This window comes from Amphiura filiformis, chromosome 5 (assembly GCF_039555335.1).
Source record: "Amphiura filiformis chromosome 5, Afil_fr2py, whole genome shotgun sequence".
Taxonomy (NCBI): domain Eukaryota; kingdom Metazoa; phylum Echinodermata; class Ophiuroidea; order Amphilepidida; family Amphiuridae; genus Amphiura; species Amphiura filiformis.
In genome coordinates, this window is record NC_092632.1 from 17,617,994 (window position 1) to 17,678,941 (window position 60,948).

At 36.2% G+C, this 60,948-nt stretch overlaps 3 protein-coding genes across 3 annotated transcripts; 1 reads left to right on the forward strand and 2 right to left on the reverse strand.

Moving 5' to 3' along the window:
• Positions 1 to 15,228: 15,228 nt before the first annotated feature.
• Positions 15,229 to 21,237, reverse strand: LOC140152736 (uncharacterized). Its single transcript, XM_072175214.1, has 2 exons — positions 19,513 to 21,237; positions 15,229 to 18,079 (listed from the first exon to the last, which is right to left on the reverse strand). The coding sequence occupies exons 1-2, from the start codon at positions 21,055 to 21,057 to the stop codon at positions 17,345 to 17,347; spliced, it is 2,280 nt and encodes a 759-aa protein (XP_072031315.1). The 5' UTR covers positions 21,058 to 21,237; the 3' UTR covers positions 15,229 to 17,344.
• Positions 21,238 to 34,617: 13,380 nt separating this feature from the next.
• On the reverse strand, positions 34,618 to 46,262 carry LOC140152737 (galactose mutarotase-like). Its single transcript, XM_072175215.1, has 8 exons — positions 46,101 to 46,262; positions 42,614 to 42,808; positions 42,317 to 42,474; positions 40,828 to 41,037; positions 40,050 to 40,134; positions 38,883 to 39,024; positions 38,077 to 38,251; positions 34,618 to 37,267 (listed from the first exon to the last, which is right to left on the reverse strand). Exons 2-8 carry the CDS (start codon positions 42,798 to 42,800, stop codon positions 37,193 to 37,195), a joined length of 1,032 nt encoding a protein of 343 aa, XP_072031316.1. The 5' UTR covers positions 42,801 to 42,808; positions 46,101 to 46,262; the 3' UTR covers positions 34,618 to 37,192.
• Positions 46,263 to 46,545: 283 nt separating this feature from the next.
• On the forward strand, positions 46,546 to 59,523 carry LOC140152738 (acyl-coenzyme A amino acid N-acyltransferase 2-like). The gene is made up of 9 exons (XM_072175217.1): positions 46,546 to 46,604; positions 49,409 to 49,640; positions 53,015 to 53,272; positions 53,944 to 54,113; positions 55,149 to 55,265; positions 56,101 to 56,186; positions 57,135 to 57,234; positions 57,389 to 57,584; positions 58,623 to 59,523. The coding sequence occupies exons 2-9, from the start codon at positions 49,430 to 49,432 to the stop codon at positions 58,766 to 58,768; spliced, it is 1,284 nt and encodes a 427-aa protein (XP_072031318.1). The 5' UTR covers positions 46,546 to 46,604; positions 49,409 to 49,429; the 3' UTR covers positions 58,769 to 59,523.
• Positions 59,524 to 60,948: the final 1,425 nt, after the last annotated feature.

A 60,948-nucleotide genomic window follows, 5' to 3' on the forward strand; every position in this document is an offset into this window, starting at 1 on the left:
GAACTATTAGTTTGAAACGCTAAAAAGTAATGTAAAAATCAAAAATCTTACACACTTTAATGCCTAATTTTTTACCAGGATTTTTTAAAAGGTATATCCAAGCACCATTACTGAAGAAAGTTGTTTATTTGGCCGAAAAAATTAATTTCTCTGAATTGTGTTGATTTCAACATGTATCGATCGACTTTTACCATAACTATAACTGATCAGTAGCGTTCTGAGCGCTACCTATTTTCTGGAATAGCCAATAATTGCAGCCTCATCAAACATATTCAATAGATAATAAAATTATAGGTTTTCTTGTCAATATTCGTAATTTGTTTTGACGAGTATTAACAAAAACCTTGCATATATTATTTATGAAAAAAGTCGACAGATACCGGTATCCAGCAAACACAAAAACGTTTTTAAAACGTTTTAAATAAGTTATATTTTGGGTTTTGGTTTAGGTAAAAACGTTGTAATAACATTAAAATGTCGGGTAATATATAGGTCATGAAATCGTTTTAAAACGTTTTGTATGAAGACACACTACAACAATATTTTTAAAATGTTTTCTAAATGTCATTGTAAACAATTTTTGTAAACATTTTTGGCCAAATATTTTGTCAACACTTAAATAACATTATGTTAAAATATTTGCACCCAGCAAACACAGAAATGTTCTTAAAATGTTTTTCACAAAACGTTTTAATAACATTTAAATGTCGGGTTATATACAGGTCGTGAAAACATTTTAAAAACGTTATTGTAAATATTTTGGGCAAACATTTTTTTCAATATATTTTTTCAACCCCAAAATAACATTCTGTTTAGAATGATTTGTACTAAGTTTTCAAAAAAAAGTTGGAATGTTATTAAAACGTTTTTATACCCTTTATATAACCCGACATTTAAATGTTTTCTGTAAAACATTTGTGTTGGCTGTGCAGTAAATTACCAACAAATGTTATTTAATGTTATGAAAACGTTTTATACCATTAATGTACCCTTTATATAACCCGACATTTAAACGTTTTCTGACAACCTTTTATAACCTTTTGCGAATGATGTCGAAACGTTTTGTGTTTGCTGGGTATGCATACAAACAACAATTTTCATCAATTGTTTTTATCAATGTTGATGTCACCATATTTGATCATATAAATTTATATAACGTGCCGGGCTTTATTACTGTTATAATTTTTAGTAATGTTTGGAATAAATAATAACCTGATATATAGGCCTACTCAGCTATACCTCCCTATATACAGGGTGTCCCAAAATAGAGAACCCTCATTTCACCCTCTGGGAAATGGATTCTGTTGCAATTAGTGGTGGGTGATTTTTTTAATTTGACTAGCCTGATATGGAATAATGTCATCATAGTCATATGTGTTCTGAACAAGAATAGTCTTTAAAAAAGACAAAGTTCACGGGGATCACGGTGTATAGTATTTTGTTCGTAACTGTCATATCTAACTAAACTGTGTACTGATTTGACAATAAATAAGTGATTTGAGGTTGCATGTTGCATAATGATCCTGACTCTGGGAAATATTTGTTTTTAAATCACTGCACATTTTTGGTTTTTAAGCCATACAGGAATATTTTTATCCTTGTACTGAACTTAATTCATGGTGTGCATAATTCCCTACTGAAAAAAGAACATGCATCCATTGTATTGTCACCATATTTACACGTTTTATTTAGAGGACGTTGCTGCTTGTCTTGCCCAAGACAATTCAATCAACTCAGTTGTAGTATTTTTACTAGTCACATTCTCCAATTCTTTCAACAATCTTCTTCTAGGTAATCTTTCCTCAGCCCTTTTTTGCGCATGCTGTGGTGCTCCGCCAGCTTGTCCCATCTGTTTCTTTCTACTGCTAAGACGTTGTCGTATTTCATTCTCAACATCAATCTTGATCTGCTCATCGCTTCGCACACGTGGGACAACTTGTCTACCCCTAACGTTCTCATAATAAGAGCTTTGAATACAAGGCATAGACATTCGTCTACCTTTATGCCAGCAAGCTGGTGCTTCACCATTGACATTGCTCAGGGAAGAGTTTGCCCCAAGTGTCTCAGCCGTAGTTGTGCTCAGCGGATTAACAGATGATGTACTTTTTCTGCGAATCGAGAGCACTTTCCCCAACTCTAGCATCATTGACTGATTACTAGTTGTAGTCTTCGAGGTTTCTTGAACATTGTCCATGTTGTCGACAGATAGGGCTTGCCGACGATGCAAAGCTAAAATATTTTCGAATGAATTAGACCTTCCTCCAGATATTCTTTGTGAACTTGTTGCATCGACATTCTGAAATGAAATAAATATCAGCAGTCATCATTTGCTTTTACGGGGCGTGGTCCAATCTTTTCTTACGTTGAGGTCTACTAAAAGAATAAGTTTCCAAATTTTCAGTAGTATTGCTGCACCGGTTTTGATTTGAGGAGCAAAAACGCGTATCATATTGCCCCATAGGATAGTAAGAGTCCGGTTTTATCTTTTATGTCTGTTCGTTTCCATCGCAGATGTGTGTCTCTAGCCATTAGGATTGCGTAGTTTACTCATACTTTATTGAAATGATGAAACTGAAAAGAATGCTTACCTTTTTATTTGAAAACGAACATGAAAACCGATCTTTAACTTTCTGTGTCGCTGTTGAATAGTCACGTGATAATACAGCGTCATCGGCAGATTTGATGATTACATGTCCAACATTAGTTTGATTCGGATTTGTCCATGCTGTACCAGGACTAGAGAGTTTCAAATTAGATATTACTGAAGACCGTTCTTGTTTTAACTCAATCACAGCCATACGCTTTGTTTTCAAATTGGAAAACTTAACAATCCGTCGATATAATTCAGGAGACCGCTTCAAAAGTGGAGAATCAGATCCAATGCTGTGTTGTGCGTATGTGGGTGTTAAAATTGAGTCTCTGTTTGAGTCGTTTAAATTGGACTCAATTTGCTTTGGTGGTACCATCACACTCTCTGTTGGAAGGGATAACCGTCTGCCAAACCTACCATGTTTAGGAAAGTTTATACTCGATCCAGAGGATGATTTAAGCACTTCCCAGCAAGTCTTGCGGTTAGCACAGCTGTGTGAGTGAACACGACACCACTGCCCGCCCACTGCATACACACGTGCATGGTTAAATTTGAATTTGGACAGATATATTTACAGTAAAAACACCTTCTAGAGGTTGGTCGATTTCACATTTTATGTTATATACAGGAGGTGTGAATTATCCTTCATGCATACATCACTTTAGATCTGAAATCGACCAAGAAATAATGACACACGGGCAATTCTAAAACAACATCTTTTGCACAGAGTTCAATGGGATTTGAAAAGTAAAGTGGCAGTTGAAACTCTAGTGATAACACTTTTACAGTGCATGATGGGGCTTCCTTAAATCATCCTCTGTACTCGATCTGATGTTCTTCGTGACATCCTCGTCAACCTGTGTATTCCTCAATGCGTCTTTATGAGTTATTTTTTGATTATCAAATTTATCTTCCTGTTTCTTTGTCATTGCGATGTTTGATGAGCTTCTTCTCTGATCAGTCGCCAAAGTTGATGTTGTCATGGTTGTCGATGTCTGGTTCTTGTTTGCTTTGTCAAGTTGCTTTGCGGAAAAGTTTGGTGCTTTTGGTGATGAGTCGGGGCTGGACTTCATCTCCATGTCTGCAGCAGAAACCGAAATTGGAGATCCTCCAACGAATTCTTCCGAAATCATATTCTTTGGAGGTATTTCAATATGCTATATGAGAGGAAGTCACCGTTTCCTTTACTGTATAAGATATTTCAAGTTTTCTATTTGAGTGTTTACAATACCAGTAGTGCCAAATACAGAAACAAATCTCGCTTGTTAATATAATTTTACACGGTTTATTTCCAACTTATGACACTGATATCTATTTGTCATGTTTATGTTGGAAGTATCCCATGTTCCGGTTCCGTTCATTTATGAATGTTGTACATTATCAAAACCATGCCTTCGTCTTGCATCTTAATTTGCTACAGAACAAATAAAACAAAACGTTTACGAATCGAAATCATACCGCAACAAAATGAAGAAGCAAAATATCTAAACATGAAGTATATTTCCTCCAACCAGGATACCATTTCGTTAACAAACAAATAATGAGGGCTTTGTGTAATTGAATTCGGCATAATAAGCACATGCACTCAGCCAAGGAGGTTAGAGCGACAATTTGGCATTTATTTAACTTAAGGTGACACTGTAGTGGTTGTTCGTTTAAATCATTTTATTGTTTTAAATTTTGTATGAATGTTTTGTATTTTTGAAAGTTATTGTGGCCTATTTCTCAGTTCAGTTGAATTACGAATGCGCTATAGATGAGTTGACTTTTGACGTCAATGCCTGGCAGTATGCGCACGCATCAACACAATTTCCATTGTTTTTTGCCTGACAGTATGCGCGCGCATCACATTTTCTTCAGGACTCGTGTTTTTAAAACTCCCGCCACATCACAATAATAAGGCTATTGAACAGTGTAGTGGTTGCATGGGGTTCACTCAAGCATATCGACATACCAGTCCCTTGCCTTTGTTGATAAACATTGAGGTCAACTCATCTATACTTCGTTGGCAATTAATTGTTTTTATACTTAGCAGCAGACCCATATGTCTTATTAAATTTTAAAGTAAGTTTAGGCAAAGTGCGACCTTGTTAGGGGCTGTGCAACAATTATGAGCCATGAATTGGGGGGGGGGAGAATTTTGGCACTGAGCCGAAAGGGGGCGGCAAGTGAAGTTCAGCAAACATTCATGAGTCACCTTTTCAATAAAACGCTCTAACAAGGCTTATAGAAAACTATGGAAACGCTTGATTTATGTAAATTTTCGTGCTCATTAGGCTCGCATTATACCATATGGTTGGCAAATTGGGATCCCCAAAAGTTGAAAAGTTGATATGGGCTAAGTGGAGGGCTAAAATTTTGGGTCAGGCCAGGGGGGGGGGGGCAATTTTTGGCACACCGTTTAGAGATTTTGCCCTCCGGTGCTCATAATTATTGCACAGTCCCTTAATCAGAGACCAGCGGCGGAAGCATTAGGCCTATATAAAATTTAAGAAGATGAGCATATTCTGTTCCGGTTTTACTGAGACTTTTTGCACGCCCAAAAATTCAATATCCAACTATTTCAGCCCATTATGAGGTGTGTTGTGCAAATCGTATACCCTATTTAGGCCCAAAACACGGTGTCTTTCGTACTAACAAGGAAGATGAACAGGGCAATGATTGCTTAATTTTAGAGGGGACATCTCCCTTGTAAATATTTAGGGGACGTGCCCCATCCCTCACTTCCTCCGCCTATGGTAAAGATATTCGAGAATCCCTACCTTAATACAAATGCGCATTCCACAAACTAAATTGGCACAACTATATGGCCATATTTTATTCATGAAATCTGTTGAAGATCATTGGTTTTCAAGAGAATAAATAATTTTCTTTTTGTTGAATGTAATAAAACACTAAGCAGAAGGTTTTATAAAAGAAATTATTTGTTTAAAATAAAAGCATTTTATTCATGAAGGACACGTCGATGCGCATAAGTGGATAGGTAACAAATAACATGAAGTTATTTTTGAGTATCATGTTATTATTTATTTCGAACTCGATGTTCCCTGGAGGCCCTTTTGAAAACAAAATAATTGAAATAATCGAGAACATTTTGAGGCATATTGCAGAAATCCAAACACCAAAATTATTATCTTCTCGGGTGCCGGTAGTGAAATAGGCCTACTGATTATTCCGGCTGCCAAACGAAATTTTGCCACATAAGCTTGTTTTGGTGTCCATGGTTTTGTTTTTGATGTATATTTCTTCTTAAGATCACCAACTTCAAAAATAAGTTTACTGGAACTCTGTCAGCATTGGACATTTTGAGATATGGCGGATCAAAGTTCGCACAGAGGTCAAAATTCAAATTGCTCAAATGCTGTTGAAAAGTTCTCCAAATTATTCCTCTTGACATTGCGATCCAGAAAAAGTATACTTTTACCTATCTGTGACATACCCTTCTGGAGTCAAAGGTCACGATTTGACCTCTACAGGGGTCAAAACCTGAAAAATACTCCGATCTTCACCAAAATAGTCTCAAATTGGTCATCATATAAAATCCATGCAGAAAAAATAATATTTGTATTGTGTATGATGTTTCCTTACGTGGGTAACCTTGGTAACAGCAAAAAAAGTCAGGTTTATATAAACATCTAAAAAGTAACTAACCCCCCTTCAATAATGGCCATTATTCAAAAAGGGGCTATTGTATTACAAATCTGTAAAATGCGTTGAAAGCAGAATTTATTTCTGCACATTTTGACACCTCATTTGTAGCAAATGACTAAATATTGACATCACAGCGTACATTTAAATCAAAAGTAGCCCAAGATTTGAAAGTTGCAGTAAATTCTATTGATTTTGTATTCGGTGTAATGGAAGGAAATACCGTGTAATGATATCTGAGTGTTTTTGTATTGTACAAATTTGTATGTAAGTGCAACTTTCAAATCTGGACCTCACTACATTAAATTGACCGGTGTTTTATTGTTTTCTGGGATATCGTATCAAATGAGGTGTCAAAATGCGCAGAAATAAATTCTGCTTCCAACACATTTTACAGATTTGTAAATCAATAGCCCCTTTTTGAATAATGGCCATTATTGAAGGGGGTTAGTTACTTTTTTTGAGATGTTTAATTCAATGTGCATTGATCTTTGTCACCTTAATTGTTACCATGGTACTGACAAAACATCCTAGCTATGGCAAACTATTCTTTTTCAAGTTTTTAGTTGTTTATGAAAGACGACAAATTTGAGACTATTTTTTATAAAAACCTGAGTATTTTTCAGGTTTTGACCCCTGTGGAGGTCAACTCGTGACCTTTGACCTTACTCCAGAAGGGTATGTCAGAGATAGGTAAAAGTATACTTTTTCTGGATCGCCATGACAAGAGGAATAATTGGAAAACTTTTCAATAGCATTTGAGCTGTTTGAATTTTGACCTCTGTATGAAATATGCCCAATGCTGATAAAGGTCCATATCCAGTAGACTTATTTTTGAAGTTGGTGGTCTTGAAAAGCAATATCCATCAAAAACAAAACTGGACAAAAACAACGTCATACACACTGGCAGCCAGACTAGATTACTGGCATGGCATGTAAATAGTTTATTTTGTAATGATGATTGAAATAAATGAGTTAGAAAAAAGTCCAAATTGTAATTATGAAAAGCACGAGGGTTTAGTTTAGAATAGAAAGGCAGATTTTATTGCGCTTTCCGAGGCCTGTGCGAGATTGATCCGACCTCTTTAATTTAGGATGCCATTATTTGTGATTGTTGTGATTTAATCGATATAATCATAAAAATAACTTGATTTTAACGGTAATTCTAAATATAGATATTTTTCAATAAACGAGATTAAAGTGCCGGCAAAACACATTACTCCATGGGAGAACAAATTCGATAAAAATCATTCGATCGTGAAACAATATCGTTTGTCATGTTTGTGTTGATATTTTTATAGCTTATTTTGATACACTGAACCAAAAAAGGTTTGGGGTTGGGGGGGGGCACCCAGTGGCGGATCTAGAGTCTATAGGGTCATGATTTTTTTTATACTGGGCACCTAAAAAGGGTGGCTTTGTTGCATTCTTACTCATCAAGACGTGTTTACACGTCTTGATCAAATAATAAAAAGTATTGAATCAAATAATCAAAGCTTGTTTATTTGATATTTATTATGAGCTTGTTTAGTACTATTTTTTTCCTTAGACATTGGTCTTTAAATTTCTGAAACAAAAATTTATGATTTTCCTTTGTACTAATTACTGTAACTCGTTAAGTCTAATTAGTCAGGGGTGGCTCATGTGGCGGAGGATCACAATGCTGTACAATGGTGATCCTCCGCCACATGATCTTCAATAAACATTATTGATGGATTTCTACTTGTTTCTGTACTTGATCTTAGCCAAGTGATATCATGTTTAGCATTCATTGCCTCGGTATTTGTTAATTAGACAATTAAAAATTACTAATTACTTGTTGCTACATTAATAATAAAGTTCGTTGCCCTCTATGTATTTGAATAGGGATTTAATGTAGGCAACATTCAAAAGGGTGCTATGGACAAACGAAACATGATAAAAGACTCAAATTTCTTAAGCAGACCTTGGTTGTGATCCTCTTTACTTCGGTAAACTAAAAACTAGTAAAACATAGATAGTTTGCGACAAATCTGAAAGAGCGCCCTCATGCTCACTTTTGATCCAAAAAGTCCATTTTTACAAAAACACTTTGTCAAATTCTCTTATAACTTTCAAAACTGGATTGTTGAGCTTATTGTACATCTAGTTACATGCCTCAATCATGAAAATTTGCATCTCCAGTGCCAGATAAGGGGTATTTTGAAGAAATTATATAAATATTGATAGATTTTTGACCACCCTGTATTTACATAATTGAAGTACTTGACCGCTAAAAGTTCCATATGGCTGGGTGGGCAATTAAGTTAACTATATTAAACATGGGTCAAAACTTTACATTATCAATGTACGTCGAGGGGTGACACCCCTAACTGAATTAATATTTTCATCCTTATTTTGCTTGTTACATCCTGTATAGTATTATATGGGTCACCCTGTATAATGACTCCCATTGTATCGTTTCTGAAATCGTCTGAGTATATGGTCGAATCCAACCAAAAGTGTCCACGGGCCAAAAATAAAAGTCCGAAATAAAAATGTCTCCACAATTTTTTCCTTTTGCCCATTGATTGACGACATATTGGCCTTATAGGAACCAAAAGTGCCATTACTAATCTTGAAAAATAACTCCAGGACGTGTGATAGTAAATGTGATATCAAAACCCAATGTTACCTACGAATACCACTAGGATGCTTTCACTATCGCAATACTAATCAACCTAAAACAAATGGAATATTCCCATTAACGCTTTTTTCGTGTAATGTAGACCACAGGGTGTCAGGAAAATGCTAGCTCAACCAGAAAGTATTTGTTTTTATTTTTATAACGCGATCAATATGATCTTAGTCAATTTATGCTAGTTTATTTTTGAAAATGAAGTTTAGGTCAGTTTCTGTATTTTATTTATGAAATGAGTATGAATCAATTTACACATTGTATTAGAACGAGTAGGATATATGTTTTCAAGAATATTAGGAATTATACGCATACACCTAACGCTTTATACAATGAAAAGGTGAAGAAACCCGGGTATTCGTAGGTAACATGAGCGATTTAACAATATCTATATTGAGTTTAGAGGTTTAAATTTTGCTATTATGGTAATGAATTAATAAAATGGTAGTTTTTAGATCTCTTTCAGATGGTACGTCCAAATGAATAAATGCTATTACCTTCGATCAAAAAGTTTTGATACTTTTAGCAAGGTTTTGACCACTTCATTTTGATATACAAGTAGTTAATCAGCAATTTTACATAATAAATAATTGTTGAATGAATCCGTATATGGGTAATAATAGTGTCCTGGGGTACCGCTTAAAGTTTTTGACAATTAATTTCCATTGGTAGAGACACTTCATTACACATGTCATGTATTATGCTGTATTCGTAAGTAACATTTCAGTATTTGTAGGTAAGAATTAGACTTTTGGTGGATATCGCAATCAAAACTTCATTTTATAAAGCACTTTGAATGTATTATTTTTTTACTTGCGTTTATTGATACTTTAGACCCTATCATGTATTAATAATGTCGGTTCACAGCGGTTGAAAGAGGATTGAAGTAAGAAACAAAGGCACTAAAGTGACTTTAATTTGCTTAATTGCACACAAATCGCTTAAAACCGTTATTGCAGACTTGTGAAGTCCATCTTGGAGTCAGTTACGTCTTGTGGCCTTTCGTTTGAGGGCAACTACAATTAGCTTTATACCAGGGTCCATCAATGTGTTGTCTAGATCATGAGACAATGAGAACAGTAGTTTTTTCCATGGTATTCGTAGGTAACCTTAGCGAAAACGTCAAAAGTTACCTTCGAATAAATCAATTTGGACACAAATTACTCAGAAACCAGAAGGTCGGTAAACATTTAAAATGAAGCACACAATGACAGTTGACAAATCCAAGTATTTATCCCCTTCTAATCTTCTTTGAACCTGATTTTTCTTTCAAATGAGCAGACCGTCGTCTATTTCAGTACATATTTTTCACCAATTAAGCCGTATTCAGTTTTGCATGGTGGGCATGTATGTGAATTCGCAACTTTCATTGACATATGATTTGATAGCATACATACAGGCCTTTGTTATGTACCAATATGGGCATTGGCATGAATGGCGGTGTTTCACAATACTGTCATGATGTCAAATTGTATTCGTAGGTAACATTCGGTTACCGAAATTTACCTACGAATACTTGCTTTTATTGTTGACATCTCAGAAATATTTAAACGCAGGCTATTGAAACTTGGTAGAAATAAAGAGTGTATTACCCTGCACCTATTGCTTAACTATTGTTTACTATTCTCTCACTTTGTGGAAATGGCACAGCTTTTAACATGTATTCGGAGGTAATGCATATTTTTTACCAAACCTACCTTTGTGCCATTTAGAATTTCTGGCAGCTAAACACAATAATAAAGATGTCCGAATGCAATGCATTTCAGTATTGGACATATCAAAGCTTGTATCAATTGCGCATTTATTAGTGATTTCCATTTTTAAAGATATATCTAGTGCTATGAAAAATTGTATTCGTAGGTAATGTAAAAAAATACCACTCAAAAAATTATCACAAAAAATTCATAATTATGTACAAATATGTGAAAAATTTAACAGGCAATCTTTGAATACACACCTTTCAGGAAATCAATTTAGATTCAATCCAATGACTTCTTTTCATAACTGATTTATATGTTTTTGTGGCGCCCTCTACGGAGGGGCCACATATAGGCATGTACTTTGTGAAAAGCTTCTAATTTCACTCTTGCTAGATTTACTCCTTAATTGTTTTGCTAAAATTATGCCCAGCTCAGAAATAAAACCACAATATGCTAGGATTTTATTTTATTATTGTTTTCTGATATGCACGGGATAAAATGATGTGTGTATATTCTTTGTTTAAAATACAAAATTAATGGACTTATAAAAACACCAAATAACCCGTGACCTTTGTATGGTTTAAACCAGTTTACCGCCTCTTAGAACCCGATAGACGGTGACATTTGACCATTCTAATTATGTATGTTTTGAACATGTTTGCACATGAACTAGTTGTTTACAGTGTGAAGAATCTACAACATGCTCATCTATCAGGGCACAGTTCTTTAACCCCAATACATTTGTGCATTCATTGAATGACCTTTGAAAATGTGAGTACAAAAACTCATACTTTGCAACTTAAGGTCAAATAAACACAATACAAAAACGAATGCTAATTGATTAATACTTTTAAGTCATGGCCCTGAACATGCCGTGTACACTTTTCGTTGGATTCGACCATATGCTCTCAGAATATATACTTTTATTGGGTTCTAATGTAAACTTTTGAAGTTATAGTACCAAACCTGTAAAAGCATGTGATTTGTTTGAAAAGTACACATGCAACGCAACTGGTGCCCAACATAAAAAAACATGACCATAGAGCTGTCAGAGGCGGGGGGGCAACTTTTAAAAAAAGTGGGTATCTGAGGAGGTGTTCCCCCGAAGAAGGTGAAAAATTAAACAAAATGAACCCCATAGGCGTATCCCTTCATTGAAGGCATTTGGTGGACGGTTTTCATATATGCTTTAGAACCGGGGGCTTGGGGCCATATCCTTCAGCTCCCCCTCCCCAATAATTTCAGGTATTTTGATTAAAAACAAAGTACTATTAAACAGAAAGACAGAGAATCATTGACAGCATGTAAAAAAGTATGAGTAATGAGTAAAATCCATACTTGTGACTATCCAGCATGATAATTAGGATATACACATACATAAGCCCTTAATCCTTATATCCCTAAAACAGGATCAGGGAGATTGATTTCACTCAAACCTAGCTCGAGATACTCTAGCTAAAATACAGGTTTACATTTACTATCTTACATTATCTTGCTGTATTTCACCCATGCCGCACCTTGCCGCTGCTATCGAACTAATGCCAAAGAACTATTATTATTATAGGCCTACCAACTATTGTACCAATGCGATCCATCTGAATCATAAGTATAGTCATCTTGAAGTTTGTAGTCCTGCAACTTTTTGCGATCTTCGCGCGAATTTGTTATACTTTTGCACCATATTAAACAATTCTAGCTTCAATATGGCACAACATTTTGCGTGCATCGCCAAAAGGGGCTGGATTCACTATAATTCAAGAAATGTTTCCATGCCCCCCCCCCCCCTCAATGTATGAGCAATGTTTAAGTTCTATATAGAGAACCTTGAAAAGTTCTATAAAGAACCTTAAAGATTTAAACTTTTAAAAAAATAAATTAAAAATGGGGGGGTCGGGTGGGGGGGGGGGGTATTGGGTGTACAGCATATTTTTCCCGTAATAAAATTGTGGATTGTACCCCCCAATGTTTTTAGCCTCGGACGGCGCGCCAGAATACCGTATATGTATGCATGCAGAGGAAAGTCGGCATGAAATGAGCCCCTTCATCCGGAAAATCTACGTTACCCGAGTTACTTGTAATACTTGCATGTTATATTTTATATGACCATCCACGTCGCCAGTGCTTATCAGATATTAGAGTCACGCGGTAGCCGTGACCAGCAAGTTTTTAAAAAAAAGACTGATAAAGAAGACTAATAACAGATGCTCCCGCGAGACTATATTTACAGCTAACATTAAAACACTTGACTTCTATTGTTCGATGTTATTTTTCGCTGGGTACAAAATGTATCTAAAACCATGCTAAATCTTATTTACAGTCCCAGGTGTAATATCTTGACAACTCATTAATTCAAAAGGGCCACCAATCCTACAGTCAATCATTGTTCGTAATAAACAAATATTTTTGCATCCATTTCACGCGGTATTTCATAGCGAAAATTAGTTGCAAATCATACTGATCCAGAATTTTTGGACACTGCTACAGGTCTACCTGGTTATCACCTCCACACTACTTTTTCAGATTCACTTACAATTATACCCTAGCAAATTCTGAAATACTGTACATACAAATTCCGAACCCCATTCGCGAAAAAATCAAGTTTTTCACAATTCTTTTGTTCTTTTCGGACGACACATCAATTCATATAATAAATATTGTACATGGACACGCTATTTCGCAGCCGAGTCTCGTGGTGTAATGGTGTGGTGTAATGGTTAAGGCATTGAACTCCTAATCCGGGGACTCGAGTTCGAAATCCGATGACCAACTTATTTTTTCAATATTTTATTAAACAATAATTTTATTGTCATTAATCAAGGAGAACACAATTTTAATCATCCAGTGCTATTATGATATTTTTTTTTAATCAAAGCAATATGTTACCTATATTTTTCTCATTTTTAGTTCTGTCCTACCACGGGGCGATTCGCATGATAATAGGACAATAAAACATGTGATATGTATGAATGGTTGTTGAATCGATCTAGAGACCTGTCCCTTTGTCATCTTCAGCTATCGTAGAACTGTATTCCAACATGACTGTCATTTCAATTGTTATACCGTTCCGGTTGGTTTATTGCATACACTCTATAGGTGTGGAAAACTATATAGTATGGAAGGCCAGCAGGGACAAAAACGTATCCAAAAAGATACAACCAAATTATGGAAGGCCACTAAAGTCATAGTTACGTAAAGGCAAATTAGCAAAGCGGCAAAAATACCCAAATGCCTATTAAAATGAGGGACTGTCCCCACCACAGACCCCCGATAGAGAGCAGGGCTTGAAGAATGAGGGAAATTAAAACTACAAACCGCAAAAGACCGCCAACAACCGCCGCTTAATAGGGAAATCCAACTAGATTGCCCCGCAGGGCTACAAAGAACTATCAACCGCGAAATTTGGATATCCAACTAGATTGCCCTGCAGGGCTACAAAACCACAATCATGGTTGGCAGGAAGAATGAGGGAAATTAAAACTACAAACCGCGAAAGACCGCCAACAACCGCCGCTTAATAGGGAAATCCAACTAGATTGCCCCGCAGGGCTACAAAGAACTATCAACCGCGAAATTTGGATATCCAACTAGATTGCCCCGCAGGGCTACAAAAACTACAATCATTAAAACATAATTATCTTGCTAAGTCGTGGCACTTAGACGCTTCCGTAGTATAAGCCTTGCTACATATACACGCATTTCTCAGCTTCAATTTGAAGTAAATCGCACTGACTCTGTGTCTCGCTGGCATCGTCAACATTGGGTATGTGTTGTTCATATTTACATTTTCTTAGTTGCCTTGAATAAAGTTTATTAAAATGTATATGTATCCCTATTAACATTACAGTCACGCGGTAGCTGTGACCAGCAAGTTTTAAAAATAAACGGCTGATAAAGTTTATTAAATTATTTACTGTCATAAATCAAGGATATCATATAATTTCAAACATCTATGTTTCGTTTTATTCGTTTTATGGAGTACTTCGTAACCCGATGACTTTCCAAGTTGCTTGGCTACATTCATAAAAGAAATAAAATTCAAAAAAGTTGACAACGTAAAAAAGCAGCAAGTTTAAAAAGCCCCCACCTCGGCTCACTTTTTGAAACTTGGTCCCATTTTGAATATCAACAGCAAATCGGTGTTTTTAACGTTTAAACAATAGCATCATTGCCATTAACATGCCTACTTATTATAAAACAAAACATATAATAGGATATTGGCCAAGAACAACATAATAACCTTTCTGATCGTTCCAGAATGCTAACTACTATTAAAATATCGCATCGGCACATTAAAGATACATAACACTTCTGGAAATGTTTTAAGTTGATAATTATGACAAAGTTTAAATCAGTATCTTTTACAAATGGGACCAAGTTTCAAAAAGTGAGCCGAGGTGGGGGCTTTTTAAACTTGCTGCTTTCTTTACGTTGTCAACGTTTTTTTGGTGGATATTATTTTAAAGCTTGTTTTTAAAGAGATTTCGTCGTGAATGGTCACATCAGGAAAATTGTGAATGTATTTTCAGGCAAATAATTAAAGTGAGATTATTAAATACGAAATGATAGTACTGCGGGCGGGCTTCTAAATCGATTCCTAACAATCGACAACAGCTATAAGCATGATAATACGCAGAACTTATACGACATAAATAGCCTATCATTTTATTTACCATATTTATATAATTATTGAAGCCTTTTGTTTTCGTCCGTTTTATGGACATCAATGAATGAATTGATTTTCACGTGTATCATAACAAATATTTGGTTAAAACACAAAAAGGAACACAAATGGCTTACTTCCGCTATTCGCTTATTGACCAGTCAGTTTTATAAAACGGCCAAATTATTCCCATGGTATAGAAGTATTGACCCATATCATAATGGAATAAAGACGCGAGATTAACTCTTTCTTCAGATATCCATATTAACTTAACAAAATATTATTGAAGGGGATTATGGGATCAGATACGCATGGCATTCAAGATAAGTCATATACATAATTTATTACATTATGAAATGCATATCATTCATGTTACATGACTTGTGTTACTGCCTGCACGTGGGTAAACCTCGTGGTAGGCCTATCTATAGACTTCGGGGTTTTATGCAATTCTGAGCCCTGGAGAGAGTAACATGGGGGAGATTGTTTGGCAAGCCGAAAGGGGAAAGCGATTTTTGGCACACTTTCATGGGGCACCTTTCAAATAAAACGCGCTAATGGCCTTTGGAAAACAGGACGGAACGGAAATGTGCCATATTCTCGAATTGTATCACTTAATAAGTTAAGACTAAGGTTTGCAAAATGGAATCCCAAAAAGTTGACATGTGCAAATGCGGGTGGGGTGGGCTTTGGCAGGACAAGAGGATAAAGAAATATTTGGTAAGACGAGAGGGGAAACAATTTTTGGCAGGTCGATAGGGAGTAAGCATTTTTGACATGCCGCTTGTACCATGGAAATAGTATTTCCATGCTTGTACTGATGCGCACAAAAAGTATCCGAACACAGGGATGATATTTGTCAGCTGATCAGCTTTAATTGTATGACCGGTGTTTTTCAAATTTAACCCCTATAGCCTTTGACATTGAAAATTTTAATGAGCAATGTGCATTTTTGCCAACAAAGTTTTTCTGATCTACTTACTAAATTGCAAGGTATAGAATCCATATATTCTACCGAATACTTTGAACCGAAATAATTGATTACTATTCCGACTGTCAGAAAATCAATGGAAACAAATCCAAGCTGGAAGTGACTTGCTCAGCAAATCGACCAGAAAATCCAGTCTGGTAATTTCTTAGAATAGTTCGATAGCAGAGCCAATTTGAAAGGTTTTGCTTATTATATAGGTCTAAAGTTTCAAGTCAGTTTTTATTGCACTTTAGGTGGTACAAAATTGGTGTAAAATTCATCTTCAAATTGTCAACCTTGGGCAATTCGAGAATTCTCACCTAAAAATATATAGGGTCAAAAGTAAAACCTACTTAAACTTTATTTAAATGTATATTAAATAATTCCTCTGGTCATCATACCAATTCAAAAAATAAAAAATAAAAAAGATCTACGACTTTTAAAAAGCTCGAGTTAAAGGCAACAGTTTTGGCTCTACGTCATCCAGCGTCAACTTAGAACCTTTTTGTCCCACAGGGAGCACCCTCAGAAATAAAGGGTTCTTTATTTAGAGAACCTTTAATGGTTCTATGAAGAACCTATAAAAGTGCCCCCTGGGGAACAGCCAAAGAACACTTGTACAGTCCTTTATTCTAAGACTGATGGATCAAAATGGTCTCATTTTGATGATAATGGTATGATATTTTTTGTCCTGTCACGATAATTTAAATAAAGAATAGTTTCTACTAACTAGAATCAGGGTGACACTTCCCTGCTGAAATGACACTCAACATAGAAATGGTGTTGTACATTGATTCCTATTGCTGTTACTCTCTCTGTGCAGCGCATTTGTGATATGTAACATTAAGGAAGATTAAGGACGATTAAGAAAGATTAAACTATTCTTTATCGACTTGGCAATCGAACTGAAATAAACTAATATTCATATGCTGTGATTTTACGCAGGAAATGATATTATTCTTATACATTATTATTATTATAGTAAAATATCTATATAAAAATGATCCCACACAAATTATATCAAGTATTGCTTTTACCATACCCATCAGGCCATCACTCGTTCAAGATCAGTCATCGTGGATATGCAAATTATATTAGTTATATGTTTACATGCAAATATTTACTCCGAGTCTTTATCTTTGATAATGTTCTTCACTTTTAAAGTTAATTCTTCAAGTTTGTCCAATTTAGCTGCATTCTTTGCAGCATCCATTTGGAGCAGTTCAGCTGTTGTACGTTTATTATTCAAGTCTGCCATTGCTTTTCTTAGCCGTACTCCCGCTGTTCTACTAATAGCTCTGTCGTGCATCCTCTGTAATGTCGCTCCTCCTCCTTGCTCCTTCGTCATCTGCTGTTTTCTTTTTAAGATCCTCTGTTGAATCTCTTCCTCAACATTTTGTACAATCTGTGCATCACTGCGAAGCTTTGCCGAGGCACCAATGAACATCACTTCTTGCCTGTTTCTTTGTGCGTTTCCAATACATGGCATTGACATGCGTCTTCCTCGTCGCCAATTCTTCGGCATATCGGGTGTCATTCCAGAATGCAGTGTCCTTGACGACTGGCGATTCAAACAGTCATCACTACTACCAATACCGCTATCTGATGACATGGATGAAGCAAAGCGAGTCTCCAATTCTGGAAAACTGGAAACTTCAACTTGCTTAACGCTAAGTACCTTTATCTCGTCCGAAATAGGGCCTTCATCTTCATCATGTTCATGAGCAATCTCTATATCTTGAACTGTGAGTTCGACATATTCTGTAAATTCTGCAATCGGTGTTGGTCTGCGACGAAGTTCGTTAATGGAATCTAAAGAGCTTGATTTCTCTTGGGGCATTGTTTCTTCAGTGTTCTGTAAAAATAAAACAACAGGATAAAAAAAGAAGAAAAATAGAGGTTATATCAAGGATCTGGTTGAAAGGAAAGATGAAGGACAATGTATGTTTATCATTTCTATCATGCTTACAATAAACATAATAAAAGTATAACTGGTTCTACAGTTCCTCGCACCCTGGAGAGGGGGAGGGAACATCCGCGATAAACTAATTTCAAAGTGGGCTTGTCATGTTCCACTCCGTACTGAACAAGTGTTGGGATAAACGCAAAATCCTATACACACAATCGATCGCAACAGAAAGCATGGTTGTCATTCAATATGAAGTCCTATTTACTGACGCTTTTGATTCTTCTAATCACTTAAATCTATTGTTTGTAATGTACAAACAGTGGGAGCCCTCGACAACTCAAACTAATTGGACACGATAAGTGGAAGCTATTGGTTGCAATCGGTTTTTTATCCATCATAAATTGACAGGACAGAGCATGTATTGACATTTTGAATGTCTTTTACGCCACATTAATTTTTTGTCACGTTTGAACAATTATAACATGCTGATTGCCCTAAGCAGAGAGATCCTCTGCTCTAAGTGCACAGGAATCGTTTTCATTGACTTTTAAATTATTTAAGCCCTTTTAAATCTTTTAAACTGTACCATTTCTGCTTACGTTTGTGACTCAAGTTATACAAACTCGAGTAAATGATATCGGAATTCATTATACAGGCCCTGTACGCAGGCATAAGAATACACGCTTATTAAAACGTCTGGAAAATGTTTTAAAAAGCTGGATAAGCGCGTAACATTGAACAAAACACCTGAAAATGGACTGAATTCAAAATAAATAAAATTGCCGGGAATTTTGACATCACGAAAGTCTGGTTCCAGTGTTTCTCATATACACTGTACGTTATCCTACGTTTTGGAGAAATTTGGTTGTCATATTCTTTACAAAAAATGTATTTAACAACTGTCAAGATAAGGTTTTCTGGTCATTTTAGCCGAAATAATGAGATATAATAATAATTAAAAAAAACCAATTTGTATTTATGACTCCCCTTCCGCACACATACCCGAAACAAAATGTTCCGAAACGGTCAAAAACTTCTATGCGGCTGTGTGCTTGATGGGAAAAAAGGTGCGCGGAGCACGCAAAAAATTGAATGTAAGTATAAAGATTATGCACAAATTTTGATCGAAATTGTACAGAATGCGCGAGTAGCACGGCCGAAAAGTTGAATAGTCACAAGCCCTTAATAATTTTACAACCCCGCTATTTTTGGTGTAAAAAAATTACAAATTATAAAAATACAATTTGCTCCAATAAAAACATGTGAAAGTATCTGCATTATTTTATGACATTTTGATGCTAAAATTCTATTTAAAAAAAAGGGGGGTCATTTTTAGCCGAACATAAAAAAGGGGATAATGAGCAGGGAACAATACTTACCAATTTGAATTTCTCGCTGAATTCTTTTAACGATGATGTACAGGCAAGAGATGCACGTCGATTCAGAAGTCTTTGCCTCGGAGGCATCCTTCCAGATGATTTAGACTGTATGCTACATGCGTCTTCATTTGAACTCTCATCCGAGCCAGTGGATTTTGAAACATTCAGATTTGAAATTGTTGTGCTACGTTCTTGAATAAGTTCAGTTACGATGGCTCTGTTTGTTTGAAGATTTAAAGTCAACGAGGGACATCGTGGACTTGAAGGAGTAGCAGACTTAGTTTGGTTGCGACCGGCTAAATGAATTCTTGCAGACGAAGGTCGAGATTCCAATGCCTTTTGAAAATTTGCCAGCGATGGCGGTGTTGGGAGAAGTTGGGTGGACAAGGAACTTGTAGGTAATGAAAAGCGTCTGCCAAATCTATGACGAAGGCGGATGGCAGACTCAATGTCTGAATTGTCATCAGATGAACGGGATTGTAAGCATACATCACTCTCGGACCCGCCACAGGAACTGGGTTCATCAGATTTCATTTCAACAGAATCATTGCCATTCGCATCCGTATGTTGCGATTCAATTTCCAGATGTTTTATTTCATTGTTTCTTTCTTGCACTGGTTTTGACGGCATGACGAGGGTTCCATTGTTTTGTGAGATTACTTGCTCTGTAACTTCTTCGTCTCTCTGGTTACACAGTTGAGGTACAATCGCTCTACCTGGCCTCACTGTTTTTGCCATACGATTTGGTGATGGCGAGCGAGGAGGTTTAGGTCCTTCTGGTACTACCAGTTGTTTCACTGTTTTTGCACTACGATTTGGTGATGGTGAGCGAGGAGTTTTAGCTCCTTCTGGTACTGCTAATTGTTTCATTGCACTACGATTTGGTGATTGCGAGCGAGGAGGTTTAGCTCCTGGCACTGCTAATTGTTTCATTGTTTTTGCACTACGATTTGGTGATTGCGAGCGAGGAGGTTTAGCTCCTTCTGGTACTGCTAATTGTTTCATTGTTTTTGCACTACGATTTGGTGATGGCGAGCGAGGAGGTTTAGGTCCGTCTGGTACTGCTAATTGTTTCATTGTTTTTGCCGTACGATTTGGTGATGGTGAGCGAGGAGGTTGATGTCCTTGTGGTACTGCCAATTGTTTCACCTTCTTCAATTTCTCGTCTCGCATTTCTTTCTCAAGTTTGTTACAAATTGAAGCACATAAAGTGGCCTTACGCCATCGAGACACGGCTATTTTTGGTTTCACATTTGGGGTAGAATAATTGTTGATAATTTCTTCCAAGCCAGCCTGTGCTTTCTCCTTTGGTCCTTTCCTCAAAGGAAACTCAGAAAGAGGAATATCAATTCCATAATCGACACTGTCATTCTGTTTGTTGTCGTTTTCTTCATCATCACCCTTGTTCAGCAGTTCCTTAGCTGCCGCAGCTTCAGGACTCGCGAAAATACTAATCAGTCTCTGTGAACTTTTCAGATCTTTACAATCATGTTGCACTGATTTCTCCATCTGGGCGTCTAAAAATAAATTCAATCTTTGCGGCATCTTCAATAAACAATGGTGCACGTTATAAACAATGGTTAAAACACAGTGTGGAGTTAATTAGATTTCTGAACCAAAAAAGTCAGTGTTGCAAAAGTAACCAAATTGCAATTCCGAAGGATGCATGCGTTCACTTTGTTCTCAGTTTCCAATATGATCGTAAAACACAGTGGTCTATTGCGTTTATATATTTTGAATGAAATAAAGATTGATTGATAGGCCTATGCCGCTTGTCGGGAACATTGATTATTTAATAATGATTATTAGTCTGAAAGCGTGAAACCTTAGCTAATGAACATATATAATCACTGCTTAGATTCAGAAGAAGCTACTGATTGGCTGCTTCAACGGGCTATTCCAGAAAATAAGTGCACACCCCTACGGGGTAGTAAATTTTCAATAAATTTTGTATTTAAACACTCTGTAAGTCTGAATTTCCAGCAACCATAAGGGGCACATCATTAGATATATGTAGTTGGGGTAGTGACAATTTTTTTACCACCTCGGTGAAGCACTTTTAGCAGCAATTTGTTTTAACACCTCGGCGAGACAAATTTTTGTTTGTTTACTCCTCTACTTTCAACAATATGGTTGGATTTGTGAAACGAAGTTTGTTTAATAGAAGTCCATATTTTTACCCTCTTTATGTTTTGTACATGTAGCACCTAAGTTTCGCCTGCCGCGAAAAACATAAATTTTAAAATGAGTTCACATTGTGAGTTTGTCGCGGGTTATAGCGGTGACCTTAATTTTTTTCAAAGGAGATCCGCATCCACCCCATTAGCCTGTTCGAGATATGGCGGACACAATATGATGGCGCTGCACGAAGTGGTTAAAGTCTTTTGAAATTGCCGCGTTTTACCCAGATTGAAGACTGTCCCCCTTTTGTGTATGCCATACTTCGAAAAGGCTAATCAGTGTGGCATAGATTTCTTTTTGACACTGTGTGGATTTCGTGGAAATTTTGCGAAGTTGAGTGAATCAAATGTTTTCGCTCACAGATTAACTATTCACAAACATATGCAAACGAAATACTTCAAAACTCAAATATTAAATATGAGGAAAAATGAATAAACTCGCTTGAAGCGCGTGCAAATTTTGAATTTAAATGCTGAATGATATAGTCAAATACTATGTTAAATTTTCTTCATAACTGTGACAAATCTTTTTCACCCCCGACGTAATTTTTTTTCTGATCCGAGGAGGAGCAATTTTTTTTTGGTCTGCAATTTGTTTGGCTCAGAAGTCAGATGGCGCGGATTTTTTTCCTCCAAAATTACCCCCACTTGATATCTATTGAGGCGACCCTAATTGGTCAAAAACTCTAGAAATCCGAACTTATAGCCTATAGGGGGAGGGGTTGCATCGGTTGGAATAGCCCAGCGTGGCCTCCAGATACTGTCAGTGTCAGGGTATCCATCCATAGGCCTGTGAGATAATTATTGATTCCTTTCGTTACCATGATTGATTATTACTAGCATTGTTTGTATTATACCGATATTATTAATATTTCTTCATGTCCGTCAAATTTTAATTTTATTATTCTTCATTCAAAATGTTGAAATAATATAATTAGTAATAACTGCCGGGTATAGGGTTCAAAGAAATCCCGCTGGTTATTTTGGCCATTTAACATGCAGTTCTATGGGAGGACACAGTTCTATGGGAGGACATAAAGTCGTAATTTCATGAATTTTATAACTTTATGTCGAACTTTGCTCTGTTGACCTACAAAGCTAACAAATTTGGCCGATTCCATTTAGGTGCAAGTTGGGACATGTGTATACATCACAAATATGCAACAACAAAAAAAGAAAAAAAAGAAAAGGTTTAAAAAAAATTAAGCAATTCCATATTATACGATCGTACATTATGACTTTTAAGCTGTTATTTAGCCCAGATTATTCCAGAATCCTGCATTATGGATTCCTGGAATCTACACAGAAGAAATAACCAATGAAAAGATATGATTACAGAACCTTGCATTATTGCCAAAATCTACAGAATGACTACGAAATACCTCCTCCCATGAAACTGAAACCGAAACCTTTATTCCATGCAGAGAACCAACTAGATCAAAAACAACAACAATAACAAAAAAACAAACAAACCCAAAACATACAAAAAAAAAAGAGAAAAAAGACGGTAATTGTTAGGGAACAACCCAAAAGCTCGACGAAGTCCTATAAACGAAAGTCTTTCGTTAGGAGCTAGCTAACCCCCTCCCCTCCCCTGTAACGTAAGTGTCAAATATCGAAATTTCTAGCCCATATTCATAGGATACATACAGGTAGGGCTATGGGTACATTCTCCGATAAAGTGTCCAAAAAGCCAAATCTGTGTCGCCCATAGTTTCAAGTCGTATTCAGACTTGTTTTGTCAGAAAGAAATGACTTTTATTAATATAACTAATACTTAGGAGTTGCTTTTTTAAAATGTGTGGGGCTAGAGGTTGTAACATGCCAAGAAAGTATAAAACAATAAAGCTGATTATGCATATCCATTGTTTTCCTCCATGTCGCCAGCAAAGGTGCGTTCCGTATAATGTGTCCCTGTTCGCTATACATGCGCGCATAATAATGGATTATAGGTACTTTTCATTAGCTGGTATCATGCCCTAATTATAAAGTATAAAACATCACAACGCAGGTTATTAAATTTTTCCAACAGGTCTTTGAGACTATGTCGCCAATATTGTTCACAGATACGTTACCATATTTCTAATGGATAGCAATCTGTCAAAATAACTACCTATATGAATGTTCTCATATGTGATGGATCAAGCAGGCTCCATATTTATATTATATGTGGTATATAACACAGTGGTTTCAAAGTAAAAAAAATCAGGTATATTATATATTAATGGCAAAAAATCCTGACGTTACGTTCATGTCGTCACAGATACGTTACCTAAATTCTACTCCCCTCGGAAAAAACGCTGTAATAAATGAAGCCAAATACCATACCAGACTTTAGTACATTGGGTGATGACTGATCAATATGAGTATTAAGTCGGTAAGTTTTACACTTGCAAGATTAAGACAAAAGTGTGAAAGGGCTTCACAGATACGTTACCACTGATACGTTACCACCAATGTGTACAAGTAATATTGCTCAAAAATGAAGTATTGTTGAAAAATCACCCATGCATTGTTTTGTGCTCTGAAACTATTAAAGTTTACGATTCTGAATGATTTTCATGAATTCTTCGTGGTTGGAATTTTGCAATTACCGAGACCAAACTTGAACGCTTTATCGGAGAATGAGCCTATGGATGAGCCATCGCCATGGTGGTTATGGAGGGGTGCAACAATGCTAGGATATTGATCATGTTTATCATGTTTATGGAAGAAACAAATATTGTATTTTATTTTTAAATATTTTTCTTCATACCTTTTTTGCACGAAAAGAAATTAGGACTTTTTCAAATAAAAAAGAATCAAAGTGTGGTGCAGCTGTTTTAAAAATGAACGTACATGTTGCAGGTTGCGAGTATTGCAGCTCTATACCGTATTAATTTGAAATCATTTTGAAGCAACCACTGTGAAATGTCAACATCGTACTTCGGAAAATACTAAAAGTTGCAAATGACATATTAAATCCTTAAAAAAGATCAACTTTGACAGATGTTTGACTACTTTTTTTACAAACGTAATCGGACATTTTGATCCCCTCCCTAACGAAAGGACTTTCGTTTATAGGACTTCGTCGAACTTTTGGGTTGTTCCCTTAGATTGAGATAGAGGCAAAAAGTGTAATTCCATACAAACTTTTCTAATGCAAGAAATTTCTAAAAATGTTGAAAAGGGGTCAATTTTTGACCAAAAACCGAAATACAACTTATTTTCACAATTTTTATTGGCCTGTTTGGATCAGAAAAGCGGGAAGTATATAAAATAAAATATTGATCGTATAGCAAATTAGTCAAAGCAGCCAATAATCGCATCTATATTTTCATATCTTGAGTACAAGTACTAACTCCCGATTTGTATTAATTTGTGCACAATTGATAGATTTTCACATCTGATCTTTTCAGTCACCGTACTCCCCCTGTTTGCTAGCTCCCCATGTGATTTTTACCACTCGGAGTTTCGCGATCATTATGCCAAGAATAGGTTGCATCCGATAACATACACTACTTTTATGAACATCTATAATAAATTACTGAGTTTTTCGAAGTGGTGAGGCTAAAAACTTCTAGGCCCTACGTTTTACATTTTTTCGGAAAACGGATTTTTGCGCTGCGTAGAGTAAAGTTGTCCGCACCCCAATAAAACGTCCAATTTTGTTTTTGTTTACGTTAAGGGTGTCAAATTATGTTAATTAGTTTCAAAGGCGCTAGCAGCGCACCTGCATGCTCAAACTTTTCACGCCAACACAATACACTAATGTTGACATAGCCCGAAATAGCCTGAAATTAGCCTTCTGTCCTGACATTTTTGTGAAGATACTATGCCTGTAGTCTGGATGGTCATTGAATTACCTATTTACAATCACATAGTATAGTACCAGGGACTGTGTATGAACACCTAATTAGTCACACATCAATAAAGTCAATATTTACTCAAAAGGATGAAATGTCCTTTTTGGAAGATTGTCAACATCTCATAATGTCCTTTTTGTAGGTCAAGATTGCCATCGTGAACATCTCATACCTATAAGGGGCTGTTGGTGTAGCAACGTGAGGAGGGTATATAGTTTAATTGTGCTAATTATAATATGGTGCAATTGCCTATTTGCCTCTCAAACCACTGAATTGTATTTACCATGCATGAATAGGCCTACTCTGCTCTTTGTGGTAATACTATGTTATCAGCATTGTATGATCATAACTTAATATGAAACAGAGTGTAAGGGAATGTGAATAAAATTGTTTCATCTGCACAGTGGTGTAGCTAGGACTTTTTCAGAGAGAGAGAGAGGGGGGAGGGGTGGACACGGCAAATTTCATGGGGGGGGGGCATTGTCACAAATGGGCTTAAAAGTAAAAAGTACAACAAATTTATCCAAAATGGGCTAACAAATAAAAAGTACAACAAGTATGTGTAGGCCTATACAAATCTTAAATATCAGGTCAGCTAACATACCACAGGGGGCCAAGAGGGAATTGAATCAAATTGTGTTCATCTGCTCAGTGATGTAGCCAGGACTCTTGCAGGGGGCCGCAAGGTTCATTTCAAGGTGGGGGACAAACTTGGACGAAAATGGTAAAAAATGGCCGAAAGGTACCGGTACAAAAAATTTGTCCAAAATGGGCTAAAAAGTACAGTAAATGCATAAATATCTTAAATATCAGGGCGGCCAGCATCAAACAGGGGCAAGACTTTTCACGGTGGATATGATATGGTGGCAAGAAGACTTATTTCGATCACGATCTAATTGCAATTTCAAGCCATTGATTTATATGGAAAGGATACTACATATTATATTCCTAAATAATCTCCTCTCATACCATTAATCACATTAATTAGAAAATAATTAAAACAAAATTTACAAACCGCGAAAGACTCTGACCGCGCAAGACGGGTAATCGCTAGTTTATTGAATACTTTACTTGTGATAAACATGATTGTGTTTAACTTCGAATTCAACTGAATACGTCCATCATGATTACATTTTATATATCAAAAATCGACTATGGCATAGTCTCCATACATGGAGTCGTGCAATTGCACATGCAGTTCCGCGTGACTGCATAAAATAAACCTCTTGACGTTGAAGTTGGTGCTTTCCATGCTTTTGAACCGCATTTAATCTCAAACCCTCTAAATCGGTTTAACTATATCAATAAACTCGATCATAAACAAATCCATATACAAGCGGATGTATGTATTTGACCCGGGGTATTTGATAGGCTATAGATTGAACTTTCTAAATATAACAATCTAGCCAATACCATCTTAATTGAAGCTTCTTGAAATGCATCAATGCATATCAATTTTGTCTTTTGATCGATCCAAAACGGGAACCCAGAGTGAGGCACTTGAGCATGAGGCCTATTGAATTCACTCACAAGTGACAAGTCAACCAATAACTCTCACGAACTGCTGATATCAAAACAGAAATAGGCCCTGCAACTGGTAGCGCGAGTCATGAATACGAACGGCAGAAAACTTGGTGTCGGTGTTAAATGGTCAAGTTCGGAAGAAGTGTCGTCGGTATCACAGCTAAAATCCACTGTGCCACCAGCATCTTACTTTAGAAATCGCAGAAGCTCTCTCCCAACAAATTCTCTGAGTGTAAGACCGCGTACAAGTCTCAATGATGTTTTCACAAAAGGATCCACAGAAGAAACTACGATGAAAGCGTTGAACTTCCCTACAGGAAAACAGTCGGAATCTACTTCTTTCAAAACATTGAAAAGAACTGCAAGTTTGTCGCAGAATTGTCAACGTCTTGCTGAATTGATGAAAGCAAGATCGGAAGCTATCTCCAAACTCTCTAAGGATAACACCGGAGATAATTTATCCAATGTGCAATGTGACGGCGGTCCTCCTTCTGTTAAACAGGTAGGTGTGTCATTATAAATTCAACTTGTGACATTTTATGCAATACTATGAATACGTAGGTGTGTCATTATAAAATCAACATTTTGCTCTCACGAAATAATTTAGTAACATTCAATCTATTGTTTGCCAAGTGGAAGTTCATAAAACATTTTCACCATATTTACGCATTTTTAAAATTCAATCAACATTATGGTTTCAAATCATGAATATAGTATTAATGTTTCGGATCATGCATCACATCAGAACGCTACATGTTGTATAACAAAAATAGAATTATGCAAACATATTAGGCCTACATTGAATTTGACTTGGTCGTCAAGGTAATTTCTTAAAATACTTCGTAAGCTTTGTACATTGTAAGAGTACCAATCAGATGGTTCATGATTCAACTCAATTCAGTCCCCTTTTGCTACACAAATATGACAAAGGCACGAAAGTGGCCCAAGCTGTTTAGGACTACTTAACACAATTGGACAATGGGCATATCGTCGCTTGTAGACCACCGATTTTATTGAAAAAGTTATTTTAAACAATGGGGCATTTGAAGTGGTGTTGATTTATAAATTTGAAATAAATGTCATTTTATTTATTTACCAATATGTGAAAGAAAAACATGAAAACCTTTGCTTTTGTTACGAGATCCTTGACGATAAGAATGCGAATTCACAGAGAACAAACATGATATATGTGCGTTTATGGCAAAAAGTGGCCCAACTTGGGCGATTAAAATCGGGCATAGCGTTTGAACCCTCTGGTTTGAACCTGAACTATATAGGAAAGAAACCAAGTACCGGTAAGGTTTCTCTGTTAGTCAAGCTATAATTACTGATTCTATACTGCATATTACATTTACGCCATGGCTCGCCCTTTTATTCTTTGTCTGACGCAAACAAAGTCGATCCAAGCTGATATGCGCGAAAATCTCAAAAGTGACCTAACTCGTTTTCTGGACGATTTAGTTAATTGAGCATAGCTTTTGATCCCAAACTAGTAAAGAAACCAAGTAAAGTTTTTCCAAGTTGTTAGCCAAGATGTTACTGATTCCACTGTCATGATGTCATGATCTCTTTTATTTTTTTCCAACAAGCAAATTTGCAGTAGTATAAATTTTATTGTTACAGTCTTTATATCCAGCAAACACAAAACGTTTCGACATTATTGACAAATGGTTAGAAAAAGTTGCCAGGAAACGTTCCAATGTCGGGTTAAATAAAGAGTATAAAACGTTTTCATAACATTGAAAAGAGTTTTTGAAAATATTCTAACATAATTTTATTTTAGTTTTGACGAAAAAAGTATTTTACAATAACATTTTTCACATTTTAAAAATGTTACTTTAGTGTTGTGAATTATAGCTAAATTCAGCGTATTTTAGACAAATAACTTCAGAGATTCTAATGCTTAACAAAGAAAAAAAATGTCTAGCATTCTTCATTTTGCCTCACAGAAAGAGAACTTTCGTATACAACTTCTAATTTCCCCTTATGAATAGGATAATAATACCAGGGGATGTGGTTTCACACAATAAGTTTTGGAAATAACAAGTATATAAAGTATGCACATCTATTTTAGCTTATTGTGATCTCAGGGTTGTGGAAAAACCGGGGCATTAGATGTGATGTACACTGTAAAAACAAACGTTAACACTTTTTAAAGCTAACCGGTCATGATATGTATTGCCCTATTATCATTGTTTATGAATTAATAAACATACCTGGTTCAAGTGTTTTCATACAAAACGTTTTCATGATATTTTAATGATATTAAAATTTATATGTCCATTTTGTTAGAATTTGTAAGTTTTACCGGTTTCAGCCAAAGTAAACAAACGATATATCTCGCGCGACCATGACGATATGACCAATTTAAAATATTCATAATTTGCAGCAAAAAGCTCGTGAAAATTGACACAATTTTACTATACATGATTACACTTTATTTATTTATACTTTTAAGAAATATGCCTAATGGTCTTGAATTTGAAAAGCATAGTTCACTGCTTTTATAGACACATATAATAGACAAATTATCTGGTCACTAATTTCCGTAGTTGTTCTAATGTCCGATGCTTCTTGTCACTCTATTAAATTTCAGATAAGTCCCAGACCACCAGAAACTCCATCCAGTGAACGACGCGGCCGATTTGCAAGGAGAGGAAGCACTCCGTGTGTTGCTCGTTCATTACCGGTCACACAAGAAGAAAAGAGATCAGCATCTCTTAGCCCGACACGAAGACCTCGACCTGTGACATCGGAGAGTACTTCTAAGAAATCACCAAGAAACGAAAGCGACACTGACATGAATCTTGGTAATCTTCTCGCCACAAGGAAATCACAAGACAGTGGTACGACAAAGCCTAGGGATACTTTAATTAATTTACAAAGAAGACAGTCTATTAAGAATTTTGATCCTGACAGTTTGTTGATAGCACAAAAACTGGCAAACGCGAATAGTAATAATCTAAACGATGAAGTGCCTAAACACATGAGGACGGTCTCTTGGAATTTGAACACTGCGTTGACAAAATCGACGTCAAACTTTGGACTATCGGGTAAACCAACGACATCTACAAAGGATACGACAGATGGAGTCAGCAGAAGTGCTACGCCATGTACATGGATTCGTAGGACAGATGGTGAAATAGCAGAACAAGTTGAAGCCGAACTTCAGACCAGAATCGCAGATCGCCGTCGTCAATTAAAAAATATGATGAAGTTTGGACGTCGACTAAATGCCATACAAATGCTAGGTCCTAGAGCGCATAGAAGTACAAAAATGTTAGAACATTTACCCGGGAGTAGATTACGCAAGGTGTTAGATGAGGTTGATCATGAAAATAGTACAAATAAATTGATGGAGGTTCGCATGGAGAGTTTGAAAGTTTCAAATCCAATTTAATTTGATTTATGAAATCGTGAACTAATCAGTGAAAATTTGATCAAACTTAAAGGAGTATTTCGTGATCCTAGCATCCTCTATTTATATCATTAGATATCCACGAAAAAACCTATTCCCAAAATTTCAGTTGATTCCGATTTTGCGTTCGCGAGTTATGCATGATTATGTGTATTACACTGCTCCATAGACAATGTGTGTTGTAATTTCGTTCTGGTGCACCAGAACGAAATTCAAATTTCACGATATCTTTGCTAAAATCAGGAAAATCTCAACTTTTTTGAGACAAGTGGGGGGATGAGGCTGTGTCTCACGAAATGCCCTTTTAATATCGCCTCAATATCGCCCTGTTTGCCCCCCCCCCCCTCCCCAATGAAAAAGTTAAAGTAGGCCCACTTCTGAGAGTTATAAATTAACCTCATATCTGGTCATTTTAACCTTAAAAAACACAAATTTTTGATTGCGCGCATTTATTCCACTTTTTTACCATATGTCACCAGTTTAGCTTCAATATGCCAAATGCGCATTTGTAACAAACACTTCTTTTGTCGCCAAAAGGTGCTGGATTCCTGCCCCCTCATTTATTATGTTTGCCTCCGCTTGCCCCCAAATGAAAATGTCTAGTTACGCCACTGAACAAATATTATCAATTTCAGCCAAATGAAACACACTAATCCAAATTATTCAACTAACTGGTATCAAAAGTTAAACTTTTTTGGCAAACCTTATGAAGGGCCAAAAACGTGCGTGTTTTTCACATGCTGTTTCAATCGAATCTAAAGACTTGTACGAATGCTAATTTACATTTATGCATTCTAATATTTGGAAAAGACATAATAACCAATCATTTAATTAAAATAACACAAAAAATGAAAATAACAGCAAAATTTCGGCATATTCTCAGGATTTTAATTGCCTAGACTTCCTAGACTTGTTCCAAGTCTTTGATTTTTGTGACACAACTGTCAGAAAACATGCCGAAAATGCAAGGTTTTGGCTCTGAGTCTTTTTTTCAAGAAATAAGTAAAATAATGACCTTTTTCTTTTATCTCCAGTCCAGTTAGTACTAAATGAATAATTAGAATTAAGCTATGTTTCATTTGGCAGAACTTGATAATATTTTTTTTTAATCCCAAAAATAGAACTGTATTTTTCTGGAATGGAGAGTAGACCTCATTGAAATCGCAATGCTCCTTCACTTTATATCATTGGACATATGTGTTGCGATCAAGCAAAATCAGTCGGAACTCAGAAATATTAAATTGTCAGTTTCTTATAGGATAGTAAAAATCATTTACCAAGCTGCATTTTGCAGCAAACCCCATTGAAATTTAACAACCAGTTCCAAAGATATGAGCAATTCAAGATTTTCCAAAACTAAATTAAACTAAACTAAAATTTCCTTTGTTTGGCTATATCTCAAAATCAATATTTCCGAGTTCCGACTGATTTTGCTTGATCGCATCACATATATTGGTAAAAATATCAAAATACTTGTAACATAAATAAACTACGAAAATGATGTGTCCAATTTGGATAAAACAATGTTAGGCCTATGTTATGTCTACTCTTGACCAGGGACGTCACGACGCATCACCGAAAACTGCTAAGTTACAGCATAGTTCCTGGTTACAGGAAATAGCCGTGCATTTTGGCATCCATGCTATTTTAAGACTGCACAAAAATTAACACAGCTGTTATACTATACATGTAGATACACCTATTTGAACTATTAAATGTATTCACAATGTTTTGAAATTGATCGAAGGATGGTGTATTATGTATTTACATGCATTTTGATACCCCATTTGTACAATTTTGTTCAATATTACCAGTAGTGTTTTGAAAGAAAAATAGCCAAATTTAAAAGTTGCTGCTATTTGCATTGATTTGAAGCCCAATTTGAAGTCAGCGCGATGGTAATGGCGGGCTTTACGTGCTACAGTGCTTGCATAATAATCATTGATTGCTGTAAACTGCAAATTCAGGTATTTTTCGGAACGACATTGGACAAATTGGGTACAGTACCGGTACATCAAAATGTCAAATCATGGTGAATACAACAATTAGTTCTGAAGCTATACATGTAGGTGTATTTATAATTATATCGGCTGTGTTACTTTTTTGTGCAGTCTTTACGAAAATACAATGGTGGTATTATAATACCCGGTATGTAAAGTGTGCTGAGGCTTGTGGATCAACGTCCAGGCGCTGTGCCTGTGCAACCGCACTATAAATCGTTGACCTTTTTTCAAATTATTATTTGACAGATATGTTCAATATACAGGATGTATACCAAAATGATTGTTCTAAATCCGTTTTTGGTGTTTTTAAAGCCTCTTCAAAACGTACGCAACATTGGATCCACTTGTTTCCACATAGTATTTGAAGCAATGAATGATACAAGGCTTTCATAATTTGACAAAGTAGTTTTGCATTTATTTGGCTTTGAACCTATTGTCTTTGTAAGGTCATTGACGTTTTCTTATTATATTCATGATAATTTTGTATGATACATAAAAATAACATCATAATCACTTAACAATTCTTGAATAAAGATGTAGTTATATTAACATCACAATAAAGACATGATAAAATCACAATAGATCAAAGAAAAAATCAAGGCCAGCACACAGTACGACATTTTTCGTAAAATATTGCTAATGGGACAAATGCAATTTTGCTGTAAAATGTCCTGCTGTTGCAAAACTTTGCTGTAGTGGAAAACACCAAAAAGAAAAAGAAATTCACAAACAAAGCTATTCATTTCAGTTGAAATCACAGAAACTGAATATGCAAAAGAAAAATGTCATATCGTATTTTGGCCTAAAAGGACACTGCTTGAATAAAAGAATTATAATGTTGAGAGATTTTTTTACAGTGTGTTTCAGTGATTTTGAATATTTTAGTACCTTATCCAGGGAGTTCAAAGACTTGAACCACTTGTTCTGTTGATCGAAAGGTTTTTCTGTTGTCAGGTACATATCATTATTATTCAATGTCCTTAAGAAAGTAAAAAACAATGATTATAAATAAACAAATCACTGTGTCAATGTCACTTTCATTCAAGAGAAACAAAATAATGAACAATGCAATCTATAATCATAATAGTATGTTAATCTTGTTATTAAAGCCATAATGTGTGATTCGCTACACAGCAAAGCCCTCAATTTTTTGAATTTCTACTTTTTGCACCATTGTAATGGCCATTGGTGTACATAAATGCCCTGTGAAAGACTAAGCCAGAAGTGCTTTAATTACCGTAAAATTTAACATTTCATAATAACCCCCGGAGATCTCTGGTTTTATTCTGAGTTCACCGATCGAGTGCTGGATAAACACATCACGTGCATGTGTATCATTGAATCATTGACGTATAAACTGTATGCATATTGCTATTAGCCTTTTTGAAGTATGGTGGGCACAAAAGGAGAGGGCGTGCTTTGATTTGGGTAATCTTTTGTTAGCTGAGAAGCATACAAAAGATTACCCAAACCAAAGTACGCCATCTCCTTTTGTGCCTGTCATACTTCAAACAGGCTAATTCGTCTTACATCTTGACACATGTACTGTGTGTATATCGCTACTTGTCTTACATCTTATTTGTACATCGCAGCTGTGTGACGCTTCACCAATAATCATGATAATAATATGATCGGCAAGATGACACACACATTTAGGTGCTGGAATGAAATAGCAATGATTTTCTTTGTTTTACCTCATTTGTTTGGCTCAAAATTAAAACGGGACATAGCTATCAGTGAAAACTAACATTTATGTAGAAATCTATTCTTTATGCAAATCACACATTATGGCTTGTTTGGCCAAGTTTGGTCAATAACATTTTGTACAATAAGGACATGTAACATTTTGATCAATTTTCTGAATTGTTTTTTTGAAAAATATAATAAAGATTTACTTTAAAAATATTATGAAATTTCAGTAATAAATCACCCATCATTTCTCTGCACCACTCCTTGATAAAGCTGCTACTATAGCATCTTTACGTGCAGGCCCATCAGCGCGTATCCAGGGAGGGGGGCGATGGAAGGCGCCGGCAAAAAAAAAGGAGAAAGGGAAGGGAAAGAGGAGAGAGAAGGGGAAAAGAGGAGAGAGAGGGGAAAAGAGGAGAGAGAAGGGAAAAGAGGAGAGAGGGGAGAGAGAGAGAAAGGAAGGGGGGGCAAAGTCAGGGCAAAGTAGGATCGATCGTGAGTATACCATAGGCTATGGTTATTTTCAGCATAGGCCTAAAAAGCATCACTCAAATTTGTGCGTTTTCTTTACAAATTAGTACAGATCACATTCACAAGTTCTAGTAAAACATGATTTTCAATACTAAAATTGTTAATATTGCACCGATTTTGTACAATATGTATGATAAGTTGGGACTATGTGATAAACTTTTGCCGGAAACCGCTTCACAGGCGGATTTAGTGGTATGAACCCTTGAGAAGTAAGAAACTTTTGCAAAATGAAGACCTAATTAAAGCGATTTGGTGGACCATTTTGGCACTTTTAGTGTGTAAAAACTTAATGGTGGTCCATAACTCTTCATGAAACCTTTCGTGGACACGTTTTTCCCTATTATTGTAGGCCTATAAATTGACTTGTGTTTTAAAAACATAAATTGGCAAATGCGCGAAAACAGAAGCAAAAATGGCCACGTGTATATCGATATACGGATGGGGATGTCTGAATGCCCCCCCCAGTTGAAAAATTTTGCAAAATGAAGATCGAATTGAAGTGATTTTGTGGACCATTTTGGCACTAGTATTGGTGTGTTCAAGTTTAGTTTGAAAAGGCCGAAAATTTGTGACATGGCGGTCCATAAAGCCTTCGTGATGGACAAGTTTTCCAGCTTTTTCCCTGCATTATACGCCCGGGATTATACGCCTATTAATTGTGTTAAACACAGGGCCTAAGTTGGCAAATGTTGAAAGAAGAACGAAAATGGTCATTTGTTTATCCACTCACGTTAAGGAGGTGTCTGGTGTTCCCCCCTCAGAAGTTGGAAAATTTTGCAAAATGAAGGTCCAATTTTAGCCATTTGGTGCATCAATTTTTATACTATTTAGATTAATTGCTTTAAACAGAAAAAATATACTAAAATATGCATGGAAAATTTCCCAACTTCTGATCTCAGGGGGGAAAATTTTACACAATAATAGTGCCAAAATGGTCCACCAAATGGCTTCAATAAGGTCTTCATTTTGTAAACGTTTCTCACTTCTCAGGGGGGCACATCCCCCTCAGACACCCCCCTGCGTCGCGCAAGCGCTCCGGGATGTCCGCTGCGCGGCCATGTTGTATTTCACAAATATCTAATTTGCGCCCCCCGGTCTACGAATTCCTGGATACGCGCCTGCCCATATCCTGGGGTGTGATGCACCCTGAATATATGCCAATTAGAAAACAGGCCAGTTTTTTTTGGGTACAAACATTGAAAATCAGCTCTTTTTTGAAGGTAACATTCACGAAAGGTCTGTTTGAAAAACAACAACTTTGAAATCAGCCCATTTTTAATGATTTTTTTCCACAAGGTCCATTTTTTTAAAATCCGGCACCCCTCTAAAATCTAAAATAAATCCTGGGTACAGGCCTGCTTAGATGTTATTTTAAAAGGAGATGACAGACTCGATCTCTAATTCCCTGAACTTACTGTAGAAGTTTGCACTATAAAAGTTTCAAACTTTTTTGCTTGTTTTAATTTCACTACTTTCAAGTTTTTTCATACACTTTAATCAACACTTTTGTGTGATTTTTCACACATACTTAGGAGAGCATGTAAAGAGCAAACATTTCTGTAGTGCACATCATTTAAAAGGAAGCAATATTGGTGGGATAGTTGGGGTCTTGCTGGCCACTCCTGAATGAGAGGCATTAAGTATGTCCATTGAAAAATTAATATTCCCTAGTTAAATAAAAAAAGCAAACAAATAACCCAAAAATGATGAGGAAGGCAAATTCAACCAGATTGCACTTTAACTAGTAAAGACATTACCGATTCTGTTTTCCTTGCTCCTATTTGGGTGTCTAAATCAGTATCGTTAATGTGCTTGTCTAGAGGTAAAACTGGCAATATGTCAACATCCATATTTATACTTTGTTCAACTTTTATTACATGAAAATTATCTGGCTTTTGTTAATGAAAGCATAAAAGAGTCCCAAATTAAACAATTCACAAAAGTAATGCGATAGTCATTATATGCTTTGCAAAGCGACCTTGTATGCAGCATACATGTAAGTACTGCATGCCAGTCTATATAGCCTAAATCCTTGATATGAATCACGCCTATTAGGAGTTGGACAGAGTATAGTCATGTGTGACTTGGCTATTTAACATGTCAACACTGACTTTTCAGAAAGTTAACATGGTGAGATAAATTAACATCCAAATTTAGTTATGATCATTTGGATTGATGTCTCTCAGCATGTTGAACAGTGCTTTTCAGAAAGTCAACTTGGCATGGTAATTTATCTTACCATGTTAAAGTTGACTTGGCCATAGTAGTGAAAAACTTAGAAATAGCCTTCCATAAAAAATGATTTACTTCCACAATGCTGCTTCTCAGTTTTTACAGAGAATGTGAACCTGATCTCACAATGAACTTTTTTGCACTAAATGCAAAAAATTGTACCTTGTAAACATTTTGTACCATGGGTGAATGAAACAGGGTGAGCAGTTCTGTCATCTCATAAGTTTTAAAATGATGCTATCATAGCCCTTTGAATGATTACCAATTGAATTTGAAGCAAGTTGTGTGTTGGTAGGTATCACCTGGTCGCAGAATACAGTTTGGAAAGTTATCCTGAAAAGATAAAGAGAGGAAAAAGACAGTAACAATATAGTAATTTTACTTGGCTTTATACCCACCATCACAGCTAGGTGCATAACCAGATTGACAGCCTTGTCCCCAAAGATCCTGACACTTTATCCCATCAAAATGCAGATTTTAGTGTCGGATGAAAGATCATATTTTTCTCATAACCCCAGTGAAACCACAAGCCTGAACTATGTTTCATTCAGGCAGTATGAACAAAACATGGTAGTTTGGTGCTTACCATCCAGGATAGAATGGTAAGCACCAATATAGGATACACAATTGCTTGTAGAATCCAAACTGTTGGGAGCAATTGAACTCAAACCTTGGAATAAGAATGTTTGGGAGATGGACTCAATGTGAGGCAGAAAACAAATCAGACCACAATCTGGTCATGCACCTTCAACAAAAATATGTAACCATCATATGACACACTTCTCAAAGTAGTTATCTACACAGGAGGATTGCCCCGCTTTATTTGTAGTAATTAGAGAACAAGGGATCAATGATTTACATAATAGAGGGCAGCATATCAGTTTTGTTAACAGAGATCAGATGATCATAACAGCGTAATAAGTAATCAAAAGAGGGCAGCATACAAGTTTGGCTAACTGTGCATCTGGGTTGACGATGATACCGTTAAAAAATGATATGTTGCCCTCTATAGGTAAAGCATTGATCCCTTGTTCTCTAATTAAAAAATAATGCATGCGTAGAATGAATTTACCAAAAGCCAAATTCATAACAATATTTATCATACCACTAAGGGAAAATAACCTTTCCTTCCCATAACTTACATGATTGACAGAATCTGGGTAGTACTGTGTTTCTAGACAAAATGCACCATGTTTGGGATAAGATGTTCCATTCTTGCCCACTTGTGTGCCATCTAAGAAGTTGGAGGTGTACAGATGCACACCAGGTTTGGTGGTGAACACTGCTAGTGTACGGCCACTTCCAGGGTGATGTACTCTGTGAATGTGTGTGAGAAAATATATTGAAAACATTGTTGAGTAAACTTGGAAGAAAGATATTATTATTGCATGTTCAATTCCTATGTCTGTGGCATGGTGCATTATGCAAACGTTTGTTAATTTTTGTTGTCTTATATTTTAAAGCCATATTATAACATTTTCTTACAAAATTGAGCCGAACAGCTAAGGCAAAGCAAGTGCTTTGCCCAAGTGCATAACATGATTGCATCGCTGGGTCTCAAACTTGCTATTCGCTGATTGCAAGATTGAGCCCATACCACTGCACCACTGTGCCCCCATAGCCTAGGTTAGTGACAATTATTCCATGTTATTCTACAGTCTCACCCAATCAAGGATCTGGATTCAAAAATACATGTATATAAAAAGACAACATTTCAATTGGCTTCACAGAAATAAGAAACTATTTGCTTCATGACATCATTTGGTTCACCTCAAGTTCGGAAGTGACGTCAATGCTTTTTTGCGGTTACGGCACAAGCGTGCCAACAAACTGCCTCTGTACATGTGTGTGTTTAACTTTGTATGCGATTCGAAACTGCGGCGAGCAAAATATGCACATACATCACTACCGAACTTGAGGTGAACCAATTTCTAATAAGAGTATTTACCTCATAGATGGTTGTTCCAGTGATGGTTGATCTAGGCAGTAATTATGATCATATCCTCCTTGCTCTACATCATGTACACGCTGTCCAATCGCCACTGGTTCTCGTAAATCATATACAGTGCCATGAACAGGAGCAATTTTACCTAAGTGAGCAAACCATTCAACAAGAGTTTATATCTGAGCATTTTTGTTCAATTAAGACCATTATGCTGTGCACAACTGTAAATATATTGAGACAACTGTACAAAATGTTATTGTCTGGACATTTTGTGAACTTAGAAAGCACAGATGGTTTGAATGCGGCCTCAAGGAGCCAGTACAAATCGAAAGTTAACCAGCCATCTCTCAACAAAGACAGGGGCAGGTAAAAACTTTTAGGGAATCTACGAGACTGTGCTCAAGTCTAAGGTCATGACCTGATGATACACATCAGTCTCACTCTCGCTGATGAAAGATGGAGAGCCATCTGATAATTCCAAGACAGGAATAATTTCTTGTCTTTGAATCAAAAGTTATAAACTTGAATCACTTTTGTGTTCATTGTGTCTTCGTCTCTTTCAATACAAGAGGCAATAATTGATAAGCCCTTGTTTCTCAACGATTTTGTGTTCCAAAAAGCACTGAATAACACTAAAAGTCAAGTCATTTGAATAATTAATGAGTTATCTTTGAAAGACCATGTAGGAACAGGTCATGTATGTGCATGGGTAAGAGTGTAGAGAGCATACTAGACAGGTAGATTCCCTTGACCCATACCTTAGGAGGTTGTGACTAAGGGAGAGCAAAAATCAAAATAGGGGGAGAGCAAAGATCAAATTTTCCTATCACTGACTCACTGTGCATCAGTTTAGCAACATTTTAAATGGAGTGTAAAGTCTTAATGTTAACCTGCTCTAAAAGTTTACACTAGTTTGACAAGTATTCCTGCTGAATGTTGGTGTTAAACAGGTTAAACAGAGAAGACACATGTTGCACAATATTGGCCCAATTTCCACCCAGTCAAGAGCTAGGCGGCCTGGTAAAAGGTGTCTTGGGAGGGGGCACTATGCCACAGCCTAACGCACCACTGGCTAATGATATGATCACCCAGTTTAGCTTACCTGAGGGGGAACTAAGCCACAGCCTAACGCACCACTGGCTAATGATATGATCACCCAGTTTAGCTTACCTGAAACAATAAATTCTCCTTCTTTCTTAGGTGTGTAATTGTTAGCAGCTATTTGTATTTCATGGTCATAAATTGTTCCTCCATTCTAAGACGAAAATAAAATGGAAGAAAGTTACTTCCAAGCTTCATACAGTAATGTATATCATGCTACATTATTGTGCAATATGTAAATTTTGATATTTCACCCATCGAAAGTCCAGCATAGAGTACGGTATCAAAAGTGAATCTTGTAGAAAACATTTGTACATGTCAATCTGGTATTGGCTCAGCAGCAGTGCTCTTTGGTACCCAGGCTGACAAGGAAATAATAACTCAATAAGTGGATCCTAGGTTTCTCTACCAGAAGTAAGTTTGACCGAAATTACCATCATTGCATATCCTGGAACAACACATAGTGTATGTCGCACGGGAACATATACTGTATGCTCTGCATACAGTATATACTGTATGCGTGTGTGGGGAGCTAATGGATGTGTTGTCAGCACACACATATTGTACATTGTATTGTGGAAAGGAATTACAGTCAAACTGACTTTCAGCAGAAAAACTCAGGATCCATGTATAGTCATTCAACTTGTGGCATTGGCAACAAAGCAGTGTCGTCTTTGCTGGGAGATGGTGGGTAACACTCATATAGATGATTATTCTTGCACTTCAATCAGTACTTTAATGTATTTCTTTTCCTCTTTTTTTACAGTTTTTGACCTTTCCACATAATTACACATTTTGGAATCACCAGACATGTTTTGCTAAGTAGACAGGAGTAGTAAACACTTACATGTCCTGCCAAGTTGAAATAAGAATGGTTTGTCAAGTTGACTGGGGTGGCTTTAGTTGTTGTAGCAGTATAGTTGATCACTACAGCATTATCATTGGTCAGTTGATATGTTACAGTAGCAGTAACTTCCCCTGGGTAGCCATTGTCACCATCAGGGCTAGTGTGAGTTAGCTTAACTATGTCACCGTCCAATGAGCCTGACCATACAACCTGTGAATACAACAAACAAACACAGAATCAAACAAAATAAGAAAATGAAATTAGCATGGTTTACTGGTCAATAACAATCAAAGGTTATATCTATTTACTAGCTTAGCTTTATCATAGCTCACTTTTTAACTAACACATAAAACTTGCAAGTTGTGCATCAGGAAGGCTCTTCACCACAGTGGCCCACTCATGTTTAGTTTGTGTAGGAAGGAATCAATGAGAATCTGATAGTGGACTATAACTATACCAAAGTTTGAATTTTTGACCATATTTAACACAAAAGAGTTTTACAACTTTTTTCAATTTTTTTGCCAAATTTAATAAAGATGCTAGCCAATATAATGAGGCAAAATTGGGCTATTTTTGATCAAATTGAGAACATTCTGAACAAATGACCCATTCATATTCAAAATATATTTAAAATTGGGGTATTTTTTGATAAAATTGAGAACATTTAGAACAAATGACCCATTTATATATCAAAATTGGCCTTGAGAGAGGTAGCACTACCATCGGGCTCTGCTGATTTTATTGTATACAATCCAGAGAAGGAGTGTAGGTACGTTTGCTGCTTGCGCTTCAAGCGTATTATCGGGCTACATGCTGGTGTGCTTCCTACTCGTGCCCGATTCTTACGCTATGCACTCAAAATGTACGCGAGGCCACATACTGCGGCCAGTTTGGTTACGCTCCCTCCACACAAAAAGTCTGCCAATGACCACGGATACGCCGTTTCGGATTAGCTAAGAGGGCAACAATGCAAAGTCTATGAAAACCTGATCAGCAGTGATGCATCAGGGAACTTGATTGCCTGTGGGTTGAACTCCTAGCTGAATAATCAGATATGTGAGCAGCACGTGCTGGATGACGTCATGGGAAACGGCTAGCCAATCAAAAAGAACTTGTTCGTTGTCATTGGCAGACTGTTTGTGTGGAGGGAGCGGAACCAAACTGGTGGAGACTATCACTGTTATACCAAATGGCCGAAAGTGAAACCCATGTTTGATTTGAGGTATGTCCCCATATACGGTTGTTTGTACTGGGCTCTGCATTTCACTTTGCAGCATTTTCTCAAGCTTTCAGCTTAGTCATCAAAATATCCAACTTTTTCCAATCTCAAGATTGAGACCAAGATGTTATGCTTAAAAAATGCCTACACCTCCTGTGAATGTCCATGCCAAGCTCTATGCCCAAACATGGATATTTAGTCACAAGGTCTAGACAAGTAAAGTGCAGGTTCTTTTATAGCAAAACACCAAAACACATACATCTCACCTACCTTACTGAATCCTCCATTCAGTCCCCCATGTAAGTGATTAGGGCCATCATTATTGGGTAACTGGATATCTTGTCCGTCCAATTTGAAGCGACCATTGCATATTCTATTGCAACAACGTCCGACTACTCGGCCTAGGTACATAGAATCCTTTTCATATCCTACATTTAATTAACAAAAACAAACAGTACAAATAGTTATGGAAACACTGTGAAAATATCTACTTTCAGTACTTCAGAAGGAACTGTACACATTATTACAAATAATTATAAATAAACATATCCATGAACCAACAATTACCTGCTATATTGTCAAATCCCAAAACTACATCATCTAATTTGCCATCTTTATTAGGAACTTGAAGTGATGATATAGATGCTCCATAGCTTATCACCTTGACAACCATGCCATTGTCATTGGTCAGTGTATACTCTACCACAGACCGTCCATCACTGGTCTGACCAAAATCTGCAGCAGTAACCGGCATCCTTTCCTCTGAAATGTTTGAAGGAGATTTGTAATGTAAAATAACAGTAAAAATTATATAATTGAATAAATTTGATATTATCACACATTCACAGCTAGCACATTAGTGAGCAACTGAATGCTTTTAATCAAATTGTTTGACTGATCATTTACCAAATAAATTACACTTTCTGTTTTGCTTTTTGCATGCTACTACAGCATTCACAAGAAGTATAAGTCCCCCAAGACATTTTGGTATAATCCAAAAACCAATCAGTTGTGTCTCTTGAGTTAAAGTTTGGAACAAAAAATTTGGTTAAATTGCACTTCAACTCAATATAACTGTTCAAAATTTGCTTGCGAAGTTTAGCTTAGAATTTGCTCACCAATAACTTCACATTTGAGGCTACATGCAGACTCCACTGCTATCGAAATCTAGCAGAAACCAATGATCATAGTGGTTCATCGTATCAAAAATGTTGCTAAAACTTCAACTAAATTTTAGACTGTTCAAAATAGGCAACCCTTACTCAAAAGATACAGTTCAAGGGTGGGTTCAGAACCAGCATTAACTCACTTTTTGGCCATTTTGAGATTTTGGTACCAAAGTAATCACCAGCACCCACAGAAACTTGCAATAAGAAGCTAAAACCCAATCACATTTCATATTGCAGATACATGTATAACACAATTCTACTTAGCATCTCAAAATAGCAAATTGCAATTAGCTAGAAAGCCTCAACTCTTGAGTTGACCCGAGTTCAATTTGGTCAAACAGCGAGATAAGTCTTTCTGGCCTGCACAATTACAATTGCTATAAATATACATTGACACAGTTTAACCTTTATGCCATTTGAGGTTAAAATAATTACAGGCTGTCCCAAAAGTCTTGATACCATTTTGAACCATCATATCTTTCACTGGGAATGGCAGAGGGGAAATCAAAATTCATCTATGTCTGCATAAACGGCACAGGCTAAATATTAATTGGTGTGTGTCGGAGATGGTGTCAAATTATTGTATGACAGAAAATGTGTTTTCCATTTGTTTACATTATGGCGCTCATAATGTAGTGAATTAGCCTAAAATGGCGGATTTAAGGAGACTGAATTTGATTTTTGTAAGGGGTAAAATTTCTGAATTTGAGCAACATTATTCTGATATAATCAAATTCATTGAGGTTTGAGGCGATTTTACTGAACCTGAATACCAATAAGTGTTCGTCTGAACTGAAATGCACTTGTGATCTACCAGTTTTGAAAGTGGGAGGAGATTTAAAAAATATGGCTCTTAAAAGTGATACGCACTCAGAAAGTTTGAATGGTCCCCTGGGGCCAAATGTTATAAACTTACTGTACACAAAAAGACAGTGTGAGTTCATTGGACAACCAGGAATCCACACAGTTGTTTTTGTATCGTAAGTTTATAACATTTGACCCCAGGGGCCATTCGAACTTTCTGAGTACGTACAGCTTCTAAGAGCCCCATTTTAAGCTCCTCCCCTGTTCAAAAACTTGGTACATTGTAAGTGTATTCCAGCTGTGATGAATGCCAGTTGCTGACAAAGTTTAAGAAATATCACCTCAAACCCCTATAAATTTGATGATAACAGAATCATGCCGCATAAAGTCTGAAATTGTGTCCCCCACAAAGCTCAAATTCAGTCTCCCTAAATCCGCCATTTTAAGCAAAATCGCTATATTATGAGCACCATAATGTAAACATAATTATGGAAAGCACATTTTCTATCAAACAATTATTTTACACCATCCCCCGACACACCCAATTAATATATAGCCTGTGCGGTCTATGCAGACTCCGTCCAAACCAGTCTTGGAATTTTGCGAAAAATATTCATATTAAATGTCAAGTCTGTGATCCACAGCATCATCCCCCCACTTTTCTCAAAAAAAGTTGAGATTTTTATATCACTGGAAGCCTCTGGCTACACAATGTTTATAATACCAAAAATTTCTTGCAGATTATTTTGTTCACCAAAGATATTGTGAAATTTGAATTTTGTTCTGGTATACCAGTACGAAATTACAACACATTGTCTATGGCGCAGTGTAATGCAATCATGCATAACTCGCAAACGCAAAATCATAAAAAGAGGATGCTAGGATCACGAAATACTCCTTTTTATATGACTGCTGTATACATACTAGAGTTATGAATGTTTTATGGTATCAAGACTTTTGGGACACCCTGTATGTTGAAGTGCCGGACATTTGACACTAATCCAGTACTTTTTTCTAGTGTAGTTACAGAACTATGATAGATAATTAAATGGTCATTGGCTTTCAATATATATGAAGCCAAAATGGTACTAGATCATAGATTTTCCTGTATTTTGTAAGAACAAACGGGGTAATGATTTTATCCCAGTGAACATTCTTCCGACTTGTTCGTAAACTTTGCTGAAGGAATTTGAACATCTTACTGAAAAGTAGGCCAATTTCTTCTAGTGAGAAACATCCCACCATCGTGTCCTTCATTATATTGGTGTCTGCTACTGCTATGGTGGAAACATAACGTGTACATTTCGCCATTAGCCACACAATTTCAATGACTGCCACACAGAAACATGCGAGCAGTGTGCTGTGTCATGTTGGCTCCAATCTCCTAGCATGCTGTGCCAAACTTCTTGGGGACCATCACAATCTTCGCTACATGTATGTGTTTCATGACTACTTATTGTCCAATGTCAATGTCAATGTCTGACGAAACTAAGTTGGACGAGGACAACTACATGTACATTTGTATATGTAATATGCATGTTACGCATATGCTCGCGTGTTAGGACTAAGTCTACGCAGGTAATACAAAAAATATTACCTGCCTGTATGAGGAGTATGCAGGTATAATGCAGATTTTTATTCAAGTGATGTTTGACCAATGAGATTAGTCAGATTACAGAATTCTTATCAACCAAAAAGGATAAAGGTGAATACAGGCATGCATTGCTGGCAGGTCTTGGTCTATAGTGGGAATTCAATTGAATGAACACAAGTTTTCAACAGCTGTACTATCCAACCGCAATCACATATTTCAAACTACATTTTGTACAACGCGAACCCACGACTCACGACATGCACGACGAGTGCGTTTGTTGCCATTGACATGGTTGGATTCACTTCCGCGTTACGGACGCACAGTCGCAAACGCTGGTGTACATCGCGCAGCGCGCAGTGTACACAAAATAATCATCACGCTATATCAGGCTGTGTTCATTCAATTGAAATTTCCACTATAGAAGTCAATCACATTTTTTCATGCACATGAAAAAGAGGTAAGCTTTAAAATAAATTTTTAACATTACCTTGGAGTCAATATTTTAACCACCTAAAATGATTTGCAGAGCAGAAGGTATCTGTAACTAACAATTTGGAGTGACGTTCAACTTTATAGTTTATAGTTTACAGCTATTTTGTTTCGTATCCCTGATAAAACCAGTAATACGAGTGATATTTATCTACTCAACAGGTGCCAGCGCCAACAGCTGATTGACGAAATAACGCACAGTCAATGTATAGTGTATAAGTTGATATATTTAAGGTACCAAAAATTAAATAAAAATATCTAAATGATAAATCCTTCCTAGCAATTTCTTATATATCCATTAATTTTACAAAATATCAAGAATTGCCACAATTTCTAGGATTAATTACTGTTCTTCCTCAGATGCACGTTACAACAAATGGGGGAGTTTCCCAGAAGGTCAAAGGTTTTGTTTGTTTATACATGTCATGTTTGACATGTACATGTTTGTAAGGTCCACTGATCTGATCATGTGTAGAAATCAGTTGTCAGGTCACAGACACAGGTGTGTATATATATCATGATATGTCACAAGTTTTATCTTACCCGTATGCATATGATTTGCTATAGAGGGTATTCATTACTACGTCATTGATGTGATTGCTCATGCATAAAATTCCTCCACATAGGTTGTTTAGCTTTATAATCGGGAGAGTGACCTCTTGAAATGATGATCACAGTTATCTTTGAGTTATTACAGTGAGGCCCACGTACAATGTTCAACACAAAGTGAACAATGCTATAACTTGAGGACAAACAAACCAACACCGCCAAATTCGACTGACATGTGTACAACGTGGGAAGCTATGGGGAAATTGAACACTTGTTGTCTGATCATGCATGTGTTTATGGTTCGGGTAGCGGTTACTTTAGCAACTCTCGTTCCGCTTGGGTTTATTGCATACACTCTATTGTGTTTTAATATCATAGTTTTTGTTTATGATCTGGGTGATTGGTTGATATCCAACTGACAACTGACAACTGGCATGCATGCTGATACTCCATGACCATCATATATATTATGTGTCAGTTTCAAATAAAAAATCTCTTAAGTTTATTGGCTCGGTTGCCCACCTAATTTGCACAGTACCTGTGGGACCTGAGAGCAGCCACATCCGAGAAACTGAATACAAGAAATGATTTTCTGATATCAAATAATTTTGGATTTTTGAATTTCGTGAGGCTACAAATTTTATGGCAAATTACTACAAATTGACATTTAAACAATCCTCAAAGTAAACTTTATAAATCTATAATGATATGTACTGGTGCTTATAAAAAGTGTATGTAGAAAAGGCAACCATCATGTGAAAATTTTGACATTTCGCATTGAAGATATGTATGTGTTTAAGTTTCATAAAAGACATTTTGGGTCTTTTGGAAACCTTCATGTGGAGCGATTACCGGAAAGGGTGCAACTCTACTAGTCTTATTTATTACAAGACTGCCCTACCCCAACCCTAAACCCTAACCCTAAACTCCGTAAACGAGGACTGGACTCAAGTCTAGCAAGTTGTACCCTAGGACAACAAGTCATATGGTACATGTACCTAGAATATTTTCTCAATTTGAATTTTTTCCTTTCTAGGTGATGACTGATTTTACCGTAAAATTTGCATCAATTCCCGATGTCATGATATATATGCGCTTATGCGCTACATTTTGTAAACTCCGATTGCCGATTACATAGACGAGTACAACTGGTAACCAGCCAAAGCCGGTACTCTGCAGTGCCGGTTTGCTATTCAATTGCGTGGTGCATTGGGTGACATGTATTTCTACATCTTTTGCCTAGATACGATGATCCACCCAAAAATAAAAATCATCGTATAGATCCCTGTACAAGTTGTACCCTATTCGGTAATTGTACCCTTCATCTTCAATATGTAAGACAAATGTAATGAAATGATTAGTTTCCTGTCACCCGCCCGCATCACCTTTTCAATTTGACCAAAACATTCATTATTTTCATAAAAAAGTCAATTACCGTTAAGCGGGGTGACTTTGGACACGCATATAGGACAGGGTTGCTTGATTTAAATCACAATTTTTTTCAAAAAAATTATTCATTTAAATTTAAATCAATGAGTTTTTTCAAAAAAATCATCAATTTAAATTGAGCAACCCTGTCCTATATGCCTGTCCAAAGTCACCCCATTGTCCAAAGTCACCCTGCTTTACGGTATCTGAAAATTGAGATGTAAATAATAAAAATTGAAACTCTCAAAATGTCTGACATCCCCTGCTGATCATAATCAGCAGTTTTTCTTTAGTTGTAGGGGCAGAGGATGTAGTAAATGATGGATATTTAAGGATTACCTCATCATGTAATCACAAAAATTGCAAATTTCTTAATTTTCATTTTAATAAAAACAAATTCAAATCTTTCTCAATCTGTTGCAAAATGTCTGTAATGATGATCTGCATTAATGCCTGTTTTAAGATGGTCTTTAATCAACATACAATGATAATAGACAAATGAAAGTTTTGACAATAATGAAATTTTCCAAAATAATGAATAATGAAATCATGACCTCATATTTCACTGAAAAAAATGTGACAGGAAACTAATCATTTCATTTCATTAGCCTAATGTCAAAATTTTCATGTGATGGACAGCTTTTCCTCCCAGCTACATAAACTTAAACTACGTATCCGATTTTATATTTTTTGAAATTTGACCAACTTCACCAAAAATATTTGATATTTGGGCGATAATCATGCTTTTTTATGATCTTTTTTTTTGCCCATTTTGGCCATTTTGGTCAAAATTCACAAAAATAAAAAACTGTTCTTAGATTTTTTTATCTAGTTTTTAAAAATTATTAAAAATAATTTTTGGCCCAACTATTATTTTGTTACGAAATTAACGACAAAGAAGTGAGCCAAAAAAACGGGATTTGGGGCCAAAAATTAGCATTTTGGCCCATATTTGACCTCACAGATGAATATAATCAAGTGTTTGCCATTCTAAGTATATTTATGTTTATATATACTTCAGAGCAACAATTTTGCAATTATGAGGCCTGAAAGTTTCCAAAATTCCAGGGTTAAGACCAACCTTTTAAGCAAAATAAGGACAACGTCACCAAAGTTTTAGGAGATAATTTAAATTTGTTCGTCATTGTTAAATTCTCAATGCATTTAAAACAATAACTATGCCACATTTTGATAGCATTTGCCCGGGCATTTGCATCAAATTATTCAAAATTTTAAAGTTCTATTGTATATCATGATGCATAAATATCTGAATACAGATTTCTTTTGTCCCAATTTGCTTTATCTGTCACAAAGCTTTGTACCTTTCAGGTAGATGGAATATTCTGCAATATGGCGAGTATACAAGTATCACCCTCACCAGCAATGGTAGATGAAAAACTCACTATTATTGTTAAAGGATTGAATGTCGGATCAAAAGTCACCATAAGATCATTTGTCACTGAAGGTCGTTTTAAATTCGAGGCACATGCACATTATGTTGTTGATCACAGAGGTGAAATCCACATAGCAGAACAGCCGTCTCATGGTGGGACATATACAGGTACAAATATTTATTGTTTGTTGTTATTATTGGTTTTTAGGGGTTCTTTTTGTAATAAGTATCAAAGATATGTAAAAAAAAGTAGTAGATATGATGCATTGATGAACATCTGACATCAGCAGTAGATATGGGGCATTGATGAACATCTGACATCAGCAGTAGATATGGGGCATTGATGAACTATCTGATATCAGCAGTAGATATGGGGCATTGATGAACTATCTGATATCAGCAGTAGATATGGGGCATTGATGAACTACCTGCTATCAGCTGCAGATATGATACATTGATGAACTACCTGCTATCAGCAGTAGATATGAGGCATTGATGAACTATCTGATATCAGCAGTAGATATGATGCATTGATGAACATCTGACATCAGCAGTAGAAATGGAGCATTGATGAACTACCGTATCTGATATCAGCAGTAGATATGGGCCATTGATGAACTACCTGATATCAGCAGTAGATATGAGGCATTGATGAACTATCTGATATCAGCAGTAGATATGATGCATTGATGAACATCTGACATCAGCAGTAGATATGGAGCATTGATGAACTATCTGATATCAGCAGTAGATATGGGGCATTGACGAACTGCCTAATATCAGCAGTAGATATGGGGCATTGATGAACATCTAACATCAGCTGTAGATATGGAGCATTGATGAACTATCTGATATCAGCAGTAGATATGGGGCATTGATGAACTACCTGCTATCAGCAGTAGATATGGGGCATTGATGAACTATATGATATCAGCAGTAGATATGGGCATTGATGAACTATCTGCTATCAGCAGTAGATATGGGGGCATTGATGAACTATCTGATATCAGCAGTAGATATGGGGCATTGATGAACTATCTGCTATCAGCAGTAGATATGGGGCATTGATGAACTATATGATATCAGCAGTAGATATGGGGCATTGATGAACTATCTGCTATCAGCAGTAGATATGGGGGCATTGATGAACTATCTGCTATCAGCAGTAGATATGGGGCATTGATGAACTATCTGCTATCAGCAGTAGATATGGGGGCATTGATGAACTACCTGCTATCAGCAGTAGATATGGGGGCATTGATGAACTATCTGATATCAGCAGTAGATATGGGGCATTAAACTACCTGCTATCAGCAGTAGTAGATATGATGCATTGATGAACTATCTGATATCAGCAGTAGATATGAGGCATTGATGAACTATCTGATATCAGCAGTAGATATGAGGCATTGATGAACTACCTGCTATCAGCAGTAGATATGATGCATTGATGAACTACCTGCTATTAGCAGTAGATATGATGCATTGATGAACTACCTGCTATTAGCAGTAGATATGGGGCATTAATGAACTACCTGCTATCAGCAGTAGATATGGCGCATTGATGAACTATCTGATATCAGCAGTAGATATAGGGCATTAATGAACTGCCTGATATCAGCAGTAGATATGATGCATTGATGAACTACCTGCTATCAGCAGTAGATATGGGACATTGATGAACTATCTGATATCAGCAGTAGATATGATGCATTGATGAACATCTGACATCAGCAGTAGATATGGAGCATTGATGAACTTTCTGATATCAGCAGTAGATATGGGGCATTGATGAAATACCTGCTATCAGCAGTAGATATGGGGGCATTGATGAACTACCTGATATCAGCAGTAGATATGGGGCATTGATGAACTACTTGATATCAGCAGTAGATATGGGGCATTGATGAACTGCCTGATATCAGCAGTAGATATGGGGCATTAATGAACTACCTGCTATCAGCAGTAGATATGATGCATTGATGAACTATCTGATATCAGCAGTAGATATGAGGCATTGATGAACTATCTGATATCAGCAGTAGATATGATGCATTGATGAACTATCTGATATCAGCAGTAGATATGGGGCATTGATGAACTACCTGATATCAGCAGTAGATATGATGCATTGATGAACATCTGACATCAGCAGTAGATATGGAGCATTGATGAACTATGTGATATCAGCAGTAGATATGGGGGCATTGATGAACTACCTGCTATCAGCAGTAGATATGATGCATTGATGAACTATCTGATATCAGCAGTAGATATGAGGCATTGATGAACTATCTGATATCAGCAGTAGATATGATGCATTGATGAACTATCCGATATCAGCAGTAGATATGATGCATTGATGAACTACCTGCTATCAGCAGTAGATATGGCGCATTGATGAACTACCTGCTATCAGCAGTAGATATGGGGCATTGATGAACTACCTGATATCAGCAGTAGATATGGGGCATTGATGAACTGCCTGATATCAGCAGTAGATATGATGCATTGATGAACTACCTGATATCAGCAGTAGATATGGGGCATTGATGAATTATCTGATATCAGCAGTAGATATGGGGCATTGGTGAACTACCGTACCTGATATCAGTAGTAGATATGGGGCATTGATGAATTACCTGATATCAGTAGTAGACATGGGGCATTGATGAATTACCTGATATCAGCTGTAGATATGAACTGATTTTTTTGTTTATATGTATGTAACTCTCTGATATTAGCAATTGGTATGGGGGCATTAATAAACTACCTCATACCAGCAGTAGATATGGGGCACTGATGAACTATACCTACTTGATATTAGCAGTAGATATCGAATATTGATGAACTACCTGATATCAGCAGTAGATATGGAGTATAAAATAAGCTACCTCATAATTATTAGCAGTAGATATGGGGCACTGGCGTACTACATGATATCAGTTGTGGATAGGGGGAATTGATGAACTACCAGATATCAGCAGTAGATGTAGGTATTGCTGAACAACCTGACATTAGCAGTATACGGAGTATTGATGAACTACCTGATATTTATATTAGCAGTAGATAATAGGCATTGATTTAAAACTACTGATATTAGCATGGGGCATTGATGTATTGATATTAGCAGTAGATTGGGGTATAATTGATGAACTATCGGAAATCAACAGTGGATATGGGGGTATGGTGAACAGATATTAGCTATAAATATGGACAGGCCTGTAGCTAGAATTTGCTGGAGGAGTGGATTTTCAAAATAAATTGGTTTACATGCAAAGAGTGGACTTTCTCCCCTAAAAAAAGACTTTGTTTAATAGGCTATTTAAACAGTTTAACATGAAAATATATTTTTTGTTAATTTTTCATTCCAATTTGGTCATTCTTGGGTACATTTGAGCATTTTCCTCTGAAAAGTAAAGTAGAACTTTTATGGGCCTGGATCTGTGTCTTAATGTGAGGTTTTTAAACAAACGACCATAATCATATCAATTACCATACTGTACCTTTAATATTATATTTTCTTTCCTACAATTACTCAGGAGTTGAGCCAATGGGACTATTTTGGGGTATGCAAAGCTGCCCTGGACAGAGACAAGGAATAAGATATATGAAGTTAGATGTCACTACACCAGCTTCCACCACATTATCACTTCATAAAGGACATTTAGATACTTCAACTTTACAAGATGATCAACCCATTACTACTACAACAGTTGATAGATGGTACATGGCCAAAAATGTGCAAAGGATACCTATAAGACATGGCAGGATACGTGGGGTTCTCTTTAAACCAAAAGGTAAAGGAAATTATAATGTTCACAATCTTGGAAAGTCATGTGTGCCATGATCGGATGTCGCTAATATTGATTTTGAGATATTGGCAAAGAAAGTGTTAAAATTCTTTTGTTTTATATTGTTTTCAGCGGTTGATAAATTGACGTAACTTCACAAAGAAAAGTCGTATCAACATGGGGTCTTCAGTTTCTGAAAGCCCTAAATGTCCTCTTTAGAAACATGTGTAAAACTCATTTTCGACCGGGGCCGACATGTGACTCATTCCCCTTGATCATATTCTTAAAATTTTTAGAGCTATTTTAAGAACCACTGAGCTTGTTTCTACTCATTTTAATGCATTTTTCGTGCTGATTCCAAATATGGTCATTAAAACTTACAATTCTGACATTTTCAAATTTAAACAAAATTTGAACTGGAGAGAGGTAAGGTTACAGTTGGAATACTTGATCAGTTTGGAGAAGTATAAACTTGTATTAAAGGTAAACTTTGATTTGTCAAAGATGTATTGTTGCTGTTGTGTTTTTAGTTTGTGTTCTGTTTGTTTGTTATTTTGGTCATTGTGATCGCTTGCCGAGTATTGTTGCTCTTCATGGAGCCTATTTTGTGCTATTTTCAGCTCTTGACTTGATCTAGTTCCCTAAATATAACCACTATTTCAATGTATTTATTTCAGGCCCAGGTCCATTTCCAGGGGTTATAGACCTGTTTGGGGCGGCAGGAGGATGTATTCAAATTAGAGCAGCTCTTCTTGCCTCTCATGGGTTTGCTGCATTTGCCTTAGCTTTCTTTGGTTATGAGGACTTACCAAAGGCAGCCTGGAACCTGGACTGTGAATATTTTGAGGTAAAAGTAACAACATGGGCTCCTGGGAATGGACTAGTATAAAACACGAAAGGGAACTAGCTGTAGTCCTGAATTTAAAAATAAATAGACCAACTTAAAAAAAAATTAGCTAGTGGTTTCCACCTTCAAATAACCTAGACTGTGCCACAGCATGAGAAACGGATGAAAACTACCAAGATGTGTACACGGTGTGAAAGAATAGTTTTATTTGAGTTGGAGTTGGTTTTGTAGCTTAAAGGGACATTTTGTGATCCATATCCTCATCCTCCACTTCCCAGTGCAAGTGTAAAAAAATTAAATTGTTTATAAATAGCTTAAAAGTGAAGGACAAGTCATTCAAATTGTCATTTGGTATTTTTGAAATGACAAATTTGGCAAAAAACAAAGAAAATAGTAGTACTGACGAAGTTGAAGCCCCATTCAAATACATGTAGCTAATTTAGATACTGTCAGTATCTAAATTACAGATTCGTGCAGAATGTCTTATTTTGTCTTAAATACATGGCTTTCTGCTGAACCACTCACAGGCTATGCTAGCACAATGACAAAGGTACCAAAATCTGAATTTTGATGATTTTTACGATCGTCCGGATGAGCAAATCACTGAATGGGCCTTTAAGTTGAGATTTTTGTACCACCGGAAAGCTCTGGCTAAATTATGTTTGTGTGCAAAAAAAATTCTTGCAGATTCATTTACTTGGCAAAAATATTGTCAAATTTTATGTTCTGTTAACATAACAAAATTACAACACAGTGGCCTATGGAGCAGTGTAACACCTAATCATGCATCAGAATCAACTGAAATTTTGGGAATAACCCTTTTCTACTTCTTGTCAAGATGTCAGCTTTTTGTTACATTCCCAGTTGTTTCAAAGGAAAAAGATTTGTAATTTTAATGTCAATCTTTCATTTCTTAAAAGCAACAAGCCATATTTTTATGAAAAACAAATGTTTTGCAACTTTCAAAAATTAATGTAGCTTATACATTATCCTATGTTTTTTAAAATTATTATTTTTGTTTCATTTTGCTTGAAGGAAGCTGTAGATTATTTTTCAGGCATATATTACATAGAAACCGGAGGCATTGGTGTAGTTGGTGTATCTACAGGGGCAATGGTGGCACTACTTATAGCCTCTCTATACCCAGATAAGGTAACTTAATTCTATGCATCTTACTTCAGTAATATACTTGTTTTGTATTTTGAAAATTAAGAATATCTTAATAAAACTTGTATGATTCTTTCAAACTAATACCACAGGGAAAGAATATTTTGTTTTGGATTTTCTTTGTATGGTTTCTTTTTTGTATAAGTATAAAGCAACAGAACAAATGGCCCTTTGCATTATGCAGGGCTCCTGTGTTCATATAAAGAGGTTTGAAAGGTAAGGGGGCAACTTCATATTTCTTTGGTGTGTATATGTTCCCTGTGGAACTGGAAATGGTACATCTCAGTATAAGGGGTTCTTTGGAGCTGTAAACTAGCCAAACAAGAGTCTTTTGTAGCTTTCTGGTTGAAAATTGCTCTGGAAAAGAAACCAGACATGAGAGGAATGAGCCATTTGGGGGTCTTTTAAAGTTGAAATTATCAAAATGAAGGGAACTGCATGGTCCACAAACAGGTCTTTTTGAGAGAACATACCCATATGTTTGTGTTAAGGGGCATAATGCCCCTGCCCCATGTCTGAAATATGATTTCCATTTCCTGTATTTTTTGGAATTGAACACTTTGATGGATGTTTACACAAAAAAGTGAAGTTTTGATATCTGGGCCCCACAGAATATTTATTGGGATGGAAAGTATGAAATGTTCTATAAAAATGATCCCTTTTTGGTTACCATTTCTCATCTTACTGGGACTATATTCTTAATGACTGTACTTAGTCTCCTTGCAACACCACTGGCTATTACATGTCTGGAACCAAAGACCTCCATTCACACTTGCCATACCTACATCTAATTGCATTATCTATTTCTAATGTTTTACAGATTTCAGCCGTTGTTAGTATTTCTGGGCCAGTTGCTATGTTTCCATTTCCATTGTTACTGAAAGGTGAAGTAATGGAATACATAGGGTAAGTTTTATCATTTCAACTTGTTACCAGCATCAAATTAATTTCTGGTTCTTCAAGTGGTACTTAGCTCAGTTTTAACCTGGTCTATAATATTGTAATACACTAAATCATGCATAACTTGCAAACGCAAAATCGGAATCAACTGAAATTTTGGAAATAAGCTACTTTGCTAAGACCACTGAAACCCGCTTTTTGCTGCAAATTTCGTTCAGAAAAGCTCTCTGTATTATTTGGAGTGGCAAATCTCAGTGAAATATGTGTTTCAAAACAGACACACCGGCTTTTTAGCCTATTATTGTCATGCAGAGCCGCGCATGTGTATGTCCTTACTAACATGATATGGTGGGTTGATACCTGTATGTGACATACTCAGCAGGTATGATACAAGATATATCATGTTAGTAATTTGGGGCGCTTATCCAATGAAAACATGGGAAACTACTTGTTTGTTTGTTTGTTTACCCAGGTTGGTCTGTGAGGGACACATTCTAATCCATGGGAAATCCATGGACTGTTCCAAGCTCATACAATAAAAATGCACAAGCCTGGATAGCCAGTGTAGGCTAAGATGTATGCTGGCCCAGATAGCAAGGAAAAGAAGAAAGGAGAGAAGGCAACTCCCAAACACATTATTGTACAATTTTACTCGTAGCCCTTATTCGGGAGAAAATAAATTGGAATTCCAATCTCAAGCCCCGAGGCTTAATGGTATGATAAAAGCATATACAAACAGGGGCTACCAATCTATTGTATTGGCATATTTAAGGCAGTTTCGTATTGATTTATCTTTCGTCAAAAATCACTATTATGCTTGTAGACAAGGTTTAATAGTATAGTAGGTTACAATAGTCCATCCAAAGATGGAATTTAAGTTCCATTTGACACCATCGTGTGAGAATGGGTCATTTTCTTTGTCTAAACCTACTCTTTATCTTTTTTCACTTACAGGTGGGAATTTGACAGAGTACAAAAGGGTCCTGATGGAGGTTATATGATGAGATATGCTGCTGATAGTCTTCAAATTGCTCCTGAAGGAGCCAAAATAAAAGTGAGTAACCCCATAATATTGAAAAATATTACTATTCATAATTTTGTGATTTATGGAGGGAGGGAACTAAAACACTTTCTCAAACTTTTCTGGTTTAGCATGCTAAAACAGATTTTCTCCCATTTTAATAATCTTTGCTTTTTTGTACCTATAGGTTGAAAAAGCCAGGAATTTATTATTAATTTATGGTGATGCTGACTTGGATTGGCCAACTGATGAACATACATCAGAAGCCATCAAAAGATTAGATGCCCACGGTCACCATGGATACAAGATGCTTTGTTACCATGGCGCTGGTCACCTCATTGAGCCTCCATATGCACCTACAACATCAGTGTCTTTCTTTAAAGGTAAGAAAAATGAGGCATTTTCGGCAATGTTCAATTAGATTTTTCATTATATATGTTTATTTTCATTTCATTCCCTGAGTACACTAATGTGATATTTACTCCTCGCCAAATAGTCAGGCGATATTTACTGGCGTAGTGCACGTTAGAATATGACTGTTGCTATGTCAACTGGCTCATGGCTTCTTTGTTATAAACCAGTAATTGAAATGATCAAAACATAAAGCCTATGGCATATCATAATTTGGAACAGGTGTATGAGCCCAGGCTTGAACCAATATCCATTGGTTATTAATGTGCATTATGACAGCGAATACTCTTTTCGTGCTCATTCACCTAGAAATGGCATTGGAGCAGGTGAAATAGTGAAAGGTTTTAACATACAAATGGCAAGATACGAAATGTCAGTGTAAAAGCTACAGAGCGTAACAAGGAACCACTTTAATAAGAGCCAGCCCCCTTCATATGTAGTTGATATGTGATTTCTCATGGATTGGAGGTATATCGTTTATCCCCACATTCCCCAGTGTTCTTTATGATGCTGTGCCACTGAATGGTCAAGGCAAGGATTTTTCTTGCATCATCGCACACCAATTCTACCGGCATCTTCCACTTTCCTCAAAATTTCTACTTGTAGGCCAAACAATCTGTTTTGACCATTATTTTTTTCTATATTGTGTTACATATCATGATTGAGATACCCTGAGAACATGCAGGCCCGTAACCAGGAGCCACCTCCCTGGTTACGGGTCTGCCTATATGAGAAACCATTTAGTGAGACTTGATACGGGACTTGATCATAATGCCTAAATGTGACACGATCTGGTCCATGGGGGCCAAAGGAGGCATTTTTTAAAATGGAGTTACTGTAATTATTACATTGTATATACCATAGGCTGTCATTTACTGAAAGCACCAAAGGCCTAAATTGGGGGTCAATAAGTGATTGCACATCTGTATGACCCATTATCAGTGAGTGCCCCCCTCCCCCTTCCAGGGTGACAAAATAACACTGTATTCCATATATTTATTTTCCATTAGGTGAGGTAATAGCTTGGGGAGGCACTCCTAAACCACATGCAGATGCTATGGAGGATTCATGGAAACACATTCTGGAATTTCTTTCCAATCATATTGGATATGGGACATTAAATACAGAGTATAGCTGGATTAAAAGTCTACTGTGAAAATACTCTGTATAGTACACTGCATTATCATGAATTGACAACTTTTGAAGTTTTTAATGTGTTAGGACACTCAGGAAGCTTTTAAATTTAAAAACCATTTAACCGTAGTTATTTTGTATCATGTTTTTAATGACAACAATTAAAGGTTGGTGATCCAATTATTTCACATTGAGCCTTACCATTAAAGCCATATTGTAACATATCCATAAGAAATAGAATTGTATTTTCTTTTCTTCAGAATGGTTGTCTCAATTTTAGATATATGCCTTTTAAATTTTGACCCGAACAGATGAGGCAATGCATAGAAAATTTAATTCTAGTGCATATGTCGCCAATGTGTGTCACCCTGTCGATTGTGACCAAGGTTGGTCCTTTTGATGTGTTACAACCTTCCTGCACGTCATGTAAAGACAGTGTTGTGAAGATCCCATATGCGTTGGGCATAATAACTAATGACGTTCTCTGTCGTTTTATTCAAAATCTCATACTTCCATGCTATTACCTTGATTTTTGCAAGTTATGTTAGATCTCGAAAGTTTATTTGTTTTGTATTTTTAAAAATTCTACCTCAATCGTTTATACTCTTAAATCTTGGCTACGAAGTAAATGTTATTTGATGAAAATGTGATTTTTGGTTGTTAAGATGTGTTGGATAAAGTGAATACAGATTTGGAATGTTGGAAACGGTCTGAAAAGAAAGGCCAATTTTGATTAAAAAGGTTTCTCACATCAATGTGGAAATCATTACAGCTTTATTTTTGAAAATGATTATATTGCTTTATTTTTGTTCAAGTAATTTAATCTAATGCCTGCATATAGTACAGTTTTACTGGGTATCGTGTCTTTTGCACAACAAAACCTAATTCACAGATACATGTTCAGAATATCCTTATATTTTCATATGGGTTCTTGACTTCGATTGGGTTAGCACTTGTTGGTTTAAGTTGTATTCATTGGTTCATAAATCAAAATCTAATTATGGTTAAAAACTAGTACGCAAGAAATTACCTTTTGTCTGATTGAAACCCGTCGTAATTGCTATCTTCAGTAGATAGTCAAAATAATAATCATTAAATAAATCATTAAACATAAAGAAAAAAATTAGAGCTATTAATTATTTTTGTAGGCCCAAATGCCATCTACAGAAGATAGCAAGCAAAGCAAAAAAATGCAAAATAATGTTCCAAAAACATTGCCTAACACGCGTTCTTGATGATGATTCAGTACGCAAAATCTGAAGATTCAGATTTGACAAATAGAGGTATTATTTTTTTTCTTTATAGGCCATAAATGCTATCTGCAGAAGATAGCAATAAGCAAAAAACATGCAAAATAATAGTGTTCCAAAAACCATTGCCTAATACGCGTTTTAGATAATGATGATTCAGTACGCAAAATGTGAGGATTCGGTACGCAAAATCCCAGGGCCGGTAAAACGGCTATAATTTGCCGCGCGCTTAGAAAAAAAAGCCTAACACTCTTTCCAGATGATGATGATTCAGTACGCAAAATGTGAGGATTCAGTACGCAAAATTCCAGGGCCGGTAAAACGGCTACAATTTGCCTCGCGCTTAGAAAAAGAAAGAAGCCAATAGGCCGAATGCAAAGCTATAAAGAAATGTTAAAATAAAGAAGCTGACCAAAATTAAAAACGGTACTTATAGCAGAGATTGTTGGGAACATGAAGGAAAGAAAACAAGAAAAAAAAAAAAAAGCAAAACAAAAAAACAATGATGATTCAGTACGCAAAAAGCAAAAAAAAACCTTTTTGTCTTATAATTATAAACCGGTCGTGATTGCTATCTTCGGTAGACAGTCAAAATGATAATCATTAAAAAAACATCATTAAACATAAAGAAAAATAGAGGTATTCATTTTTTTTACTTTATAGGCCCTAAATGCTATCTACAGAAGATAGCAATAAGCAAAAACATGCAAAATAATAATGTTTCAAAAAAACATTGCCTAACACTCGTTCTAGATGATGATGATTCAGTACGCAAAATGTGAGGATTCAGTACGAAAAAATTGCGGGCCGATAAAACGGCTATAATTTGCCACGCGCTTAGAAATAAATATATCGCTCATTCTACAAAATCCGGTGCCAATCCACTAAAAAAATTGAAAAAATAAAAGTTGTTCAAAAAGACCTGCTTTTTGTGATTTTTAAGAGTAAATGT

Excerpts from the sequence above, each read along its gene's own strand:
- LOC140152738 (XM_072175217.1), top strand. The coding sequence starts at position 49,430 with ATGGCGAGTATACAAGTATCACCCTCACCAGCAATGGTAGATGAAAAA. Across the intron at positions 49,641-53,014 it reads TCATGGTGGGACATATACAG|GAGTTGAGCCAATGGGACTA; the intron begins GTACAAATATTT and ends ACAATTACTCAG. Across the intron at positions 57,585-58,622 it reads ATCAGTGTCTTTCTTTAAAG|GTGAGGTAATAGCTTGGGGA; the intron begins GTAAGAAAAATG and ends ATTTTCCATTAG.
- LOC140152737 (XM_072175215.1), bottom strand. The coding sequence starts at position 42,800 with ATGCCGGTTACTGCTGCAGATTTTGGTCAGACCAGTGATGGACGGTCT. Across the intron at positions 41,038-42,316 it reads TGAATGGAGGATTCAGTAAG|GTTGTATGGTCAGGCTCATT; the intron begins GTAGGTGAGATG and ends TTGTATTCACAG. Across the intron at positions 40,135-40,827 it reads ATTTCAACTTGGCAGGACAT|AATGGAGGAACAATTTATGA; the intron begins GTAAGTGTTTAC and ends TTTTCGTCTTAG.
- LOC140152736 (XM_072175214.1), bottom strand. The coding sequence starts at position 21,057 with ATGCCGCAAAGATTGAATTTATTTTTAGACGCCCAGATGGAGAAATCA. Across the intron at positions 18,080-19,512 it reads TCAGCGAGAAATTCAAATTG|AACACTGAAGAAACAATGCC; the intron begins GTAAGTATTGTT and ends TTATTTTTACAG.